We start from the raw sequence: 64509 nt of genomic DNA, 5'->3' as shown, positions 1-64509 counted from the left end.
TTTTTGTGTGAAAATTTTCGATTTTGTATTTTACATTTTTAACTTTATTATGCTATAACTTTTTGAAAAATGTATGGATCAGTACAATTTTTTTATGAGGAGTAGTATTTATATACATCTTTCATTTGACATTCTGTTTTTTTAAATCCGACCATTTCCCTATATACGAGGGGGGTTCAAAACTNTGACCATTTCCCTAAATACAGGGGGGATTCAAAACATAAAAATGCATATAGAAAGTAGAATTTTTTCAACTTAAATTTTGAAAGTGTTCCGGAAAGTCTGACACTTTTATATATATCTTAAATTAAAGCTAATGTAATAAACTTTATTATGCAAAAAAAATATTTCGGACTTTATTTTATCTTCATGGTGAAAACAGATATCAAAGTTTATAAAAAAATACGATTTTTGTAAAAAAATTCTTTTTTATATTTTTAACTTTATAATGCTATAACTTCTCGAAAGATGTATGGATCAATATAATTCTTTTTTTTGTAGATGCATGATGTCTTTACCTATCATTTGGTATATTTTTTTTATAAATCTGACTTTTGACCTGCCTACAGGGGGGGATTCAAAATGACAACTTTTTCACAAAAAATTAACTTTTTCAACTTAAATTTTGAAAGTGTTCCGGAAAGTCTGACACTTTTATATATATCTTAAATTAAAGCTAATGTAATTTACTTTATTATGCGAAAAAAAAATTTCGGACTTTATTTTATCTTCACGGTGAAAATGGCTACCGAATGCTATTATTGTGTGAAAATTCTCGATTTTATTTTTTACATTTTTAACTTTATAATGCTATGACATATTGAAAAGTGTATGGATCAACATTATTTTTTTATGAGAAATAATATTTTTTAATAATCACTTTTTCATTCTACATACTTTATCTTAATTAGGATATTAATAATGAACTAGCAGATCATGTAGCTTTTGGAATACTCCGCCAATTTTTTAAAATTAAACAGTATCTATAGATTTGCATCGAAGCGTTTTTTTTTTTATAGTGATTTTAATCACTATCAGATATCATTATACTTGATCCAACTATGCCACTGTGCCGCGACACCCCTGTGCTGGGTTTTTTTTTATTAATATCAGGACATTATAATAAAAAATGTTCGTTTACCAAATTTACACATTTAAATAATAATTTAACTTCTTATACTCTTTCATAGCTTTTATACTTGGACTGTAATCTACTTGATAGCGTTTATGTCTGAATTACACAACAAATCAGTAATAACATATTTTTCAATCACTTTTATAAAAGTAAATGAGACTCTCTAATACTCGGGCGCTTTTCTAAAAGAGAACCACTAAAAGATTTTAAGTATACATAATTAAGATTTTCTGAAAATATAGTTTTAATTTTTGAAACTCTCATATATGAATTCTAATAAATATAAAAAAATTATAGTATACACTCAAATTTTTTTTTAGATTTAAATNAAATATCTAAGGTTTTAGTTTAAAAAAAAATTATGTTCATTTGTTGATTTTTGAAAAAGTTATGGAAGTTTTAAGAAAAAAAAAAGAAAAAAATGACAAAATTAATCGTTTTATTATTACAATGGAATTATTAAGGGGTATAGTTTTTATATACAGCTAATTGAAAATCATGTGTACTGTAAATTAAATATAAATTTTATATAGATCCGGGATTTATGGCCGAGCTACCGACTAACATAAACAATCATAAAAAAAAATGTATTACAAATTATGTAAATGAATATAATTTCAAATTTAAAACTTATGTACAATTGTATTTCATGTACATTTACATTTTATATTGCAAGTGGAAAAATGCCCCCAACATATAAAACTATATTATCAATTCATACAACAAAGCAAATGAATTATTAACGGTCATATACAGAGTGTAAATACGTAAAGAAACGGATTTCTATTTTTCAAATAGTTTATAATAATTGACCGGTTTCCTTAGTTACTCAATACTCTTTATATTTATTTAGTTATAAAATGAAAACGTTTCAATCAATTACTCTTTTTTTCTAGTTATTATTAGTTTTTAATTCAAATGTTTGAATTGTAAGCTTTTATACTATTTTTATGATTAGTTTATTATTTTCCCAATCATAATTTGAAATAACCATTCATTACTTTGTATACATATTTTTTCACGGTAATTTATGCAATATAAATATTTACTTTGTATATGAAATAACTTTATGAAGTTTATTTCATTTAAAGGGGAAAAAATATTTTGATTTCAAAAGACGTCACTTATTTCTTAAAGAAAAACTCACAAGAAGATATAAAATAAATAATCATACATTTTATCTCCCTCGTATCATAAAAAATGGTAATTTATTATTTTTTAAATTAAATTATAGAATAGTTTATACTTAATAATCATTTGCTTGGAAGAATAATTAAAAATTTTATTAAGATAAATAAATGTTAAAAAAATGATCAAGTCGTCAAAACTAAATCACAAATCACTTAAATAAACAAAAAATAAAAGCTATATTAAGAATTTTTTTTTTGTTTTATGTTCAATTCTTCTAAATTTATTAATTATAATGTATTTTTTATATTCATCCTTTATACCTTATAAAAGTGTCAAATTTATTTTTTCAAAATTTGAATTTATATTAATTTCAATTGGCATAAATAAATTACTATGGATAATAGACAATCTATTTTAGTATTTTTCAGCTCGAGATATTGTTTCAAAAAATGATTTTTATGAAGACATAAGACCACTTCTTTTGCTTTGCAAGTTTTTTGGCAAGACAAGTCTTAAAAATATATTTTTCGGGAATATCACGTTTGAATGGGGAATTAACTGCCTTTGGCCAGTAGTATGTACTCTATTTAATTTTATTAAAATTAAATAAATGGATTGAAAATACCTAAATCATCGATAAGAGATTAAAAATTTATTATAATATTCAATCAATTTAATTTCTCATATTCAAAAGCTGTTCATTATCATCATCACCCTAGTAACATTTTTTAAAATTGTTACCTCGGCATATCTTTATCCCAACTATTTGTGGTCGGCTTAAACGATTTGACGGAATTTTACATCGGTTATCGATCTGATGCAACCTTATAGTGCCTGAGGGAACCAGTATAGGAGCAAGGTGTGTGTCACTGTTTTTCCATTTAAAGAATAATATTTTCTATTAAATGCCATTAATATTTTAAATGTTATTTTTCTCTCGTATCATCTTTTAGAAAATAACCACAGGTTTTTCTGTATTACTGATTTAGGTAATTTCTAATCAAAATCTTATAGTAAAACTTTAAGTTTGAATGAAATAAGTATTGTCAAGTATTATTGTTAGTTTGATGACTTAAAACCATTAATTTTTGGCTAAAAAAATGTATTGATAATTATATTTTTTTCACCGAAGTAAAAAAGCAGCAAAGAATTAAAAAGAAATTAAAACTAAAATTTGCCCCCATTATATTCGATGTACTAAAAATTCCAATCACTAATAATTAAATTATTAAATTAAATTATTAATTAAATTATGAGATATAACCCAACCACTACTCTATGAAATCATCACTGTCTCTAATAACACAATGAGATAAAACAAATTCAATNTTTTTTTTTTTTTTTTTTTTCAACCGTTAGGTTGGTTAATACCAATAGGATTGGTATATCCTGGGGAAATTTAAGTGCAGTGGTTTCCCGTTGCCTTCTGCACTGGGAACATGGTGCTTTTTCGCCACCGTAGAAGCGCACGTATGGTCATCCATCCGTTCACCTACGGCGGTAGGCGCGGCTTAACACTAGAGTTTTGTCAACAACTAGTGTGACCACCGCGCCACACCACGTTTTTACCTATAGTTCATTATTGTACTTGAAATAGAAAAAAAATTCCCTTTATTTTCTTTCTTACTAACTACTACAAAATATATAACTAAAAGTACTTGTTTTTTTTTCGATACTGTAGTTTTTACTAGCAATACAAATTTCTATTCTACTTTTGAATGCTCTAAATACTAATGTGCCTAACATATGGTTATGGGTTACTGACAATACACTGAGAGAATCTTGCCATTATTTAACGACATTATATTCAGACTTCAAATCTCCAACTATAATGGCTAACATTTACAAATTTGACTTAATGCATGGTCGTCCTCAGAACTGTCATAGAGGTCCAAGACATTTTGTTGTTGCTTACATAGTATTTTCATGCCTATTAATATCATTTGCCATATCAGACATATTAAAGAATAAATTAACTTTCAAATTTATCTGTGAAACTGTTAACAGGTTAGTCTACGATAGTATAAAACTATTTATATAAGTAATGTAACACTATAGTTGTGCAAAAATATAATTTGCCTGTTTTTTTCATAGATATTCTACATCAATATTTCCCTTAATGTATCTATATTTTTGTGATGAAATGCATAAACGGTTTCAATTGCTGAAGACTCGATGGCAAACTCACATAGTTAAAATGATAGAAATTGAACCGAAATCTATCACGTGTCATGCAATGGAATTTGAGCGATTAGCGCATGCTAAACTTTGTGACATTGTTAACGATATTTGTATAGCATTTGGACCTCGAATTATAATATATTTGCTATTTGTATTTTTTGATAATTTAGCTAGCTTTTACTTTTTATTTTATGTAAAACCTGCATTTCTTAATTCTCATCCAAATATTTCTTCTAGTTTTTCTAACGCTTTGGAGCCATTTGTATTTTTAGCACATACATTGACTGGAACTTACCTTATTGCAAATATGTCTGACTTATTAACAAAATCAGTTGAGTTTATATTTAAATATTGTAACTTGTGTATATTTATAAAATAAAAATATTAATTTAACATTTGTTAAAAACATTTTTAAGACATTTTAATTGACTATAATAAATAAACAATTAGCAAATAAAATAAATTAACACAATTATTTTAATTTATCTCAAAAATATTAAAATTTATTAAAATATAATTATGTAAAAATTTACATCTCGTTATAGAGTAAATGCATAATAAGGGACTTAAGAAATATTCAATTATGGAAATTACCGAAATCTTATTCTGAACAGGTAAATAATATATTTTTATGGTTTATTAACAATTAAAAAATTATGTATGACATTTAAAAATTTTCTAACTAATATTTACTGTCTTTAACAGATAAAATTTTTTATGTCTCAAGTACATAAATCTAAAACAAATATCACGGCTTCTGGATTATTTGTCGTCAATAAAACTCTTCTATCATCAGTGAGATTTTAAATAAATAACTTTTTAATCAATTTTACTTGATAAAAAAATTAAGACATAAGATTTCTTGCTTTTATATTTCATTTATTACATTGAATAGGATCACCTTAACAAAATTGAGATACTTTTACTATAAATCTATGTTTTATATTCAAAAACTGAAGTCATAAAAAATGTTTTTTGGAAATTTAATGGTTTGTAAAGAGAAAGAATACTTTTTGTGTGGCAAAAACTTACAAGTAATTTTATCTAGGTTTGTTTTTTTTTTTTTTTGAATTTTTAAAATAATTATATTTATAAGAAATATCATTGAAATTTTTAATCCTTTTACTCTCTTAAATAATTACTAAAATTGACCTATCAACTTTTGGAAAATAGCCACATGAAATGTTTGTTTCTTAAGAATGTCCTCAATCATATGTGATAAAATGTTTTATTTATTACATTTTTTTTTAAATTATTTTTGTTGCAGATAGTTATGTCATTAGCTACATACATAATAGTAGTGATACAAATTTCACCTGATTTAAACCATATTTTTATAGAACACTTTTAGTCTCATTGTTATATATTTGTATTGTAAACTTAAGAAAAAATTATTTAGCTAAAAATTAGTTTTTAATATTATTTGTAGAATGTGCGCCATATTTTTTATTTTTATGTTGTGTTACTTAAAATAAAATTTACTCACATCCTCCTTCAAAGTTAATGACTATAATATAACAAATATTAATGAACTTATGCAACAAATGTATTTTGTTCAATAATTGTTTTTAAGTAGATTTTTATAAAACTTCTGTCGATCTTGTATTTTAGCTGATAATAAAATATTTTTAAAGCAAGAATCTAGTTGGTATATAGAAATTACTGATTTAAATATTTAACGAATTTTACAAGTTATGCATTGATATGGTTTCAATAGAATTAAAAGCTTGGATCACGTCACTGATTACTCACTCTTTGACATTCGAAAAAAAGCCATTGATATTAATCATTTAAAAAAATAATACATTTTATGTTATTTATCATTTATGATTTAATTTATAAAATGATAGACATTATATTTCAATTCAACATAAATAAAATTATTAATATTAAATTATTTCAAAATATTTAAAAATATGACAAATAAACCTCTTTTTGCATGAAAAAAAAAATATTAACAAAAAAAATTTTTTTGTTTTGTTCATCATATTTGAATGATGTGAAAAATAGTAAAAAAAAATTAAAATTCCTATTTTGAGTGAAAATTCAACTTAAGTTATCTATCCTCATACGAGAAGTTGTGCAAATAATAGCAAAAAAAATTTTTAAATTAAATTATTTTTTACCATTTTAATAATTTTAAATAAAAAACTTTAAATTATTGTCTAAAATAAATCAAGTAATACTACTATTTGATTAAAGTAAATTTTAAATTGTATTTAATCACTTGTTTNAAAAAAAAAAAAAAAAAAAAAAAAAAAAAAACACATCATAGTAAAATTAATACCTTCTCAGCTTCGCATCGAAGCTAAAACATTAAACTAATGTTTAACATATCTAACATAAAATATACTCTTAGAAATATAAGTATTTTACATTATAATTTTCAACAAATAACTTTAACACATTTTTAAAAACAAATAAGATGATAACTTATAACTTATTTAGAATAGGAACTTAATTTCCAAATTTATCAAATCTAATATCACATGTTTTACATAACATAATAACATGAGATTATTAAAATTTATATTCTTTTGAGTAATTTTGTTGATGTAAGATCAAGTGTACTATTATTTTTATTATTATTTTTTTCTTTTCTCATTTTATTTAATTGTTAAGCTATAATAATACTTTGTATTGAAAGCTAATAAAAAAAAAAAAAAAAAATTCATAATTTTTTATTACAGAGATATAAATTAATAAATAACCAAGTATTTTCTTGTATTTTTTCAAATACAATTANTAAATAACCAAGTATTTTCTTGTATTTTTGAATTAGTAAAATTTTTTCAAATACAATTAACTGAATATGATTTATAATTACAAACTTGAAATGGTATTTCATCAAATTGAAAGTAAAACAATAGAATTATTCAATAAAATATTTTAATACATGTAATATGAAAAGTGGACAATTTAATTACTCATTCAACTTTTAACTTAATCGATAATACAAAACATAATATTAGAAAATTATTAAATAAAGACGACAATTATTAGTTTGTCATAAAATAAAACCAGTTCTGTTTTTAGAGAATTATCAAATTCCTTTAAATATTGATGATTCAGTTTTGTTGTATACATTTTTTTATTTCTTTAAATAACTCTATAGAAATAATGGATGTTAAACTCAATAACATCCATAATAAATGTGAAAAAAAATTCTATGATTTTAAATTGAATTGAAGTAAACTTCAGAATAGTAAATTCCAACTCCTAACATGTAAAATAAATTATTATTTATTTAAATAAAGTGATTGGAGGTTGAACATTTATAAATGTAAATCAAAACAAAAATTGAATTGTAGAATAATTATAATTAAAAAGATATGTTGAAAACTATTATGGAGTAATACTATATTTATATTGTATTATCAGTTAAAATTCAAAAATTAGTAATGAAAAATTTATTACAAGTGTTATAGAAGAAAAATTAATACATAAAAAAAAAAGTTGAACAGAATTTTTTTTATTACTAAAAAATTTAAAAAAATTAAGCTGATCCATTTACTTATCTTAACAATATTTAACATTCTAAATTAATATGGTAATCATTATATTTTTTATACCTTGCATATTTTAGGTATATTTGTACATTATTACCATTGATAAATAAAATATTTATTATTCAAAAAATATAATATATAAAATATGTTTAGTTCATTCTTCTTAATTCGTATTAATTTTGTTTCTAAACTACCATAATAATTTTCTATTTTAAAAGACATTTTTTCATATTATTGTGTTTTTTTATTAATGGTTCATATGTGAATATTTAGAATTAGTTCTTGGATTCTAAAGTTTTATTTTTATTTTGAATTCAATACTTCAAAAAACATGCTCAACTTGATATTTTCTTTACAATAAATAACAAATTATACTTAAATTAAGTTATATTTTAATGCTGATTTTTTCAAGAGTGCTTTCTTAATAATTGATATCAGTTTTAGAGAATGTATCAATTTTTTAAAATAACTATTGGTTTTTATTTTCATTTTTCATTTTAAATATAAGTGTAAAATGATGAGTAATTATTTAATCATAAAAATTGTTTTCTGTTATTAAAGTCAAAGTGATTTTGGCTTCATACAAAGCATTTAGTGTTGTTTAAAATTCAGTGAAACATCTAAAAAAACACATCTCGTTGGGGTTCCATTAAGTTCATAAATGCATTATAAACTGATTTATAAAAATATACCAGTTGAAAACTGGTAAAAATAAATTGATAAAAACTCAGAGACACTATCACAGTGTTGTTAACCTAATAAATTGACAGCTAAAAAATAATAATTCCTCAAGTTTATTGTAAGAAATGTCTATAACATGTTCATGAGTTACTAACCATTTTAAATTTGGTCAGTTCTTATAATTTTTAAGAAAGTATTGTTTATTGTATAAAATTATTTTAATATGTATCAATTTACTAGAAAATTATTACATATTGAAATCATAAAATATAAAACTACATGATAACAATATAAAATTATCATTTTATATGCGTTAAAATAGACAATATATATTTTATAACAAGATTCAATTGTCTTAAAGTTATTAAATCAAAAATTAAATCTCCAGAAAAATAAAATATAATTTTAAATTAATATTTTATCATTAATAGTATTTAACCATTAATAAAAACGAACATACAACTTTAGGCAAATTTGAGATCATAGTTTTTAAACAATTACAATTTTAAAAGAGAAAACACGAGCAAAATTGTTCATCTACCACCAACATAAATCAGGTGGGAAAGAAAGTATGCCCCCCCTGAACTATGTTAGTGGTAGCGTGGACACTATTTAGACATTGGGTGATGGAACGATATCTGGCCGCACCGACGTTACGTAACGCGCTTCCAAGAACAGCGCCCCATCTCGCCTATCCCGAAAAACGCGTTACGAACACCGCTGCGACGAGATTCGAACCACCTACCAGAAAACTTAGAAATCGGTATTTTACCCAATGCCGCTAGTGCCCACGGTGAACTCATGAAGCAAAAATGTACTTATTTAAAAGACACAGATTGAAGAGTTATATGACTTGTTATCAATAACATTATAATAGATGTCATACAAAAGCTCTTATCTTTTTTTTAAAAGAAAAATCAATGACATAACCTCATCTAATAATAAATGCTAGGTTTAACTTATTCTGTACAGGGCCGGATTTGACGGAGGGTTTTAAGGGCACTTGCCCCGGGCAACAGATGTTTGGGGGCATCCGGATGCCGAATACTATAAAAAAATTTTTTTTTAATTTTTCAACCCTCGGCTTATGAAAAAATCAACTTTAAAAAATAAATATTGTTTTGTATTTATATAATTTGGGGTGCAAAATTGATACCGACATACGTCACATGATAACAGAACGACATTGGGGCATACAGCAAACACAATATAATACTTTAGTACAGTGGTTCTCAATCTTTTTAGGACCACGACCCAAATTTTTTTCCGAAAATCGATCGCGACCCCCTTAGTTTTACATTAACAAAATCAAAAAAGTAATTTCAATAAACAAATTTTTTCTATTTTATTAACTATAAAATAACTACTTCTTTATAATAAAAAAAAATAATAATAATACTAATATATAATAAATTTATAATAATTATAATACTTAATTAATAATTAGGCGAATGTGATGGATGCGCTTGTTTCCTGCAATCTTTGATAACAGCACCAACATCGACGTCAATTGTAGTTATTTTTAAACGCAAGGAGTGCGATAGTTGGAGTTTATTTCTGAGTTTGTTTTTTATTCCCACCATTGCCGAAAATCCAACTTCGCACAAGTATGAAGATGAAAAAGGTAGTAATACCTTTAAAGCCTCAGTTGAAAGAGTTGGGTAAGTTTGTTGAGCTGACAGCCAAAACTCAATCAAATGATTGCGGCTATATTTAAGTTTTAATGATGCATCTTCAGACAAATCAATGAGTTCTTCTTCAGCTTTTGTTGAGATTCCTGTGAGTGTGGCGTCCTGAAACGGATTCACAACCCAGTTTTTTTTTTGGTATTTTTCTATTTCTTCAAAGAAGTATAATTTAAAGTTATCTTTCAATGAAATTAAATGCAAAGTGATTTGGTTAATTATGTCATCGGGAACTTTTATATTATTTTCGGTTATGAAAGTTTGAAATGTTTCAAAACAATCATAATTTTGCTTTTCAATGTTATTTTGCCATAATGTAAGTTTTTTTATGAAACCTCTAATTTTTTCATGGACCGCAAATATATCGGCTCTTTCTGTTCCTTGTAAATATAAATTTAGTTCGTTCAGTTTCGAAAATATGTCGGCTAAATACGTGAGCTTCAAAATGAAATCTTCATTGTGTAACGATTTTGCCAGATCAGTTTTTTCTTTAAGAAACAGTGCAACTTCTTCACGGAGTTCCACAAGTCTTGTTAGTACTTTTCCTCTTGAAAGCCAACGTACATCAGTGTGCAAAAGAAGAGATTTATGAGAACTTCCCATCTCTTCACACAACCTTTCAAATAATCGTGATTGCAATGGCCTTGTCTTAATGAAATTGACTATTTTCACAGAAGTGTTCAACACGATTTTCAAGTTATCCGGAAGATTTTTCGATACTAAAACTTCCCTGTGAATGTTGCAGTGAGTCCATGATGCATTCGGACTAACTTCAAGCATTCGAGTTACAACACTACTATTTTTACCACACATAGCTCTAGCACCGTCTGTACATAATCCGATACATTTTACCCAATCAAGACCTTTTTTATTGATATAAGTATTGAGGGTATTGAATATTTCCTCACTAGTACCACGTATAATTGGTTCACAAAATAACATATCTTCATGTGGTCCGTTGTTCCATATATAACGAATGAATACAAGCAGCTGACATAAACCTTGAACATCGGTAGATTCATCTAGTTGTAGTGAGAAAAATCTACTTTTACTGACTCTTTCAATCAGCCGATTTTCTGTCCATTGAGACATGTCATTAATTCTACGTGTAACTGTATCATTTGATAGTGGTATCATTTCGACGTCTTTTGAGAACTTGTCACCAAACATTACTCCAACTGTATCTTTTATTGCTGGCAATACTAAATTCTCTCCGATAGTATGTGGTTTGCCAGCTTTTGCGATTCGTAAACTTATCAGGTACGAAGCGTGCATAGCTTTTTCATTGAACTTGGTGAACTGTGTAATTTTTGTTTTGGATGTGTTCAGTTCTTTCAACTTTGTTTCGAAATAAGAGAGTGGTTTATCTATCAGATCAGGATGCTTAGTCTTAATATGCCGACGTAATTTATTCGGACGCATACTCTCGTTTGCAAGTACTTCAAAACAAATTACACACTGTGGTCGTTGTTCATCATTATCTTCTTTCCAAGAAAAACCAATTTTTAGGTACTCTGAATCATACTTTCTTGTCTTTTTTTTTCGTTTTAAAATCGAAGTTGAAGGTTCACTTTCATCAGTTTCAACTTCTCGCTTATTTACCAACCATTTATACATCATATAATTTTTGTAAATAATCTGTCTCAGAAATAGCGCGCACAATAACACCAAGCAATCGATCGCACCAAAACGAACGCACGCGGTACAACACACTCATACACGTTCACGACACATAAACTAAAATTACAAGCCGGCGATGATACAGCGTAACGACTAACGGCTAACTGAAATTTTATAGACAACAGTTGTCTATAAAATTTACCGAGTACTGTCTTTATCGTCATATTTTATCGAAATATTTCTGCGATAACGACGTACCAAAAATACCCGTCCTTATAGTTCTTATATTACTTTATACTTCTATTATAGTTCTATAGTAGTATAGTCTATACAATTAAAAAAAAATAAATTTCTTACAATCTGTATAGTTAAAAAAACTTCTCGCGACCCCCCAAAAATTGACTCACGACCCCCCAAGGGGTCGCGACCCACAGTTTGAGAAACGCTGCTTTAGTATATTGGTACAAACGTTCGAGTGATTATGTCATTTTTTATTAAACAGCGTGGTGGTAGTACCCGTGTTTGATAAGACGTGACTTTGACTTCTACGAATCTCGATACCATATTATAATAGCGATTAGTGCAGGCTAGAGATGGGAATTATGGTTCACCTAAGTGATCCGATTCATTCGAATCAGGTCAACTAGAAGATCCGGTTCAAAGACCCGTTCGCGATCTAAAAGATATTTTGAGTCAATGGAACATTCAGTATGGTTTTGATTCTTTTGCGGTTCTCGATTCGCGAATCGCATGTATGATTCGCGATTCGGATTAGGGATGTGTCGTATAAACAAATGACATATGAATATGTTATCATGTTATCATTGATATTTGGTAAGCGATCAAATCGGTACAGTGTGATTTATACGGGAAAAAATTAGTTTTTGGGGGATCCGGATCACTACGGTTCGGCGATCTGAATCATTTCGTTCACTATTTTGACCCGTTCAATTCGATCCGTTCGTTCGCGAACGACACATCTCTAGTGCAGGCCGTCCGTCGTTGTGTTATTTTGTTTTCACGTATCTTGGTTATCCTTTTTATTATAAACAAACTTGAAATAAACACGTTTTAGGTAGATAGTTATAAAGTGCAAGTTTGGAAATTTTAAAACTTTTTTCCTTAACTACTTCGATAATGAGTATTTTTTTATTTTACTGTTAAGGGCCTCAAAAAAAAAATTTGCCCCGGGCATCCAAAAGTCTAAATCCGGCCCTGATTCTGTACTAATATATTCTATTATTTTCATTCATTTCATTCGTTTTGATGTTTACTTAACTAACTAAGTTAAACAGAAACTATTTTATAATAAGTTTATTTCAACAACTTTTATATTTCTTGTATTATAAGTTTTAACCAAACTACAAAAATACAATTTCTACATAATGAAATGTTATGTTTTTGATAAAATACACTGAAATCCATTCTAATATTAATAAGCAAGTACTCTTAAAAATGTTAATTTATGTCAAAAAAATCCTTTTTATAAGAAAATGAAATATAATTGTTATAATGCAAAGAAGAAATAAAGATTTACAAGCAATTTTTTGATATATTCAATTTAAGTATTGGTTGGTGCATACTGAAGTTATACTAGAAATATTTTAACTTCAATTGCTTATGACATTGAAATTCAACAATGAAATACTGTGATAATAAACTAATAATGATTAGCTCAAAACATGTATCTAATCTACTTATTACTCAATTGATGTTTCCAAAACTAATTTATCAAAATAACCAAGCAAATAAGTTTGAATATTATAAAATATAGTAAAGATTATAAGTTAAATTCTGAATATTTCATTATACAAATTATTAAAAAAATTAGTCTGACTACATTTTTATTTATCATAATATTTTGTTGTTTTATTAAAACAATTTTATTCAGTTTAAAAAATTATTTAAAAAAAAATTACACGTATAGTAACCATAACAATTAATATAACATTCATTTTTTATTTTGATATACATTTAGAAATACTTAACCAAAAATAGTTATTAAATTTTCATATTATAAATTGGAGTTTACCCCATCACTTCAATTTAAAATATGTCAATTTACATTTAATTAATTTAGTTTGTTTTGTTGATATTATTATTGAAAAAAATGAATTTTTGACCGTAAATACATTTATTATAATATGTCTCTTTTAAAGAGAATTTGTTTTTTATTTTGAATGTAATTATGTAAAAACTAAATATTTAATTTAATTAATTTAACCATATTTTTATAATATATCTGTATTTAATTAATTCATTGAAACAATTTTTCTAATAAATTAATAATAGAATAATAAATTTTTATTCATTAGAAAATTAAAATTATATGTATTATTATTTTGAGTATGAAATATACAAATAAAATGTTTTCTATTTTGTATTATTATATATGTCAGTTATAAAATGTTTACAATTAATTATTAATAAATATATTTTATGTTTTATGTTTTATTAATTGACTTTTGATATGATTTATTTATTAATCTAACAAATGAATTATGTAATTTAAATAAATATTCTTTTTGAATTTTTTCTATTTTATCTTTCAATATTTGTTCATATGTATTTAAAAAATAATGTGTTATTTTGGGTTTTTTTGGGTTTTTTTAACTCCAATAAGCAACAGATTTTTTATAACATATATTTGAAAAACATTGGTAAATTTATGCTTGATATTTGTAATTATTATTATGAATAAAAATATCAATTAAAAAAAAATTTCTTTAAATCCTCTTCAACTAAGTTTTATTATATTAAAGGATGATAATCATTGTTCATTGTATAAGGTTAGTAACTTTTTAAATATATTTTAAAATATCATCAATATATTAACAGGCTATTTATTTCAATTGTATATTTTCTTAAATATCTTACTGACTAATTCTGTTTCCATAGAAATACTGTTTTCATATTATGCAATTAAAAATGGCGAGAAATTTGTTTATTTCTTAAATTGATGAATTGTGCATTCTACTTAAAATATAAGTGAGTAAACCCAATGTAATATAATAAGACATACAAGCAACTGGACGATGTTCTATCACAACAGAATAGTAGTTGAATTATTAAGTAGTGAATTATCCAATAGAGCTTATGGTACAGTGAAATTATCATAATATTTATCTGACTAGTTTCATATACATGCTGATTTTTTATGGATTTATCTTAGAAATACGTATTTAAAATTAATATATGCTATGCGCAACAGAAAAATTAAAGCGCACGTCCTATAATTAAAACTATTTTAGTGAATAATTAGAAACAATGTATACATTATTTAAAAATTAATCATCAAAACAAAAATCAATCTGTGAAAAATAAAAGAGTACAAAATGTTGCTTATAGAGCAATAAGATTCTATAGGTAAATCTATTTAGTTTTTAATAGATAGAACTTTAAAAAAAAATTAAATAAATATTGCAAGCTTAGTAACTTTAAAAGTAATAATATCAACATTCTAAGTCAAGTACTAAATTAATTACATAATGAATTATTACGTAGAAAAGTAGTGGTTAATCTAGTAACATATGTCCGGTGTAAGGAGGAGTATGTGATATTTTTCCTAACACGACAACCTCATAATATAATGTTTGTTAAAAAAAAAAATTAAACCACATGAATTAAAAACTTCACATAAAAAAAGTAGTACAACATGACAATAGTACAATAGTTATTATAAATAATAATTTCTCAAATTGATTAATTTTTACAAAAAATTATAAAGAATTAAAAAATTAAAAAGTCAATTTGAAAATAGAACCTTTACATTTTCATGCCGCAAAATGATAAAGACGCGTTAAAATCATTTTGACGAATAACGACGAACAATGGTTATGATTGACTAAAATATTTAATTTGATAACACACATGTTTTTCAACAACTATCTACTTTTACTTGTAAACGTGAAAAAAATGCAATCTTAGATCATATTTTTATTGATATTTAATAATTCCATTGATAAGGTACAATATCAATTTAACAATATTTATTGATCGTTTCATGCTCAAATACGATCATTAAGATAAACCAAGCAACAATAATCAGGCAATTTATGATTATTGCGTCTACGGAATTACACATTGATTAGTTTTTACTGTGGCAAAATGAGCTACCAAACTCAAAATTGATGCTTTTAAACAACAAAATCTCAAAAATGACTTGTCCAATTTTAAAATTTTAAAAGTATTTTTGTTATAAATAAAATTTCCTAACTGAAAATTTAAAAAAAAGTAATGGTTTCCATTTAAATTTCTTAAGTTAGGGTAGATTTCTACCCTTTTTCATTAGGGTTGAACTTTAATTTTAACCGTAAAAGATGCATTTAATTATTCAAATAGCCTCTAAAAAAAAAATTGTAAAAAAATCAATAGCGGCTCTAAAAAATCGGTATTTCCGAACTTATTAAACACCTGTATAATATCCACGAGTTCGTTATACTCATATTTAAAAAATGAAAAAATATGCGCAAGTACCACCGTTTATTTTTGAAACCATGAGGGTAATGTGCCACCATACTGTCCATCATATCTACCCCACCCATGGAACTTATTATATTCTTCAATGGCAAGGGGTCGCGGTAATATAATTCTAGATTTTGATGATCTATCATACCTTGATAACTTCACCTTCAGGAGTTGATCCATTTTAAGTACATAATATAAGTACATACATAATAAAAATTAGCAAAGTAGAAATTATAAAATGAATAAATTTGTATTTTAGTATACACTTTATAGTTTTCAGTTTGCATCATGTCTCATACGGGGACATAGGAATTATCAAAGTATGCACACAGCCTCGTATGAGGACATCACATAAATTCCGTTTTTTACCTCAGAAAAATTAAATTTAGATTCTTCGTTGGAATTATCTTTTTATAATTTTTTTATATTATTTTTAAGTATATTGCAAATAATCATTAAGTTTACTTACGATTTGGTGGATTTACAGCAAAAACCAAATGACCAAATGCTATAATAATCGCACTCGCTGACCGTTTATTATTTTTCGGTTGTTATAGTAATAAATAATTCTAATAACAACTAAAACTATGTTAGAAACGATTTTATAGGAGTTTGTAAATAATAATAACACTTTACTGAAAATATAATGATACTCCCTAATAATATAAAATTGGTATTAAACATGTGTCCTCATATGGGACTGTATGCAAGAAGAGGTTAATATAAGTGAGTCAAAATTGTCATTTAATACACCTCATGTGAGTTGTATATTACATGTAATAGTATTTTTAATATTATTAATATTTAATTTAATTTTAATATTAATTGATAATAATAATTCTAGAAGAATAAAGTTTTTCTAAAATTTTATTATTTAAATCACTAATTTATTGAAGGGTGCAATGGAATAACGGCAATAGTCCATTTTTGAACATTTTTATACATTTCTATCCTTTTATTAATAAAAAAAAAAAATAGACTTTAAAATAGTGCTTTATTGTTAGCAAAATGAAACCTTTTTTACTAAATGGATTTCACTAACATTTTACTTCATACTGCTAATAATATATCATTTGAAAAAATCGAAAAATTAAATAAGGTCATTCTTCCCCTTCAATTGGTTTAAAATTTTTTCGAATCAGATATTAAGGGTATTTTATTTTTATTTTTCTACTAAATATATATAAGAAATTGTGTATTTATTATATATAAAATATTTAAGTCAAAAAATTAATCGATAAAAACTCGAATTATAAAAACAAAATCATTATCACAGTAATAATACAATTTCATTGCCATATTAATCTGCTATTTTTAAATTTATCATCTTTTTTTATCGACCAACTGAACTTCATAGCTGTAGGTCCTTAAACCCATATTTAACTAAACTTATTTTTAATAAGTTATTTTTATATTTAATTTTCCTTTTCTGATAAATGTTTTTATTTAAAAACAGATATAATTTTAGTTAAAACTTTTCTTAATATTATACAAATTTTTTTGTGAATTTATTTAATATTAATGAGTTTTAAACCGCTGTATAAGCATAACGTTTATTTAGTAGATGAATTGGGTAAACAAATTACTAAATGTTCAAATATTTAATTAGAATTTCAAACTCTATAAACGAAACAATAAAAGCCGTTTTCTTTGAAAATATAAATTTATTATTTGATTTAGATAAATATTAACTTAATTTTCATGTAACTATAATGAAAAATTTAACAGCTACATTTGAACACTAGAATTTAAAAACCGCTGTAATCACATTGTATGAATATTCCGTAGAATTATCTTAAATTTATTTCAAATCAAGTTGTTTTAAATTCTTAAAAGGGTTTTTTCTGGAAGCATAGTACTATACTACGTGAAAAAGGATGACTAGAAACATCTACGACAATGCCAGAGCTGTGACAATCTTATGTACAATTGTTGGAATATCTAGTCTAAAAAACGTTTTTTCGGGTAGAATTATGTTCAAATGGGACAAACAGTGCTTATGGCCAATAGTAAAACATTTATACATTTTTATTCGTAACTATAATAATTTATATTTTTATTTATTTCTATCAGTTTTTGTTTGGAATTCAGTTTTATAGTATGCTATTGATATCACTGACCAATAGAACACCAATGGCTTGGTTTTGGTTTTGGTTTTATATGTTTAAAGAAGTATGTCGCATAATTACCACTATTTATTCTGATCAGCAATTACCTGCTATAATTGAAAGTATTTATAAATTTGATTTAGAACATAATAATTCACCATTAAAATACAAAAAACCAAAATACTTGATACTATATATAATCATGTCTATAATTATACTTTTATGTTCAATTATTAAGTTAAAATACGCAGGGTTAAACATTAGAAACATAGGAATAGTACTAGTAAAGTGAGTACATTTTTTTATTTCATATTGTTTTTATCTAAAAAAAATTTGTTGTAGTTATATTACATTCAAAATCCCCTTGATGTATCTATTTTGTTGTGACGAAGTGTATTCGCGATTCAAATCATTAGAGAGACAATGGCGAATTGAGGTATCTCAAATTATTAAATCTGATTCAAGGGAAGTCACTTTTCAAAAGTTGGAATCAGAAAGATTAGCTCATGCAATGCTTTGTGATATTATTGATAACATACGCATGACATTTGGGTATCAAATTGCTTCACACATGTTGTTTATTTTTCTCGAACATCTGTTACGATTTTACTTTCACGCTTACGTATTACCTGTATTCTTTGCAAATCATCCTCAAATTTCAACTACTATTATGGATGGATTGGAGCCATATTTATTTTTAGTAAATACGTGGACTGGAATTTACTTGATAGCATACATGACTGACATACTAACTGAATCAGTAATTTTTAATTATATAGTTTTTATTATTAAATTTAATTAAACACTTTATTTTAAATTATCTTCAATGTAATTTTATATTAAAATTATAATATTAAATATAAATTATATTTAGTTTAATAATTTTTTCTATCATACTAGACATTGATAGTCATAAATATCAATATCATTATAGCCAGGAGTCATGAATTCAAATACTAACAAAATGTCTATTATTTCCCGTAAATGAGGAAAATACCCAAAAATAAAATATTACGAATTTTGAAATCAGTAAATTTTGAATATTATTTTAAATTTTAAAATAATATTATTTAAATTTAATGTTATGAATTTTTAATATAACTTAATTAGTTTATAAGACATAAATTTTTATATTTTCAAATTTTTTAGTTTATATACATGTATAATACACAAGGGATTACAAATTAAGGTAGCTAATTGGTTTTTTATGACATTGATATTCACAGGTACACAGCAATTCTTATCAATGATAATAAGACACGTTGTAGTGAGTTTATAAATACACTGTCTGACAATACAGAAGATATCTATTGATAGTCGTAATTAACAATAAACACTCCGTGTCTTTGACAGCGATGTCATAAAAAACCAATTAGCTACCTGTATTTGTAATCCCTTGTGTATTATACATGTATATTAACTAAAAAATTTGAAACTTTGAATGTTTGAATCTAATAAACGAATAAAGTTATATTAAAAATTTAAATGTATTTTACTATTAAATCAAAAACTTAAACATTTTATTTAATTTAAAATATGTGTTCCCATTTAAAAAAACAAAGTTGACACCTTAACAAGGCATAAGGGATGAAAGTAAAAAGTATTACATAGTTAATAATCCATAGTTAATATATACATAGTTAATAATGTGTAACTAAAGATAACCAAAAAAAAAAAATGTTTTAATTATACTTATTTTGTAAGTAATTGAGTTGGTTATGATAAAAAAGTCACTCTGTATATTTTTAATTATTCCCAAGAAAAAATAGATATTCAATATTGAATTATTAATTCATTAATCTCTCCTTGATATAGCATTATTTAGCTTGCAAAATGTTGTATTTATCTTGTAAGGAAAAAAAAAATTACAAAGCTTATTATAAATTAAATTCAATCTAATCTAAATTTAATTATTTGTTGTATAATTAACATTTCTTATGCAAAATTATTACATATGTGCATCAAAACTATACCCAAAATCTCTAAATTTTATGTTAGTTCAATCTCAAATATTGTATAATTATTTTATTTTTATAACAGAGCAGATCTATAGTGACTGATCTACGAAGTATACCATTATGGAAATTACCAAATAATTGTTCCAAACAGGTATTTAAATTTCATTTATCATTAAAAAATAAAATATAAGAATTAAATAATTTAAATATTACATGTAATAAATACAACTTGAACTTACATATAATACAGGTAGATATGTTTTTGACACAAGTGCAAAACTCAAATACAGAGATTATGGCATCTGGACTTTTCGTTGTAAATAGAAGTCTTTTATCCTCTGTAAGTTAAAAATATAATACTATTTAACATGGCACAATATATTATATTAGATAGTTATACATTGTTCGCGTATCATGCTTGAAATTAAAGAAGTTTTAAATAATAAAATTCACAATTATGATTTTTTATATAACCAACACACAATTACTCTTTGCACAGGTTATCCGTCCACCAGGTATCAAACACTATTCTTTAGGCCTTCTTTTCTCTAACTACTTTATTTCCTCTCACCTGTTATTCTTGCGTACATCCAAGATGGGACTACCTAAGTTTTGTTCAGGTTTCTTATACTTTTTGACAAAATTTTACATCGACTGTTGACCTGACCAACCTTATTAATCGCAGAGGGACCATGGAAGTATTCTTCTACTTTATTCACAGGAATTAACTAACATATAATTAGTAAAAACAATAAACAATTTTTTTTTTATTTTTAAAAAATATGTTACTATAGTAATTGAAATGATAAATGCAGAATTTTTTTAATCTTTAATATCTTGCTGTGAATAAAAAAAATATTTAATATCTTATTTATAATAGATGGATAAATATATTAGCTTATATATATATAAAATATTAACCAGAAAAATCCAATGTCATTCCCCAGAGTAGTACAGAGTACAGAATAACGGCGTGTACATTGTAAAAAATATTACTTTAAAAATATTTCTTTAAGTACAAATCTTAGGAAGTTGATTAATAGCTGAATATAAATATTGTTTTGCTAGATACTTAAAATTATTTTAAATTTTAAATATGTTGTAATTTTTAACAATTATAAAAATAATAAATTTTTATCATAATTTTTTCTTTTTTATCACGTTCTCCTAAAACTGGAAAACAGATTTTAATGTTTAAGGCCTTGTTAGAATCACATTGGCTAATAAAATTTCATAGCACATCCATGATAATAATAAATTAATGATAAATAACATTCAATCAAAATATTCAATGAATATCGAAGATCCTATCATTTTAGCCTCTCCTTGTGAGAAGGACTTTCTTATTCATATTAAAATATATTACTATATGGTTTATTATTGTGTCTGTCGTTAATTTTTCTCAGCTCTCTCTTGACCAATTTTAATGACCAATACGTTAAAAGAACATGATTTTAATCTTGTGAACTTACGATAATATAATCCCAAAATATTAGAAAAAATCCTTTAATTTTTTAGATTAATATGTGATCAGAAACTATTAAAATTAAACATTATCTACAGATTTGCATCGAAGCGTTCTTATGATAGTGATTTTAATCACTGTCAGATATCATCTATAATTGTACCAACTATGCCACATTCACATCATGCCGCGACCTGACTATTCTACCGTTTTTATAATATAGTTATTTTTATGTATTTAATTGGGTATTAGTTTGGTTTTTTATTAAATTCAAAATTAAGGTTTCAATCAAAATTCAGTCCACAAATATGCAAAAGTCTCTAACAGTCCTTTTCAATCAGATGTCAAATCTCTTATACACTATTTTAAAGATTTTATGTGTTATAGTTATGATAAAAATATATTATTTTTGTCTTACAATTGTTGGTAATATTGTACTTGTCATTTTAATAATTTCAGGTAATTATGTCATTGGCAACATACATCATAGTAATAGTACAATTGTCACCTGATCTAAATCGCGTTTTTATTGACTCTAGTATGTAGCTTCTTTAAGTTAATTACTGAGTAATAGTGAATAATTATGTAATTTATTAGTAATTATATACTCGAATTTTGATTTGAATTAAACCAAGAGTGTTTTGTTATAATATCGTTAGTAAAATATTTAGTTAACTTAGTTAAAAAAGCCAACTCGATATGTGTAATGTATCCCTCTTTTCTAAAGTGTACTATTAATAACTAAAAAATGTTGATTTCATGTAAGAAAATAATCATCTATGATTTAAAATTTTGTTTTAGTTTTAGTTTTGATGTGTATCTAAGAAATTATTGGTTTTATAACGGCATGTGTTTTTTTTTACGTTTTTCCATGAAAATTTTCAGCTCTTATTGGACCGACTTTAACTATAAATATTTCAAATGAACACGTAATTTAAATTAACTTATCAACTACAAAAATTTGAAAATCCCTCTCATTTTTAGAAGTATAAAAAAATATCTCAATATTACGCTAACCTAAAAAATGGCATTTTCAAAATAACTATATGCGTTCAAAAATTTATTTAACTGATTTTTAAAACACTGATCCGAATAGGATTTTATTATAGTATACAAAAAACAATAAGCTTACTCTTTGTATGCTACTTCAAAAAATCCGATGATAAACCTAAATACAGGACATATTTGAAGAGAACCCGCCCACGCATGTATGAAAAATGTTTTTCGTCAATGATTTTTTAAAACGTTTCGAAAGTTCTGATAACTTCTAACATGTATCAAAATAAATCTTTTGAAGTGCACTACATTATTGAAAAAAATTGTTGTCCCGACGATTGTTCTACTATTAGTATGTAAAATCGACCAACAAACCAAAAAAGAATAACGTTATATAGTTACTCAAAAAAAGATTGTATATATAAATGGTAGTTTTCTATGATTAAAAGGATGTATACAATTAATTATTTGTTAGTCTTGTATGAGCATGAGAATAATTGAGTTGCTATATATTTATTGAATAAAATGATATAATATAATTTTCTCTCGGTATATGAGTACGAGGGTTTTATGAGAAAATATAAAATATAAAAAAACAAAATGATGTTTAAAAATTTATTAATATAATAATGATTTATTTGAAATAGAAATTATTGTGATTAATTATCACACATAAATTATCAACAACGCCACTCGTACTAGTAGTTATCTAAGCTTGTGCTAACTGTGAGTCCTGTAAAAAATACCTCGAGTAGTATAAGAACCACAAGTGGGTTCTCTTTGCAGAGAGTCTTTATTAGTATTGACTACACAGGTAACCCACTCAAAGATTTGACTAGGCTGTCTAACTTCGTACAAACGTTTGTGATTTTCTTTATTTATTTAAACAATATTTTATTCTAGAGATCACTTAATTTTTCTGGTTCCCTACTTAATTTATGTACTCATTATACTTAACTATAACCTTATGAATCTTCTGTGAAATATGAATTTACCTTAATGATGTCAGAAGTAAGATTGAAAAATAAATATACTTCAATTTTCTATGTGACATCCTAAGTTTGTCGGGCCTTTTCTTGCACTTATTGATAGTTTATAAAGTGAAGGAGTAGTGAATCGAATTGACAGTTTTTATGCCCTTTTATATTAAACTTAATTCATTTATATGTCCAAGAAGTATCACGACCTTTTACTATTCTCTGTTTATAACTCAATTGTGTTAGTTATTATATATTATTTTACTTAAAAAAGATAATTTGTCACAACTAAAGAATTTATAGTTATTACATTAGCTTTGTATGAATGCATTTTTTTACATATTTCTCGGGATAGTTTAAAATATTGACATGTATAATATATATTTGATTTGGTGACAAACGGACAATAATTAATAGACTATTGAATAATGAGTGGTGTATGTATTATAACAGCTATTTTTAAATAAGCAAGTAGTTTAATAAACATTTAATATTAGAGTAAAATCTTAGATCATAGAAATTGTAAAATTATAAATATACAAGTTTGAGTAATAAACATAAGATAAGTTTACACCTTACTTTATTACTATGAACACTTAGGAAAACTCTATAAAAAATTTAATTAAATTAATTTTTCGATTTTAATTATTTAATGCTTAAATTAAAAAAAAAATACACTCCAGGAATTTTAATACTATTATATTTAAATAATGACAATTATGGTAAATTTTTCATGTTATAGACTATTTTTAGAATTGTAGATGAGAAGTAAATTGGAATTTTTGTATTTAATGTAGTTTTTAACTAACACACTATTTTTACCAAATTGCTAGTGATAAAATTAGTTATTTACTCTAGAATGAAATTCTATGGAATGTCAACAATATTAACAATGTTCAAAAGAAATGTATTATTTTATATAAAAAAATATTAGCGATGAAATTTGGATATTAATGAAATTACATTGAAAGAATAAGGGTTTTCTAATTTGTTTGCTTTTAATCATGTAACATTATTAATGATATTTACTATTGTTTCTATTTGGCTATGTTCAATATTTATTTCTTGTCATATCATTTATGTATAAATTTGTACTATGTTCAAACTTGGTTAAATAATTTCTTTTGAAAGTTTACCATTTAACACAGAAAATTAAATTAAATTTACCTCTAAAATTAACAATACTCTAAAAATATATTATTTTTTTATTTTAAACAAGAAATAAGTTGTATGCTGCATGATAAAATGTCAAACAAAATCTATGACAATGTTAAAAGTTTATTGATTTTGAGTAAAATTTTTGGAATGACGAGTCTTACAATAGTTGAAAACAAAATAAAGTTTAATTGGGATATCAGTTGCTTATGGCCAATAGTATGTTAAATTTTTTTATTCAAATTATCTTTATTTTTTTTTTTATTGCTTTAAAATAAACTGATCTCTCGTTCGGCAAATGAAGCTGCCCGTGACCGAGTTTCAAACCCGAGGCAATGTGCGTCAAAAACTGCCGCATTACAGACTCGGCAACATCGTCCCTTAAATTTTTCTTTAAAAATGACCAACACATTTTTTTTATTGATTCCAGTTATTATTTTTAATTCTAAGCTATGGTTCATTATCAATTGCATTGCAATTTCGGACAACGATTTCATGGTGCTGGGCACTTTTTGGTATACTCAGAGAATTTTTTCGTTTAATTACCGTATTTTACTCTGATTATCAAATACCATCATTACTTGAAAATATTTATAAATTTGACTTGACCCATAATTCATCAAAAATAAAACGAAAAATACCAATATACTCGATTACATATGTTGTATTGACATTCATTTTAAACTTATGCGCAATTATTGAATTCAAAAACAATGGATTTACTAAAAGATACATATGTAAAATATTAATGAAGTGAGTAAACTCATGAATTAAAATTGCTTTATTTTAACTTTTTTTTTTATTGTAGTTATGTGACTCCAAAAATTCCTTTGATGTATTTTTTCTTTTGTGATGAATTGTGTTTACGATTTAAATCACTGAAAATACAATGGCAACTCAAAGTATCTCATTTGACAAGGTCAAGTTCTAGTAAAGTTGCTTGCCAAATAATGGAATATGAACGATTAGCTCACGCCAAGCTTTGTGACGTTGTGGACGATACACAAAAAGCTTTTGGATACTTAATTACTACATTTTTATTATTTATTATAATTGAACATTTGACTCGTTTTTACCTTTATATCTATGTGATGCCTGCATTTTTAGCTGCTCATCCTGAAGAAACACATAGTTTTGTTGATATGCTTGAACCATACTTATTTTTGATAAATGCTTGGACCGGTATTTACTTGACTGCTTATATGTCAGATGTTTTGACTGAATCGGTAATTCAACATTTTTACAATAGGTTTAAATTTATAAAGTTTTATTATTATATTATTATTATTATCAATTTAAATTTATTTATAGGCTTCAAATAATAGTTCTTTAGCCTACTAAAATTTACATTATGTTAGATCAATAGATACAAATAATAACGAATACAAAAAAAAATAGAAAAAAAAGGTTACGAATATTGAGTGAACACATAATTGATTTCAAAGTATTTATATTACATGGATTTAATTGTATCGTGTGTTTGGAATAGTTAGTTTGATTTAAATTAATGACTAAATTTAAAGTACAATGGTCTTCAGGAAATTAATAATTTGTATTTCTTGTTGGGGTGCTATGGCATTTTTGAGTGAACTTGTCCTGATGTTTGAAGTTTATCTGGCTTGTTGGTATTCGAGGTTGTTCGAGAAAGATATGGATTATTGAGAGTTTGCATTGACATGTATCACAAATAGTTTTGGGTTCATCAGACATAAGATAATAGTCTAGTATAGCTGATACATAATCTGGTTATTATATTATTATTAGTTAATTATGTGATTTTGATTGAAGACCTATTTATATTCATATATTTGACAACCAAATTCCTTTTTGTACAATAAAATTAAATTGAGGCATCTAAAAAGTCATAATGGTTAAATGACTTTTATTGTAAATTTGTTATTTGCAGAACAATGAAATATATCATTTTTAAGACCTTTAATTTTAAAAGAATATTACAAAGAAAACATGAGTATCTAGATTTATATTTTATGCTGTAACTACTTAAACGCATTAAACGTTAAGTATATTTATTATACAAATATGTTTTTATTTCAGAGTAAATCTATAATTAGTGATTTAAGGAATATACAATTGTGGAAATCACCTAAGGGTTGTTTCGAACAGGTAATTAAATATATGAAACAAAAATATATGTTTCTATAAGCTAAATAACAAATTTTAAATGTTCACCAAAAATATATGTAATATAGAAGTTTTACAAACTAAAAATTTAAGCAAAACCAAAGTACAAATCCCAATTCAAAAAATTGTAAGTCTTCTTCTTTTTCCTCGCCTTAATCTCAACTACTTGGAGTCGGCCAAAAAAATTAAAAAATTTTAAGTAAACAATCAAAATAGAAAATCATGAATAGAGTTTTATCAAAGAATTTTACAGTTTTAATTAATTTAAGTAATTACTACAGCATATCATACAATTATTTTTTTTTCTGATTTTGTTGTGTCTGAAATAGATTGATTTATTTATGACTCAAGTACAAAACTCAAGTACAGATATTACGCCTTTAGGACTTTTTGTTGTAAACAAAACACTTATATCATCAGTAAGTAAAAAATAAAATTATAGACTATGTGTATTCATGATTGACAAGAGGGAAGTAGAAACTTGATTATATAGCACTGATTTGTCAACTTTTTTTATACGCCACAAAAAAAAAACGTTGTTATATATAGAACGATATAAAGGATATTAGCGCTATAGGCTTCTAAATTTTATGTTATACTATTAAGTAAAATTTTTATAAAAGTTGAGGTTTTTTTTTTGCCAAAGCCATATAAATTATAGATAACTATTATCATTTCTTTAGGAAACAAATAATCAAGGTTCTATTAAACTAAAACTTGTCAGTAGTTGATGTAAATCTTACAACATTTTCAGATGTTTATGTCATTGGCAACATATATTATAGTACTAATTCAGTTATCGCCTGAACTGGAACTTTATCAATTAAAACCTAAAATTTGAGAGTATAATAATTAAAATTATGTCACTTAAAATCAGCATTCATGGAAAATATATTTTACAAAAAATAATGAACGTTTTATGTAAAAATAATAAAATAATAAACGGTGATTTTTTACACTAGAAAAAAGTTTTTTTGTTTAGCTTCAGGAATTGTTTTCATAAACACGTTGTTTCGCTTATCATAAACCACTTAATTAATCAAAAAAATAATATTAATAACTTTTTTATTGATTTCTTTTATTTCAATGTGTCTCTCAATTTATCTATCATGTATGATTGATAAATAATATTAAAATATAAAATACACATGAAGTATTTTTTATGTCCATTTCTTATACCTAATAGATATTTAAAATTAAATTTTAAAATAGCAATTCTCATAATTATCTATCTTGTTTATTAGATAATGATATAATTAAGAAAATAACTGGTCGTTAACATCATTTAAACTAATATTTCGGAAGTTATTGACATGTTTATACTTAAGCAGAAGAAAGAGTAAGGCCGGAAAATGTCTAGTTATAAAAATGGTAGCAAAGAGGTCGTACTAAGTTAACAAAAGTACAGATGATATCTGACAGTGATTACAATCGCCATCATAAGAAACACTTCGATGTAATTCTGTAGATAATGTTTAATTTTAAGAATTTGGTGCATTATTCCAAATGCAGAATGAACCTTATTTCCTTACTTATATCCAGGGTAGAAATGTATCATGATACTTAGTATCATGATTTATAAGTGTTATATATGAATAAATATTTATTATAGCAATAAAATATAATATGAAGTTGATATTTAATAATTTAGTTTTGTAAATTTTACGGAGAAATTATAAAAAATTATAAAGTAGTTATTACTTTTATGGCAAACGTGTATAAAAATTGAAGGCCTTGATGCAATACATACAAAAAAAAATAGTTTGTTACTTATGAATATATTTACTTTTAGTGTAATATAGTTTTCTTAACCTATTTTTGAGCCGATTTCAAATCTTCAAAATTAAATTTTTTCTGTCATCTAATTTTTGAGATTATTACTAATTTGTAAGAAACAAGTAAATACTTATAATAAATTTGTCCAGTAAGAGCGGAGAATTTTTATGCACAGATTTAAAAAAAACGTACAGTATCACAAAACCAATACCTTTTTAATTACGCATAGAAACTAATAAAAACAATCAAAAAGTTAAAAAATATATTCAATTAAGAGCATTATAAAAAAAAACCCAGCACAGTGGGGTCGCGGCATAGTGGGGATGTTGCATAGTTGGGTCCAGTATAGATTTAATCTGACAGTGATTAAAATCACTATCATAAGAAACGCTTCGATGCAAATCAGTAGATAGTGTTTAATTCTAAGAAATTGGTGGATAATTACAAAAGCTACATTATCTGCTAGTTTCTTATTAATACCCTGATTAAGATAAAGTATGTCGAATGAAAAAGGGATTATTAAAAAATATTATTTCTCATAAAAAAATTGTGTTGATTCGTACACTTTTCAATGAGTTATAGCATTATAAAGTTAAAAATGTAACCAACCCAACCCAACATCAACTCCTATTTCCTTAATTATATCCAGATTAGTAATTATTTTAATTATATATTATATAATTTTTATAATTAATTATTTTCAAATTATTATTGATTTTTAATATGTTAAAAGTAATCATTTTGAACCTACTTCTTTTTGTTCTTTAAAGTGAAAGTTTTAATAAAAAAAAAATGAATTTATTACCATAACTTTTAACTCAACTTGCAAGTTTGAAATAAATATTATTAAATAGAAAAAAATGAAATTGGTAGATTATTTCAAAAACAACAATAACACTTATTCCCTTAATTTTACCCCGATTTATAACTATAATATATGAATACATAATAATTACAGTAATTAAATTGAGTATGAAAGTGGTATTCAATAATATAATATTGTAATTTTTACGGAGATATTATAAAAATAAAAAGGAGTTGTATATTCATATACTTTTAATGCGTATACAAATTTAAAGGAATTTATGCAATACTTTTTAATAAAAAAATTTTGTTACTTATGAATAAATACACTAAACAAAAGGAACTTTCATCAGAAAAAAAATATACTTTTCTAAATAAACTTTTCGTGATGTTTTCAAATGTGCAATTAAACTTTTTCTATTACTTCTAAGTTTTAATATTATTACTTATTATTAAAAAATAAGTATTTACATATAAAAAAAAATAATTAAGAACAAAAAAAATTGTATTAAATTAATACTGATTTTGATTTTTAATATGTTAAAGGTAATCATTTTGAACCTATTTTTTATTGTCTTTTAAAGTGAAAGTTTTAATGAAAAATACCTTCTCAGCTTCGCATCGAAGCTAAAAAATGAATTTGTTACCATAACTTATAGTTCAACTTGCAAGTTTGAAATTGACATTATTAAATTGAAAAAAATGAAATTTTTAAGATTAATATGCAATCTGGAAATTTTATAATTACTAATTACAGTACATTTGTCAGAAAAATTCGATTTTTTTACATTTTTATCGTAATAGATAACTGAAATAGAAAGAATAGTAATCATATCCTAATAACTTTTGGTGTTTAAAAAAATTCTGCAATTGAAATATTCAGAACTTAATTAATTTTAATAATTTACTTTAATTAAATGAACCAATCAAACCAAAGTAGTTAAAAAGATTTACTCAATTGAGCATATTATCAAAAATATAATTATAATTGTAAAACTCCATCGTTAACTTCAGGTGAAACTAAAAATCATTTTTTTTTTAAATTTATGATTTATATAGCAAAATATTACTAAAAAATTTGGCATATTATAGACTGGTAGTAGCACACAGAAATAGAGTTAAAAAATTAATAAATTATAAAGTAAAATTATTTACTTTTGTAGTTGAATACTTTTATCATATCAAATTTAATTCGACAATAAATAATTTAAGAATATTAAAAATTAATGATTTTAATTGTTTGTATGGACAAATCTAGTTAAGCTACTTTTTATTTGAATAAGGAATATTTTTTTGATTTTTAAGAGTAATAACTTAAACTAATCATTAACTTAAATATCATAAACTTAAATGAATCATTTGACGTATCGTTGAAAAAAGTAGGTCTAGTGAGGGTTGGCAAAATAAATCGTAGCCAGAAAAAGAACCACATAGTAAAATAATATTAACATGAATATCAATTTCTTCTCACGAGGGGAGACTATAGTGATAAGATCCTTTATATTTATTGAAATTATTGAATCTAAATGAGATAAATATCAAATGATTTGAAAATTCTATTCTAACTCAAAAAAAAAATGCAAAATTTTAGAAGCCACAAACGGATTTGAACCTCGTACCCTAGGCGTTAAAGATCAAGGTGTTACCCATTCGGCAACTATTCGTTGATTTTTGTTGCATGATAAAATTGGCTATTTAAGCTAACTCAAATTTAAAAATTACTTTTTCGACTTTAAAAAAGTAAAAAATGTTAATAAGTATAATATCATATGTCTTATGAACTTTATTCTATGTCAATGAAATTATATAATATTCATGAAAGTCAGTTTATTCCCCTAATAAAATATTTTAAAATAAAATAAAATACAAAACCTAGAATTTTAATAAAAAATAGCATATTTTTAAATACGGTAGCCTTTTGCGCATAGAAGATAGGTCGTCGGGACAAATTTTTTTTTTTCATTTAGTAGTACATAAAATAAGCTTTAATTTGATATATGTTTAAAGGACGCAGTATTTCCGGAACATTTTCAAAAATTAAGTTGAAAAAGTTAGTTTTTGTAAAAAAGTTGCTATTTTAAATCCCCCCTGTGAGCAGAATAAGTGTTAGATTTTCAAAAAAAAATGATATCAAATGAAAGAAAATTACCTAAGGTTTCAATATAAAGAAATATTATTTTGATTAGTTAATATTTGAAAAAGTTATGGCAGTTTTAAGTACAAAAAACATCGTTATAAAAGGTGATTTTTATCGCAAATATTACATTTTTTTTATAATTTCGACAGCCATTTGCACATAGAAGATAAGGTGTCGGGACAAATTTTTTTTTTTCATTTTATAGTACATAAAAAAAGCTTTAATTTGATATATGTTTAAAGGACGCAGTATTTCCGGAACATTTTCAAAAGTTCAGTTGAAAAAGTTCTATTTTTTATACAATGTTTCAAAGTTTGAACCCCCCCTATATAAGGGGAAATTGTCTAATTTTAATAAAAAGTATGTCAAATGGAAGATGTACTTATAATGTATTTAGAAAAAAAAAAATTGTGCTGATACATGCATTTTTCGAAAAGTTATAGCATTTTTAAGTTGAAAATTAAAAATTGAAAATCGAAAATTTTAACACAAAAATAGTGTTTTTTTAACTACGGCAACCGTTTACATGCAGAAGATAAAGTGTCGGGACAAATTTTTTTTTTTCATTTTATAGTACATAAAATAAGCTTTAATTTGATATATGTTTAAAGGACGCAGTATTTCCGGAACATTTTCAAAAATTAAGTTGAAAAAGTTAGTTTTTGTAAAAAAGTTGCAATTTTAAATCCCCCCCCATGAGCAGGTTAAGTGTTAAATTTTCAAAAAAATTATATCAAATGAAAGGAAAATATCTAAGGTTTTAGTTTAAAAAAAAATTATGTTGATTTGTTGATTTTTGAAAAAGTTATGGAAGTTTTAAGAAAAAAAAGTGAAAAAAATGACAAAATTTGTCGATTTTTAAATTTGTAATTTTTTTGGATATTTCCCCCATTTGCGGGGAACGAGGGAAAATTTTTAAATTTTTAAGGGTAATGTCTTCAACTAGATACAATTTGTGATCTTTTGACGTATTGTTAAAAGAAATCGGTCCAGTGAGAGCTGAGAAAAAGTAGTGACAGACACAAAAAAAAAAATAAATAAATAAAAAAAAAAATAAACACATCATGGTAAAATTAATACCTTCTCAGCTTCGCATCGAAGCTAATATTATAATTGTAAAATCAATTGTTAAAATCAGGTGAAACCCAAAATAATTTTGTTTAATGACTTATACAGTAACAGTTTACCAAAAAATTGGCATTATTATAGAATGGTAGTAGAACCCACAATAAAGTTAAAAAATGAATAAATAACAAAGTAAAATTATTTTACTTTGCAGTTGAATAATGTAAATAACATATTATATGGATAATATGTTATTTACATATTTTGATATGTAAATGATTTCCATTTTGTTTTGTGTGTATTATCTTTAACTAAACAATGGTTGTGATCATTTGACACATTGTTAAAAAAAATTGGTCAATGAGAACTGAGAAAAATTAATCACAGACACAAAAAAAAACATGTAGTAAAATATTTTAATATGAATAAGAAATTCCTTTCCACAAAGAGAGACTTTAGTGGTGGGATCTTTGATATTCATTGAAGTTATACAATCTAAATGAGATTAAAGTCAAATGAACTTTGAATTTTATTTCCACCTTGAAAAGAATTGAGAAAAAAATGCAAAAAAGTTGTTTTGATTAGTGGGGTTCGTACTTCGTACCTCGAGCGTAGAAGATTATAATATATTTAACGCAATCACCATAATTATATTATCGGCTTGGTTTATTTACAGTTTCTATATCGGCTTATAGCTGATAACATCGATGTCAATTATCTATTGTTATATTTGTCGTGTTGTTGTTGATAACAACTGTCAGTTGTTTTCTTCTAATTTTTGTTTTGTTATTGTTTACGGCATTCTTGGCATTTCTATACAGGTAATTTTGTAATAAGTAAAATCAAGTTTTTTTACTCATTAAATTATTTTCTTTATTACTTAATAACCTATTAAAATTTATTAAACTAGTTAAATTAAAAAATTATCTAGAAAAATAATTAACCAGTTAAGTTAAAAAGTTTAAAAAAATTCATTTTTAATTTAACTTAAACTTCTTAGCTAGTTAATGCCCACCTTAAATGAACACTTTCTTTAAGAAATTCAATGAAAACATAAGGGTATCAACTATCCCTCCTTTCTATGTATGTGTTTATTTGAAAAAATAAAATTAACACTCTTTATAAGATATGAGGAATGAACATAAATTTTTTTTATGATTGATAAATGAGATATATATATATAAAACTAATAAAAACCAAAAAAAAAATTATACATCTTAAGAGAAATTTGTTTTAACTATTTTAATAACTGTACATTTCTCGACATTACTATTCCTTCTGCTAAAATATCAACATATCAAAATATCAATAACTTCCATAATACTGGTTCAAATGTTGTTCATAACTAGTTATTTTCGTCATTAGATCATTATCAATTAAATAAGCTAGTTAATTATGTATATTGCAATTTGAAAAATAAAAGTTGAGATCTCTATAACGTATTCTGAGTCAGTATTTACCGATAAATATAATGTTCTCTACTAATAGAGAACATAAATATTCTTCTAAGCTATTAAAAGCTCTTACACGTTTTTATTATATCACTTCTATATTTTGTATTGTTTATATTTCAATCCATAAGTGATTAAAGGTGGTGATCGATTTTTTAGTAACTTAGTGGAAGTCTAATTCCTCCAAGTTATAGTGTATTGTAGAGTATCTCTAGATCGTTATATTACTTCATATAAGTTATTTCATATATTGAATATCAAAAAAGTTCCGTAGCTTTTAATATTTAGTTGAAAAGTAGAATTTCTAAATGTACAATTTCAAAAATGTGACTTAACATCATTATACACTGCTCTCTTCAATTAAAAACTAATTCATTTTACTTTTACAATACTTATCTGACAGTTTTAGTTTTCAATCCATTAATTAAAAAAATATATTTTTATAAAATAAAAATTAACTATTTGGTTTATGTAATACAAATATAACATTTCACATCAGCCTCGAAATTCATTATTACTTTATAAATATTTAAAAACACTTCTATGAAGATCTATTCAAGTAAAATAAACTCTTATAAGTAAATTTACATGACAAATAAATATTTTTGATGATATTATAATAAAATATTATAAATTATAACTTAACACGAAAAGAATTCCTTCTAATTGTCCTTCAAATACAATGTAGTTCGAAGTCTCAACGTATTGTGTTACATATAATCTATGTACTTTCGATTTGAAATAATTTAATCTAAATATTTAATTCACCCAGGAAATTAAACTTACGAATTGAACTGCTGCCTGAAAGATTGAATTATCTCGATCAATCAATAATTTTGCATAAATTCTTTCCCTTATGCGGTAATACATTTCAATGAATTTTAGGGCGTATCCACTAACCTTGTGCACATTGCAAGGTAACCAGGACATTGGTCATGGTGGTTTATTTTATAAATAAGACAACCACTGTTAAAATCCACGCAGTTCAATTTCAATAGTTATTTTAACAATACAAGACAAGTATATTGAAGAAAACATGAAACAATTTGTCGTAAGAACTCTTATTGATTTTTAATGGTAGCTTAATAGTATTAATGTGATTTAGATTCTGTTAATTTTACATTTAATATAAAACTTAAAAATATTTTCATTTGGAGTGTCATTAATTTTTTTTAACTTTATATTAATAAAAGTTATCTAAAAATTTAGTTATAATTTAATTAAAACTAATCATTTTGCATTTTAAATTACCATAAATATTACTTATGGTAATTTTATGTCATGTTTAATTTGTTTTCACTCAAATAATTATATAGGTATTGGAAGAATATAAATGAATAAAATAGAAATTTTTGTTTGTAAAAAATTAATATTCAAAAAATAATGTGACAAACTACTTTTTTTTAAAGTTATGATTTAATTATATGCGAATATTAACCATAGAGAAGTAAATAATGTTCTAGTAGAAGCAAAATAATCTAAATATTGGCTTAAAAAATGTGTAAGCAATTATATTTAATATCTTCTTGATACAAGTGTTTCGAAAAGTGTCAACTACTAATTCTTTTGTGTCTGGTAAGTCAGTAATAATTAGCGTATGGGATTGTCCTTGGATATTTAGTGCTAATGTAAAAAGAGTATATATGTTTGCCTTCTTTTTAATTTTAATTTCTTGATCTATTAAAACTCAATTATATCATTACCAAATTATGACGGTTTTATTGCCCTAAGAATCAGATATTTCAATTTCAAGTAAATTAAGACCACTAATATGTTTATATGAAATATTTTATTAAAAAATTAATTTGATAGCTCTATTGCTGCACTGAATATTAATATGTTTTTGTTACTTACATGTTTTACACAAAAATATTTAGTAATGTTCATGTTTACCAATGTCATTTTGTTTAAAATTTAAATCTATTTTGTTTTTTTAATGACAAAATGGATTTGGAATTTCATTCAGATTTTATGACATCAACCAAATACATTAAAAAATTAATATGCATTTAAAGATTACGAAAAAAAAACACCTAGCAATATATCTAATATTTTATAAATACTTATTGTAAATATTAACATACTAATTATAACGTAATCAATTAGCTACTTTTATTATTCATTAAAATCCAATTTAAAGAACGAAAATCGTGTTTTCATCAAACAATAATAAATTACTTAATTAAATTTGAATCGTTTTTTTTTTATGTACAATTTTAAAGTAAAAAATTCATACTATCATTTAATTTAATACAATTTTTAATTTTTAAATGTAATAATATTTAAAAGTCTGAATGTATACTCCAAGCACATTTAAGAAGTTCAATCAATTTAAATTTTAAAATGACGATTATTTTTAATTAAGTGAACATTGTAAGTACATTTATAACACTTTTTTAACGAATAAAACATGAATTTCAATTACATTTCGTAAAGTAATATTTGTATCTTATGATTTTTCATTTATTTCAATTTATACATAAGTAGGCAAACAAAGATTTTGCTTGTATACTTTAAATAATCACACAAAGAATAATTTCATGATTTTAATATACTCATTATGTTAAAAGGTATTAAGTGTCTTGCTGTCGTTAAGTTCCTTAGTGTTGGTCACCAGTCATCCAGATGCCGCAATTCTAACCGATTCTAGATACCAATCTAATGACGGAGCATTTGGTGCAGCTTATTCACAAGCCGATGGCAGTGAATTTAAGGAAGAATCAGATGCCGAAGGCAACAGACGTGGATCTTACAGCTATATAGACCCTAGCGGACAGAGGCGAACTGTCACCTACACAGCCGGAAAAGACGGGTTCAAGGCTACAGGCGATCATTTGCCTGTTGCTCCAACCACCGTTCCTACCGCTCCCACAACTCCAACGCCAAAAGCACAATGGGAAGACGAATGGTAAAAATAATTCTTAATTTAAAAATAAATATTAAAATTTAATTTTTATATTAAAAATAAAACTATAATTATTATAAAGGCAACTGATTAGATGATGTCTTACCTAATAAACTATTTTTTTTTAGACAATTAACTAAACTATTCAAATACTTATTTATGTTAGGCGATATTAATGCGAAAATGAATAGAATAATTTTCAGTTATAATAGTGTTGTGGCTAATTATTTTTTAGATTTTTTCGCTTGAATAAAATTCTAACGCTCTTATATAGAAATAAAGACTTTTTACTCGAAATAATTTTGTATCTTTTGTGTATTTGTAATTTAAAGGAGTCAACCTATTGCTTCACTACAATGGAATACAATTCCTAAGTATAATGGTAACCAATTCCGTAGCTTGTGGAATGGAGCATTGGCTTCTGGACTTTACGAAGGTCAATGGAATCAATGGGAATCGATTTCGACTACGCCTAAAAATGACCAATGGAATCAGTGGAACCATTGGAATTCAGTTCCTACAGCTAAACAGATTCAGTGGAACTCTGTCCCTACACCAAAACAGATCCAATGGAATTCAGCCTCTGTTTCAACAGTACAACCAACATCATATACTGTGAGTGATGCATCCGCACAATTTAAACTTAACAGATCTCCTGATGGCTACAGCTTCTCACTTGTCCAGAGCTGATCAACTCAGAGTTAGAAAATAAAAAAAAATGTTTTTAAAAAAACGAAAGTGCCACATTGTTTTTCAGTCGATTTGTTTTAATGTTTTATTAAAAGCTAGTCCATATAAAAAAAAACATGATTTATTATTACTACAATGGTTATTTGCTACTTTAATATTTGAACTTTAATTAATAATTGGCCATCAATAAAGTGGGTCCAGCGATATATTTGACGGTGAAAGATCTACCTTCAGGGTCTGAGTACAAGTATTGTCCTTGAACTACACTATCGGGTTTCACTGATTGATGTACATTTTGGTGAGATACAACTGGAATATGAGGTACTCCAGATTCACTACGGAACAATGGCGAGAGTACTTGTTGTACTTGTGGAACGACAGGTACAGATTCACTGTTATCATCTCCGTTGCCTTCTTTTTCCCAAAGTTCTGGGTGATATTGTCCATCATTTTCGAGAATTTCGTTGGGTGCGCAACTTGATAAAGCTACAGCGCTCAATAAGAACATAGCTACTACAACCTGTAAAAATTAAAATTTAGTTAAAAATTATAAGACAAATTGTATTATTCTAAGGTTCAAAAATCAATCAACCTGAACAATTTATTAGATATATATATACACTTACGTTAGAGTATTTCATTTTGTCGATTGTGTTTGGTTTGTTAGAATAAGCCGTTTTGACGAATGGACAGTGAGTTGTACTTCTTGTATTTTTGTCGACTCTTTTATATTAAAACGGACGCGAAAGAGCTAAGCGATGAGGTCTTTCAATGTCAACCAGTCTACATTCGAGCGGGGGTTCGTGTGTACCTACGCCTACGCTGGGCGTAACCTCAGTTAAACCTAATAATAACATAAACACTAGTTATACTTTAGACAATATAAAAATATCAATGACCTGCTCAATATACGTAATAATACGAATAAAATACTGCAAACTATATATCTTCTTAATTACGAAAGAGCTACCTGTTAAATACATAAAAGAATTAATGATCATAATTTATCTCTTAAAATAATAAATTCATACTATTGTTAATTCTCATATTTGAAAAATAATTTTTTTTTTTTATTCACCGCGTTATACGATTTTAAAAGTTAAGTTCTGATAACGAACGAAAATGTTTATTTTATTTTAAGCGTGGACACAAATCTTGTAGAAAAACAAGAAATCGTTTAATCACTTTAATTAGTAGGATAGATATGCAGAAATAATTTAAAATTTAATTTTATAACTCATGAAATATTATCAATTAAATCATATAATTCTAGTTATATACAGAGTGATTTTTTTAACACTAGTCACTCATTTTTCTATAATAATAATTTTTTTACGATTTTTTTTTTTTTGGCTTTTGGTAAGTATAAGGAAACAAGTATCAGGTTGTCAACTATATATTTTTAAAAGTTAACGTACACTTTTAACAAAGTCATAAAATATAATATTATATAATTAAGATAATGACTGGTTAACAACAAATTTTGGATTAGTATTTCAGTAGTTATTAAAAATTTAAACATTTTTCGGTCTCAGTCTTTCTCTCGCCTGGATATAAAAATGTTGACACTTTTGTAATACTGGTCCAAAAGTCGTTACCGATGATTTATTTTATTAATTACATCATTGTCTATTTTATAAACTAGTTAAATATGTATGCCAACATTAAAAAAAATAAAGCTGACACTCTTATAAGACATAAGGATGAACATAAAAAATATTTTATAATAGATAAATATATATATATAACTACCAAATACCAAAAAAAAATTGTTATTTTAAGAGAAATTGAGTAGCTAGTATTTAAAAAGTCACCCTTAATATTGTAGTTAAAAAAAACAATAAAATGTTACATTAAATAAACATTTTAGTAACAATTATGCTCATTTTTAGATGATTTTAAATAGCTTTATAAAGTACTTTATCATTTAAAATACTAATTTTTAAAATAATTAAAAATGTTTATTTGCATTATTAACTCCCAAAATAAATCAATAACATATTGTCGATATATAAGTATGTATACATTTCTATTGGATAATAGAATTATGAATCAAAATTTTGATTTAATCAGAAAAAAAATAGAAATATAACTAAATTTTATTTCTTGCATATTCTCTATATGATATATATAATATGAGATATTCAATATAGTTCTAAAAGTTGTAAATGGTCTATCACTTTCTTTTTTAAAAGGTAATTGACCGACTGAAGTAACTTTTGAGATACAAACTATCCACTTCGTTCATCTTTATTATTTCTCTAAATCAAACCAAAATCGGAATAAAAGCTAACACTGTCTAATTGATATATTTTATATATTTAGTTAAGAATTAGGATATAATTCCCCAATCATTTTTTCGGAATAATTCATGATTTCAAAATACAACGAAAATGTTATAAATTAATTCTACTTATTTTAAAAACTAAATATATGCTAGGTAAAATGGCTTTTAATTATTTTAGCCTTAATACAGTTAATAACATAATAGACTATGATAAATAATAATATTCATTAATAATTTACATATTCCAAACATTTTTCCTTTTTAACATGAGTGCGAAGATACATAATAGATTGTATTTTTAAGAGATATGAGGAAACAAAAAATATAACAACAACAATTTTTTTTATGATATTAAAGAAATATCTATTTTAGGATAGTAGCCAAATCATTGTTTGAATAATTTCATTTACAACATTAACCTGTTTTAACATAATGAGATTTAGCTTTCCATTTCCAACTATTGACCACTAAATTACATAACACGCAGGGTATTTAGGTACATCTATAATTATTCTGTTTCGCCAAAGAAATGTGTATACCTGTTAAGTACACTCAGTGTATGCGCACAACTTTGAAACATGGTAGGTACACAAAAAAAGTAATAAACACACATTAATAGCAGGATTACTAAGGCGCCTGGAAGGCGCCATTGAGCAATCACTATGGTATGTCTATTATATTTACATGTTTGCATTTATTTATTATATTTTTTTAAAGAGTTTGCGTTTTTAGCAAATATGTTCATCTCAGGAAGTTATAAATAAATATAGTTAAAATAAAGAGTAGGTAATAACGAATTTCGATAGTAGTATTCCTTTTCTAAACTAAAGTTAGTAAACATTTTAGGTCAACTGATATACTAATTTTTTGCCAATAATTGCTATAAAATCTCAGGATATTATTATTTTAAAATTCATTAAGTAATTTTGTTACACATGACAAATATTTAATATTTGTCTCTAAAAATCTGAAAATTCTCCGTGATCTTTATTATTGCACACGGTTCCAAAAATTTTTTCCTCCGAAAATTTCTCAAAATTACTTGTATCTGAAGGTCCACTGTAATTTGGCACACATGGTGCTCTAATTGAACGGTTTAACAGCATGAGCCAATCAATTGTTCTAAACCAACTAAAAATAAAATTATATTATATTATATTAATACACATATTGGAAAAATGTACATAAAGTGTAATAAAGCAATCAAGTAATGGTAATTTTCCAGGACACTGATATTTTAAAACACATTTATTGCATTATTTATCTATACAGTGCTTATGAGTTAAGTACTTTTATCTCATGATACACGAATGAATAAATCTTTTTTGTTCAGTAGTTTCTTTCAAATGTACAAAATAATCAAATCATAACACTAGGAACATTCCTAACATTCCTAATGTTCGTTATAGTTAATTTATTGATGAATTATCAAGATCTTATTTGAATACCCAAAATATTATAGACCATATTAATGTGAAATAGTTCTTATTACGAAAAGGTATTCAAAGTAAATAAAAAGATAATTAGGGGGCCTAATCCTCCGTTAAAAAATACCTATATGTGCCAGTTTTTCTCTCAAATTTCTTATTTTAACTTTTCCAAGTGATAAATTTCATTTATGAAATAACAATGTACCGGTGTTGCTTTATGTCGTCAGTCCCGTTTTTTAAACTGCCGTATCTCTTAGTCAAATCCGTTTGTAACAAGTTTTGTATCAAATCTGTGAGATCAGGCGATATGTTATTAGGTATTTTGTAAAAACCAGCAATGATTTTTTTATACATCCTTCGATCGCTATCCGCGTCAAACGGTAGACTTCCTGTAACCATTTCATAAGTGATAACTCCAAACGACCACCAATCCACCGCTTTGCCATAGCCTTTCAATAAGATAACCTCTGGTGCCAAATACTGTGGTGTTCCGCACATCGTATAAGTCCGTTTAACAACTCGCTTACAAAATCCAAGATCTGTCAGTTTTATATAACCGTTACCATCAATCAATATGTTTTCTGGTTTCAGATCTCTGTACGTTGCCAATTGAGTTAAAGAAAATATAGTAAACATCAATTTCTAACATTTATATTGCATAATAGTGTCATTGAAATAATTGCCAAGCACTTCATGGTACCTGTAAATTATGTCTAACGTGTGTAAATATTCCAAAGCCAACACCATCTGCCCTGAATAAAACTTAGCATTAAATTCGCCCAATGAGCCTTTCTCTCGTAATAAGCTGAACAAATCTCCACCGATCGCGAATGGCATAATAAAATATAAGTTGCAATGGTCTTTGGCAAAATAAAGCATATGCATAATAAACGGATGTCGTATAGCAGCTAAAAACCGTTTTTCATTTAGTACATGCTGTACGTTATTTTTACGTAAAACCTGTTCCTTTTTCATAACCTATACACGAGTAATAAAAATTTATATTTCAGCAATAAGTGTAGAATTACATTTAAATAATATTATTACCAGAGACACCCGCAGAAAAATAACCCAAGGGTTGCATAAATAACTGACAACAGTATAAATCATTGGAACCATTCCCAACATCCTAGGGACGTATTTAAAAGGAGCTAAAGAGGCGTGAGACCTCTCCCAAAATTTATAGGCAACTCAGATTTTGTGCTAAAAATACTTTTAAAAGGATTATAAGTAAAAAAATGTATTGTGAATTTTTTTTATAGCTTTTATTAAAATATAAATAGTATTTTAAAATTCTATTTGTATTATATAAAATAATGGTTCATCCATCTCCCCGAAAAAATGACTAAATATGAGCCTGCTAATTATGTCCTATATTAATCTATATCTCTATACAATAACGACTTCCATACTAGAAAATTGGCAAATTTATTACTAATATTATTTAATTCTTTTGGAATAAATTTAAACATAAATAGACAATCAATTTTACATCCCCTGTCGACAAAACATACAAATCCATCTATCTCCCCAAAAAAAAACTCTGATTTTTTAAATTCTGTAATTAATTTTAGCCACAGAAATTAATTTACATTGAAAAATACTTAACTGCATATTAATAGATTTGGTTGTTATTATTCTATATTTTTCATTAATATTGACATAAAAAATCCCAGGGATGCAATGGCACCTCTTGCCACCCCTCCGAGTGTCCCTGACTATTAAGAACGATATTATTTCATTATAATGTTAAACATAATCAAATTTTCAAATATCGACGAGTCACAAACGATATATTTTTAATTTTTACAATTATTTACATTACTATTTACTCTGAAAAATACAAAACAACATATTTAGTATCTAATTCTTTCTAAATATAAAAAATATACCAATGAACTATTTCCCCGACTTACTTTCATTGCTAAAAAAGTATTTGGATCAGAATTGTGATTGACTAATAACACTCGACCAAACGCACCTAAACCAATAGTTTTATGTAAAATAAACTCGTCCGCCTTAGTTCTAATCATTTTTTCGTTTTCTAAACGTCTTTCAAAAACTTTTTTGGCACAATTTAAATATTCTTCAATACTTTTTATAGAATTTGGTTTATTTAAACATGTGTCATCTTGGTCCATAATACAAACTAGGTATTTACTAAATATGTTTATAAAAAATGTATAAGTTGCTACAAATGTACAGTTGTACAATATTCAAAATAATAAAATCTATGTACAACTGTATTTATGCCAATATTAAAAATTATACAGTTCAAAAAAAATTGTTTAATTACTATAGAACATGATGTGTATTATTTCAACCAGAAAGAGTGTTTATATTTTTCAAATATTTAAAAATGTGAAACATTGAAAAATTATTGTTTTAGTCAACACTATTATTAAACAGCTTCGCATCGAAGCTAAAAAATATGCAGCATCTACTTATACAAATATGATTTAACTAGTAAATATTGTTATCATTTTTGTGTAATGCAGTAGCAGTAGACAAATTGAAAAGTACAAAATGAAATCCTTGAACTTCGTACAGGGAAATCAGTTATTTCTAAAACGCATTGAATATTTTAATCAGGTGTTATTACAGTAGTATTTTAAAGTTTGTTTTATTGATTAATTCGTTTCATCTGCGTTTCATGACCCACGGGTTAATGATTCAATAGCATAGTTATCAATAATTAACATATGTGTGTTTGAAATCAATTGTCATAAAGCATTTAGTAAATTAAAGATAAATAGATATTAACTTAGTTTATTGGAATAATAAATGACTAGAACAGTAGTAGGGTACGTAATAAACCGAACTTATAATCTTATAGTAATAAAAAAATGTGTTATTTTATTGAATATTAATAAAATATCTTATACTACAACACTAAAAAAATAATGTAAAAATAAATATATCAAATTTATAAATATGTAATTTTTTAATTATATTTACAAATAATTTGCAACTATTAAAAATAATTTAATAAATTAAAAAAACACTTTATATATCTAGTTAATAAAATCAATGCAGTTACTTAAAATGAATGTAAATGAAAAACACACATTTGTAAGAAATTAAAAACAAAACTATTCTCTAATACTCCTTGAATTTAGAATAATTTAAATAAATTATACAACTACATTTCTTCTGAAAATGCTTCTTTCTAAAGCCCACAAAATTAGATTTGCTTTAAATAAAAATATTTTTTGTTAAATTGAAACAAATATTCATATAATATTTGTATTTTTAATGATATTAACTAATTTTTTGAAAATATAATTATTTTTATTTGTAGCACTTCATTATCTTTAAACAATTTCAGTAATTATTATTTAGTATTTAATTGAAAAATAATTTAATCTTTTTTTGGATTCATTGACATTGTATACTTCTACACAGATAGTCTTTCGATTTATCAATGTTTCCGTTTTAATTTATATGAACGGAACGTGGGCATTATCAGTGGTAGTATAACATTGATTCGAGTAAAGCTGTGAATATTGCATTACTTTTTGATTGATAGAATATATCACGTTAGTCGTTCGCTATACGTTCCAAGCGACCCATAAAAAAGTGGACAATTTTTACATACCGGTCAAAAAATGCGGCCAAAATTAATTATATTGTCCTACTTGCTTTTTTGGACCGTCGAAGTTCAACCGGCAACGGCACCCATTTCTCGAGAAGTGACGTGAGTAGATCTTTAGTTAATTATTTGCAATAATACGCAGTAACGAGTTATTAAAAACAAAGGTTAATAGTAATTATAAAAATTTCTCGTTTACTTGAACATACATTTTTTTAAATACTTAACACATTTTTAAAGTTTATTAAATAAATTATTTTATTTTTACATAATTTATAAAAAAATATATGACTTTCGATATAAATAAAGTAATACATTTTATTTACTGCCAAATATTTTTTGATTATAACCCTTTGTATAATTTATACCCACAAGACATGTTAAACAATTCATATAAATAGGTTTAATTGAAATGTATCGTATATTATCAAAGGAGTACCAGTAGCCTGTGTGTTTCTTCTGTTCTTAATGTTATTAATAAGAAAAGAAACAAATATAACTTACAATGTATGATTATTATTGTGTATACCTTAAATTTATTTATAAAATTCTATGTTATCAATAGATACTAGAATCCTTTTTAATTTGAAGTTTAAACGTTAAATAATAATTTAACTTTAGGTATAAACAATAAAATTCTGTAATTATTACAGTACAGTGTTATATTAGATGTATTTTTCTTAAATTTTGTTCAGCCATGAAGACATTCGAAATGCAATTTTTACTCTGGTGCATATGTTCCGTGACAACGTCGCTAAATTAGAGAGACACGAGTATCGTGAACGAGAACTAGGAGAACAGCTAAAAAATGTATTGGCTTCTATAGAAACCCGCCAAAAACAACAAGATTCAAGTGATAATACATTGGAAGCTATAGTTAATGGATTAGTGCCTAGCATCGAGTTACTAAAAAAAGCCTCAGTCGATGATGTAAATAAGTAGTACACTTAAACAGTTTATTTTATTACTGAAGGATTAGATTAAAAAAAGATTACTTTCTTTGCTTTACATTAAAAAAATGTTATGTTCTAAATGATTTATTTTGAACAATATGGCGTGTGGGTATTTTTTTTTAACATTTATATTTAATTCCAATATAGTTCTTCGAACTCTAAAAAACCCACATGTATTCCGCCCAATATTTTTATGCAACTCATGAAATATTAATTGTTATTCTTTTCTTAAAAAACATTTTAACGTAACGACATGGTAATATTGATACTGGACAATAAATATATTACATAAAATTACTCTTTGAGATAAAAATAATATAATAAGATGGTATTAGGAAGAATTGAAACTAATGCAAACACATTTTCAATTTATTACAGTGACCAGATAGTGATTTTTTTTTACTATAAATTGAATAACTATTTTTTTTTATACAGTATTTACTCGTTAGAAATCAGTTATAAGGTTATAATATTATAAAATGAAATATTAACCATCCGAAAAGTCCTTTGTAAACCGGAAATTATCTAATATTTAGGTCGGCGATAAGCTATTAAATGATATAAATTTTTATTTTTAATACCATTGATAAATGTATTTTGGATTTTTTTAATAAAAATAACTTCAGAACGTATTTATGAACTAATAAACAAAATATTTTTTTTCTAATCGGTTTTTAATACATAATAATAATTATACCCAATTAAATCGTCATAAGCACTTAAACCGTGATTGTGTACATATTTTTTATTCTGAATTATTTAAAGAATTTCATAATAATAACTTATAAATTATGTTGAATATTGCCGTGTATTAGTTAATTAGTTCCATCAATAATATTTGAATCAATAGTTTTTAGAGCAAGACAATTTTTTGAAACTCTTGTATTATAAAGCAATTTATAACATTCGATCAATCTAAAATATTATTAAAAACACCTTGAAACTTAAATAAACTTCGTATAAACTGTATTATCAAGTAATAAATGATGTTTAAAATATGTTTTGTCTTCTACAGGCTATCAATAAAGCAAATACACAAGTATTGTTTAATAGCATAGATGAACACGTTATTTCAGGCGCATCTGAGTTAAAAACACTTTTAGAAGCCGAACAAAAATATGCTGGGGAAATACAAAAGTCCTTAGACAATAAATTGATATTATTATCGTCTCAAATCAGTTCACTAGAAGCTCGTCTTAATTCAATTGATCAATCTCCAAAATCTGAAATTACCAACGAAGTTCTCTATGAACTTTTGCAAAAGATGGCCGAAGATTCTTCTTCTAGAAAATTTGAATCATCAAATGCTACGTCATTGTTGGTACAACAAACTAAACACGAACTAATGGAATCCGTCAAATTGATAGCAGATAAGTTAGAAGAAAATGAACGCAAAAGAGAAGCTGCCTCAATTTTATTAAATGGTTCATCAGATTATTCCAAAGCTTTCCAAGATGATGTCCAAAACAGCTTCCGATTAATGTCGAATGAGGTAAAGGTTCTATCTGACGTTGAACGTGTGATGGTACAGACGGCTGACAATGTACAAGACACCAAACGGAGAATCGAGTATAGCACTCATCAGATTTTACTGGAGGTGACTGATGCAATTAATACAAAAACGAAAGAAATTAATGAAACGATCAACTACAGCGTAGAAAGCGCTGTGAAAACCATATTAGAAGCACAATCATTAGGTATGGCCAACTTAAGTTTGAAAATCGAGACGGAAATTAGTCAAGTGTGGAGACAAATCGGTATTATGTATCAAACGCTCACCTCTTCGGCAGATACACTTGCCACGCTTCAGCAACAAACAGATGTATTTGTTAATACTACCATGGAGTCGGTGGGTGGAGTTAATAACAAGGTATCGGCTATAGCAGGTCGCATGTCTGAGGTAGACGACAACCTTAACTATCTACTGGGAAGACTGTCTTTGGTTACTCAAGAATTCAAAGAAATTAAAATTGGATTAGGCGAAGCACTTGAAAATATCAGAATTGGATTACAAACAGTACAAGGCAACAAGACAGTTGACCAAGGACCCGGTCCTAATCCCATCGACGAAGAACCTCTTACCGACAATTTAAATATACTCTCCAATTCAAAATATACCTTAAACTAAATTGTAAATATAGTTCTAATAAGCAAATATATATTTTTAAATAATATAATTTTTTTTAATTTTGTTACGTAATACAAGAAAGTCATCAAATTTTCGCCTTTATTCGAAGAAAATTTTTAATATTAATATAAATTACAACATACCATGGGATATTTTATTTTAAAGTATTTTTGTTTCTTTTTAATTTTAATTTGTAATACTATATGATTATTTATTTATTATTGAAAAAACCACCAATTTTTAATTTAAGTTAAAACTATTAGATCGGAAAAACTTTCTGTACATATAATTTATGGAATAATATTTTAATTTAATTTTAATAATAATTTAACTTAATAATTTGAATGTTAACAATAATAATTAATCGATTTTTCTTGTTAAAACATTTTCTAAATAATTTTCACTCGTTGAATAGTTTCACTTATTGTAATAATTTACAATACAATTTTATGTAACTAAATATATAAAATTGATATTGATTTATAAATAATTAAAATATCATCTATTTTAGTTATTTAATTATCAACGTAATGATGGGCAAGTATCAAAAACAAAATTTTTCACCGAATTATTAAAAAATATAATACATTTTTCAAGAAACCATATTACTGTGAACTATAATATTTTTTTTGCTTGTTTAAATTCTTTAAAAAATGTTCACTGTAATAATTGATTTTTATACTATTATCTTTTAAATAAAATAAATCCCTAAATTAAGAAACATGTAATGACATTTTTAAGGAATATTATTTTAATAATATTTTTAAAAACTTAAGGTAAGGTAGAACCGACCCCAACTAGTTAGGATAATGGCTAAAGTGATGATATTATTATAGTTATAAATTTTTTTACTTAAATTTTAAAATGTATGAAAATTTGTAAAATGTATTAACCAAAACAAAAGCAAGTTGTTTGAAATTAGTCCCACCACAATATCCTCGAGGAAGTAACACATTATAATCACCCGCTAGTCATACACTGTCATTAAATTGGCTCACATTGATATGTGTACTAAAATTTGGAAACCTATATCAATGGTATTCCCAATGTTGCATAATGAACATTAAAAAATAATAATTAAGAATGAGTTATAAAATCAATAGTGATGAAATTGACATATAGAAGTTTGAACATTTTTATATAAATGTTGTAAATGTAATACAAGACCTTCAATGCTTAAAAGTAAAATTAAGTGAAAACTAAGTGACGATCAATTATAAAATAGTAAAATAAAATTTAATTAGAATATATATTCTTAAACGAAAAACGAAAAAATAATAGAACACTACTTATAAATAAATTTTACAAATATAAATACATATTAACAATAAATTAAATTTAAAAACTAATAACACCAATAATTATAAGATATTTAAGTGTATACATTGTAGGAAGAAACGGTGTTGTTATATTAAAAACAATCCCTCGTGATAACGATGCAATTTACCTAGTTTAGTGCATATATATATATTGTAATGCCTTAGTCAGGGGTGGACTGAGGAACCTTGAAAATCATGTGATGACCTAATTTTTTGCTGTATATGTTTGTAGCAGATATACAATATGCTGTATATGTATTATTTAAGGCAGTTACAAAAATATATATAAATAAAANTTGTTTGTAACAATGAGAACAATAGAAACCCGTTTCCTGACTTACTGAACACCCTGTATATAAAATAATTGAAAATATATCTTCAATACTATGAAAAAAATTCTGACTACACCACTTTTTTTAAAAATTATTAAACAAATACTAAAAACATAAGTGATTTAATATACTAAATTGTTCAAACCTTTTCTAATGGTTTTAAGCAATATTTACACCTGGTGTAAAAACAAGAGTGTGCTTTTGATTCTAAAAATTTTGATATACACATAATATATAGAATATTTAATCACATAAAATTTTACGTTTCTGTCTACATACCTTTGGTGACTTTCTTTATCGGAGTTAGTCAGGAGTTCAATGGAACATAGTCACATAAAATATCAGAAAATTATATGTATAGCTTTTAAAAATTATTTTTATTATAATTAGGAATTAAATTTAACTCTAAAAGAAGATTACATTTATAAATACGTCTATGATGAGTTTACAATTTGGAGAAATATATATGAAAAAAAAAATCAGCGAAACATAAATGTCATATGTGTTTATATAATGTTTGTAGTCTCCAATGTCGTATTGAACTTTTTCACGCTCACAGACAATATAATTTTTGCCCTTTAATTCTATTATTTTTGGTATTTATCATAAAATGTCAGTCTATAAAAAAACGCTCTAAAATCTACTAAGCCTATACTTGAACTACATCACCAAACCACTCTAAACTCCAATACTTTTATGAAACACTTGTAATTAATAATTTAAAATAAAATTAATATCATTAAAATTATCACAATTTGTTCTAATACGATAAAAATTGTTTGATTCAAAAAACTTTACAATAATATGTATTTAAATATATATATTTTTATTCATTCAAGCACAAAAAACCTACACTTAAATTTTCTTAAATGGGAACCATTATTTTTAGTTTGATTGCATATTCAAAAAAAATCTTGTTCTTATATTTTATATTTTATCCTATATTTTTATCTATCAACCATTTGAATTTTAAAATTGTTTAACGATTCGGATTTAAAATAGAAATTCATCATTAATTTGGTTTTCATCATATCAAAAGCAACAATAATCTGTTTCAACGGGCCATAAATTATTATTGGTATTAATTCTCATTATTGTAAATAACAAAAACCAGCACAGGGGGGTCGTGGCACAGTGGTGAAGTGGCATAGTTGGATCAAGTATAATGATATCTGAGAGTGATTAAAATCACTAACAAAAAAAAAAACGCTTCGATGCAAATCTTTAGTGTTTAATTTTAAAAAATTGGTGGATTATTCCAAAAGCTACATGATCTGCTATTTTCTTATTAATATCTTGAATGAAAAAGGGATAATTAAAAAATATTATTTCTCATAAAAAAATTGTGTTGATTCATACACTTTTCAATAAGTTATAGCATTATAAAGTTAAAAATGAAAAAAATAAAATCAATAATTTTCTCACGAAAATAGCATTCGGTAGCCGTTTTCACCATGAAAACAAAATAAAGTCCGAAATTTTTTTTTTTTAATATTAAAGTATATTACATAAGCTTTAATTTAAGATATATATAAGTGTCAGTATTTCCGGAACACTTTCAAAAATTAAGTTGAAAAAGTTCTATTTTCTATTTGCATTTTTATGTTTTGAACCCCCTCTGTATTAAGGTAAATGGTCCGATTTAAAAAAAAAAGTATATTGAATGAAAGAAGTATATAAATATTATTTCTTATAAAAAAATTGTATTGATCCATTACATTTTTCAAAAGTTATAACATTTTAAAGTTAAAAATGTAAAATATAAAATCGAGAATTTTAACACAAAAATAGCATACAGTAATCATTTTCACCATGAAGACAAAATAAAGTCCAAAATTTTTTTTTTCCATAATAAATTATATTACATTAGCTTTAATTTAAGATATATATAAAAGTGTCAGTATTTCCGGAACATTTTCTAAAGTTAAGTTGAAAAAGTTAATTTTCTGTGAAAAAGTTGTCATTTTGAATTCTCCCCTGTGGGATGTTAAAGGGTTAAATTTACAAAAAAAACTTACGAAATGATAGGTAATGACATCAAGCATATATAAAAAAAAAAATTATATTGATTTGTTCATTTTTGAAAAAGTTATGTCAGTTTTAAGTAAAAAAAATTTCGAAAATTAGCGATTTTTAAATTTGTAATTTTTTTGGAGGTTTCCCGCATTTACGGTGAACGAGGGAAATTTTTTCAATTTTTGAGGCTAATGTCTTCGACTAGATACGATTTGTGATCTTTAGACGTATCATTGAAAGAAATCTGTTCGGTGAGAGCTGAGAAAAAGTGGTAACAGACACAAAAAAAAAAACACATAGTAAAATTAATACCTTCTCAGCTTCGATGCGAAGCTAATATGACATGAATTGTCAATAAATATTTGTTTATAGGAGATCATGAATAAATAATAAATACTGCATGATCATATGCCAATTATCAATAGAATATTCTTTAAACATCTCTAAACTTTAAGAAGCAATAACAGCAAAAATATTCATTAAATATTATAAAAACAAAATATTTTTATCATATTATTAAACTAATAATAGGGGATTTTTAAAAAAAAATAAAGAGTAGACTTTTAATCCCAAAGGAATGAAAAAAAAAATGTTTAACTAGATATTATTTTAGACTTATTTGAATCAAACGATTTTTAATTTTAAATAGCTTTCAAGAAAATTAGTGTCTTATTTTTAATTGACTACCCTATATAGTAAGTATTTTAAATTTATTTCTATTAAATTATATACTAAGTCGAATAATAATCAATAATATATATAATCAAAAATAAAAAAACATATGGTTTAAAGAAAATTTGTATTTATTTTTTAGTAATTCTATTATTTTAAAGGTAAATAATAGAATGAAAAAATTGCACGACATAATTAATAACAAAAGTTATAATAATAATTTTATAGACATTATTAAGAGAATATAAAAAAAAGGCAATATTTATCAGCCCATCATTGTAGTTTATACTGTTAAAAATTCGTAAATTAATGCATCTTCTTTAATTATACATTATTTTGAAAATTCTGTATAAATAATCAACATATTTTATATTAATAAACAATTAATTTCAATATTACGATAAATTTTTGGAATAATTGAAAAAATATTGTTAAAGATGCTAAATAAAGATTAATAATTGATGTAACTATTAATAACTTAAATATTTTAAATTTCTTTATATTTAACTGTGTGTAACTATTAATTTAACCCAATTCTAATTAGAACATGAAATTTTTTACATCTTGTTCTTGCCTTAATCAAAAAAAAATTATAAATTAAGGTATTACGCTGAAAAGCAGGTACAAAATACAAACATGTCTAAGTGTTAAATTCAGATAATTAAATTAGGTAACTACTAAAAATAAATTACATTAAATATGATAATTTATACATATGACTAAGAATAACTTACATTATTTAAGCATTATTCAACCTTTAGTTCAAGTAATAATAGAAAAATCTGTTATGATTTTCATTGTACTAAGTGTAAAATATTCTTACATAATTTTTATTTCAAATCAATGTCTACATTTGAAATAATATAATTTTTCATTTAATATAAAAATATCGTTCTTATCAAATGTTTAAGAATTATATAAATTTATTTTGTATTTGTTTATTTATTTTTAAAAAGGTTATCATAAACATATTACTTATTTTTTATTAACTTATAACAATTTTTAAACATTTAATGCATTACACTAATGATGTAATTTCATAACAAAATACTATTTGTAAAATTTAATTTTAGGAAATTTGTTTTTTTAATTTTCTAAGAAAAATTTTAAAATTAAGATTAAGATAATAATAAGTAATAGTTAGAATAATAATTTTTAATTGTCAATGTCTGCAATGGATTAAATAAATGATATTAAATAGATTAGTATTATAAAAATAGATTGTAATAAAATTTTAACAATGTCTGTTTCTGAGAAAGTCAATTATAATTATTTTTACAAAATATACGTTAAATGAAAATATCAAACAAAATAATAGATTTATCACAATAAATTTTTTAATAATAAAATAAAACTCTCACATAATTAATATTAGTTTTACCAAGCAAACTTGGTAAAATAATATTAAATCACAAATAAAAATAATATCAAAACTTCTTTATATACATGATATAATTTAGATATCGAAGAAATGTACAAAATTCACATAAAATGTGTCTTTGTCACAAAGACACATTGTCAAAAACATGATCATGATGAACTGTTAAGTGGTTTTGATGCTTCTATATCCTGTTGATTAGTTCCATTCATTTCATTTTCAGGTTTTTCTGTCGAGTTCCATGGTAGTGTTTTAGCAGTACCAAAAATTAAAAATATAGATGCTCCTAGAGTATAAGTTCCAGTCATTATCCAAAAAACAATACGCCATTGAGCGAATGTATTCTAAATAAAATTAATTAAAATACATTTAGTATACAATTTGTAATAAATTTTTTGTATATTAATATTGTTATAATTTTTGACTAACATTATTATTAGTTAGTTTTCCAACTATAAAAGATGACAATGATCCACCAGCAGATGACATAGTATTAGCAATTCCAAATATAGTTCCTAAAATAAAATTTTATACTTTTAAATTACTTCTTCTATTTATAGAAAGTAATTAACTACTAATACATTACCTGAAAAATTTGGTGCAATATCCAAACCATTTCCTAAGTATCCACCTGTAACAGCTCCATTAACTGTCAATGCTAATGTAAATATTATAACAGACCATACTTGACTTTCGCCAAAATTTGATTGTAAAATCATCAATAAACCAGGTGTAAACACACCTAATTATTAAAAAATACATATAATATATCTAATTAAGATATATACAAATAATATATAAACATTAAGAGTATATTACCTATTGTTGTAAATAGTTTCCGAACTGCAGTTTTAGATATTTTCTCAGACTTTAATAGACGGTCAGCCAAATTTCCAGCTACTGCTGCCATTAAATACTTACCCAAATATGGGAAACTCGAAAGCACACCATTCTAAAAAGCAAGACTAGTTATTGATGATAATAATTCAAATTATTTAATACATTAAATAAACTAACTTACATGTTTGATGTCAAGATTAAACATTACTTTCATAAAAGTTGGCAATTGATTAACTATGGTGAAATAACCAAAAACACTACAGCCATGAGTTATTGCAATAGCCCATACTGGTAATGATGTTAATATTTCCACCCAAGGTAGCTTCTTTGGCTAAAATGATAATGATTTATTACTTCATTTAATATTAAAAGTTTATAATCCTGTACATTTTTTATTTTATATGCATAACATTACTCAGGGATATAGGTTATATAAATTCATCTTAAGTAAATTTTAATTAAAAATATACAATTCTTTACAATATACAATTAAGGTTTGCACAAAACATCTCACCATTATAATTATTAAAACTCAAAATAAATGTTAAAAAAAAATTATATATACAAAAATGATTTTGTCACACAGCAAATATCATAATTACACATTTAAAGTACATGAATAGATATTTAGTTGCCAAAAAACATCTAAAGATAATTTTGTTCTTTGCTAGATTATCTATAAAAGTTTATCTAGTGAAGGACAGATAACATTAACTAAAAAAAAATAGTGATTGAATTCATGAAAAAACTGAACTAAGAAACATTTTTTTTTTTTAAATATACCTACACAGAAGGTTATATACTATCAAAATAACTTATTGTTACAATAAAATAAAAATTGTATTTCGCCTATGAGTAATTTATTATTTAATATTAATACATTTACAATTTATTACCTTAGAACCACTACTTTGGGTGGCTATTTGGGTTTCAATATAATGTTTTTCATATTCACTGATTCTTGGGTGTTCACTCGGTTTTTCAAATACTAAAGTGAACCACAATATTGACCATATGATTCCAACAAGACCTGTGATGTAAAACACGGATTCCCAACCTAATGTGGATATCAAAAAACCACAAACAGGTAGAGTAATTGCAGCACCCAATGAAGAAGCTGAAACCCAAGATAATAAATGTATTAAATACAAATTTTTAATTGCGAGGCCAGATTTTAGGAATGGTTTATTTCCAAAATGTTAACTGTTTTAATTAATATAGTTGAAAATATTTTTTCAGCCCAGTTACTAATTTTGTAAACAAATCAATGACTTTTTTTTAAAAAATCGTTACATTTTCTGGTAAGTATCAAACTCGAAAATTTGTGTGTAGTATTCCTTTAAAAAAATTTAAAGTTCAAGACCTAATTAACTGTAGTCATGAATTGTAAAATGATAAGAAATAATTTAACATGTTATCTTGTAAAGCAATATATAAAAAGTGAGTTAAGAGAAATTAGATTTATTTTAATTTTGACGTGTTTGAAATTCTAGATTTTTATGTTAATTTTCTTAAAGGTAGTTATCCATATACCCCATGAAAATGCATATGCTAATCTATAATAATTAAACTAATATAACGACGGACTCGAAGGAGAGACTACTTAAATAATACTTAGCGATAGTAAAAATATATTTAACAGATCATATTTTATGCCTATTGTTAAATCCTAACATCCCATTATAATAAGTTCGTAGAGGTTTTCTTTATAAAAACGATTAATTTTGTTTTTCATACAATGAATTTAATCATTGGATGTTTTTAATACAAGCACAAAACACAAAGTTTTTATACTTATTTAATATTTAATTTTAGATAAACATACAATTTAGATCAAGGCTACAAAGAAAGTTATCAAATTATCTATTATGACCATACCTAAAAGCATATTTTACACAAATCGTACAATTAATTGCATGCGTGCTAAAAATATTAACAATAATTCATTTATGAATATACACTAAGATAATTAAATGAACAAACGAATAGAAAATTAAACTGTAAAGATTAATGGTGTGAAATATCGAATAGTAATTATTTAACTAATTAACAATAAATATTTGAATATATTGATTTTTTAATTATTGTCGTATAGCTTTAATTATAGACGCATCTAGGATTTTTTTTTGTCATGCTGTGTGGGAGTAAATCCCCATTTCTTATACCACTACTTAAAACATATTATATTGTGATTAAAACAAATTAGAAAGTGTGCATATTATAAGTTGTCATCAGGATGATTAAATCAAGTTATAACAGGATATAAATCCGAATTATACTTGTAAGTTATAGATTTAAAATAACAGTATAAACAAAAATATGTTATACAAAACTGCAATTAGTACATCAGAAGTAGTAATCTCATTCGTGTTGAACTAAGTCAAATAATTATGTTTTATATTATAATCAACAATTCTTATATAAAATAATTAAACAGCAAAAAATTTGTATGAATGCCAAAACTACAAATTATTATAATTTTTTAAGATAAATTTATAAAATAAATTTCAATAAAAAATTTTCTTAACAAAATACAAAAACTTTAACTTTAATCCATTAGTTATTAACAAACAAATCCATAGACAACAAAGAGTAGAAAAGTTAACCATATTAATAAAAACAGTTTGGTAGTCTAAACTGTGTTAAATAAGAGGAAACACTGCTAAAAACCCATTGTTAAATCATTAATGACAATTTAAGTGTTATGAATCGTATTTACCCATCATATTGGCCATGAACTTGCTACGCTCCTTTGGAGGTATCCAATTAGCAGCCAATGGCAATATCGCTGGCCAAGTTACTCCCTATAAATCATAAGAACTAAATAAATTATAGAAACAGTTAATATGACGTCATTAATTATTTCAATAAAATCAATACAAAAATATATATTAGTATTAAGCAAACATGAATTTTTAAAAAGTATTTCTGATTATCTGATTTTAATTTCAAAAAAAAAAAATGAGAATAAGTATAATATTTATTAATTTACCATTTTTATTTAATTTTTTAAAAAATTAATCTAAGAACATAGATGCAATTTCAAAAAACATCTTTATATCTAACTTTCTTTTATTTTAAATTTATCTTTATAATATTATAAAAGTAGTTTTTCTAAAAATTTTGGAAGCTAAGCCTTTTTGAGTCCCCCCAATTTATGTCCATGTCTAAGAACTTTATTTTTACTCACCAAAGTAAAACCTAAAAATATTCTACAAAATATCACTAAATATAAGCCTAATTTTGCTGCCATAGGTGTTAACATGGTGACCATAGACGCCAACAACATAGAATAACCGAACACCGTCCTAGCACCAATCATTTCGGCCACTCGACCTCCAGGCAACTCTGTTAGAACGTACCCCCAGAAGAAACTTCCAAGTATCAAATTTTGTTCATTTGCAGACCAATTGAACTTCTTACCATAAGAAGATTCAGAAGGAATAAAATTGTTTGTGATCTAAAAATACAAATAACGCTTACATTATATTGGAATAATATCTAAATAAATAATTTTACAAAACAATGTCTTAAGTAGATACATTATTTATACAATATCGAAATAAAATAAAGTATAGTCTTAATTAATCAATACTTGCAAAGTAATTTAAAAAAAAAGTGTTACTCTTAATAATAATTATATTCAAAACTTAAATTATTTGCTATTTAAATTTAAAAAAAAAATAATTTTAAATAGTACACATTAAAGAGGATGTTTATATTTTAATTAACTCAACTATTAATTTTAATGTTTAATATTTTTCTCGTTGTTGAAAAAAATATTCTCTATATTTCATGGATTTACTTCAATGTCAAACACATGTTTATGCGTGTATGACATATCCATTTAAATAACAAGGGATTTATAATATTTAATAAAAATATATAAGAATAGTAAATTATTAAGAGGTTTTATAAACTTTTAGTTATGTCCTTGAAAATACTTAAACGTAAAACATAACAATTTTAATGTAACATTCAAAACAACCTAAATCATAACTTAGTACAATTTACATTATCGTGTAACTTCATGCACTAAAATGATTATATACTAATACTTAATCAATTTTTATTAGGTCAACATTCTAATTTTAAGTATCAATTACCTTAAATATACTTATATCAACACTCTATCACGTAGTCAAATGATTCATAGTGATTACTATTTTTTACTACAATTATCTTAATAATAAACGAGACATCAGAAATGTAAATAGAATTCTTGAAATGCGTTGAAAATATTCTATAATAAACTTAACAAGGTAAAATTTACATAATACCTTTTTCATCCATATTTCTTAGTTATAGAATACAATGATACATCATTGTCTGAATGAATAACAATAATTAATTGAACGGTTATACCTTAAATTTTATCAAAAAATATTTAGCCAAAAAATTAAAAACGCCTTTTTTCGGTTAAGATGAAAACAAAATGTTTACTTTTATCATATGTTAAAATTGTTTTACTTGATTAAAAAACAAAGAATAAAAAAATTAAAGCAATTAACTCATAACTCTTTCAATGGATACTAATAAATTTGATTTTTTTTTATTCAATAGAGATTTTTTTAAGGCTGACTATAAAACTTTATACATGTTCTGTTTTAAGCGCGGGATGACGATAACTTACGCAAATTCTGTGAGTTTAAGTCCATTACTATCAATAGATATATTATGAAAAAAAATTATACATTAATTCAGATTAAAAATAAATCTAAATGTTATTAAGTTGAAAAGTAGGCTTTGATTACAAAAAAATTTGTATTTTTTATTTAAAAAAAAATTGATAAAGATTTATCATTAAAATATTAGTTACATAATTTCTACTTTTTTCTAGGTAATTAGTTAGGTAATAGGACCTTTAAACAAAAGTTCCTGTTATAAAATACTATTATTTTTAACGACACTTTAAATCAATTTAGCTTGACTAGATGAAAACTAAAATCATTTTCAAAATCTAAATAATTTTAGAGAGATTTCAAATAATAAGATAATATGTTAATTGTACGTGAATATTATTGATATATTTTCTTGCTAAAATAGTATACAAATCCACTAATATTAATTATAATTAAAGTTTTTTATTTGATAATTATCAAATAAAAAACTCATCTTAATATTAATCAACCAAATTTTAATTTTTACTCAATGGCATACCATTTCAAATACTTCAACTTCAAACAAAATTACAAATAAAAGATATTTTTCCTTTCGGAAATTATTTAATTATGAAAGTAACAATTTTCTTTGTAAAATAAAATGTTACGTCAACTTATTGAAACAATAAGTAAGAAATATTTATTGAAGATCAATTGTTATCATTGTAATCAATAAAGATTTAATCATTTTTCAAAAATAAGCAAGTAGTAAAAATTTTAATTCATAAGTTATTACACAAAGTTTTGAATAAATGAGACACAATTGTGTCACACTTAAGAGTGCATACTTATAAATAAAATATATGGTATAAGTAAATGAAACTTGACATAGATGGAAGTTATGTAATAATCTTGTAGTTAACTTAAAAGTGATACTTTCACAATGTCAAAATAGGTTTTTTATTCTATATTAATCATTACAAACATACAATTTTTATCTCAAAACTATTTTTTAAAATATCAGAAATTTGGAATAATAAAAAATTTTCGTATAATAAAAAAATATTTATTTAAAAAATCATTTTTTTCATATACTACTAGACCAAAAACTTAAAAAGAGTTATAGTTCTTTGTTAATTACTTCTTATCGCATTTATTTGTTATTGAATACTTCATTAAGTAAATAAAAATCACCTTGTTCATCGAAAATTCTGTTTTTTATCCAAATAACTAAATGAACCACCCAGTTATTTTAACCACCCAGTAATTTATTATTCGCTGATTACTCAAGAAGAAACAAAATATTTTATTTATACCTATTTTTTTCAATTAAAATTATACATATATATATATATCTTTAAGCTACACAATTTTTTCTTGAAATACTCGTTTAAAGCGAAAACTAATTTGTAACATTATTTAAATATTATTTTACATTAAATTAGAAAATTTAATTATCTCTTGTAGTATAATACTAAACATAAGTACAAAGATAAAAAAAGTTGTTCCTTATGTTTCAAGTGTTAAAAGTACACAGTATACTATAATATTGAGAATATAATAATAGTGTGAATCACTTATCATAAACCACTTAATTATTGGAAAAATATAAACAATTTTTTATTGGTTCAATACTTTTTTCAATTTATTGATCATAAAGTATTTTTTATGTTCATCTCTTGTACTTTATAAATGTATTACCTTATTTTCTTTAAATGGCAACATACATGATTAACTAGCTTATTTAATAGATAATGATCTAATTAAGAAAATTACTGGTCAATAACAACTTTTGGACCAGTATTTCGGAAGATATAACATTTTATAGTGATGGCTAGAGATAAGTTGCGGTTGCTGTTATTTTTATTACTAGTCATTTCCCGATCGTTTTCATCTTCCCGCATAGGTATTAAAAATGTCAATAACATCCAAAATACTGGTTCAAAAGTTGTTATCGACCAATCATTTTTTTAATTACATTATTATCTAAAAATATTTAATTAATCATGTATGTTTCTACTTAAAAAGATAAAGTTGTCACTTTTATAAGGCGTAAGAGCTGAACATAAAAAATACTTTGATAAAACATGTATCTAGAAATAAACTAAATAAAAAGTGTTCATTATTATTTTTAGATTAATTAAGTGGTTCGTGATAAATACATCACTCTATATTTAAAAATATGTTATTTTTGATTATTTCAATATCTCTTTAAAATTATATTTACTTGAGCAAACATCACACCTATAATAATAATTACTAACTGATGAGGTTTCACTTAATTTAACTTTAAACTTCGATGCGAAGCTGAAAATGTATTAATTTTACTAAGATGTGTTTTTTTTTTTTTTTTGTTTGTGTCTATTACCACTTTTTCTCAGCTCTCGTCGAACCGATTTCTTTCAACGATACGTCAAAATATAAAAAATTGTACCTAGTCGAAGACATTACCCTCAATAATTGAAAAATTTTCTCTCGTTCACCGCTAATTTTCGACATTTTTTCAATTTTTTTATTTAAAACTGTCATAACTTTTATAAAAATTACCAAATCATTGTCAGATATCATTATACTTGACCAAACTATGCCACGTCCCCACTGTGCTGGGTTTTTTGATTTCATGTAACATGAATACATATAGTATACTCATATCTGCAGCTACCTTTAAAATGATTAAACTTAACATTTAATAAAGTGGCATTTAAAATAATAAACATTGTTCCTGTTCAGTGTACTTTCAAGTTTTGTAACTATTTAGATGAAATCATATCAAAATAGATAAGGTTAGATGAATCTGTTCGAGTTATTTATCCCAAGATGTATCATTATCGTGATAGTGTTTCAATGAAACAAAATAAAGCAACTTGTTATTTTTACTGTGAAGGTCACTTGTTGCAATTATCACGATTCTTATATTTGTACGTTTTCTTTTTTGTTTATTCATCCATAATATGATGTATACATTCTTGCCCTAACATAGTTCGTATGCACAAATTTTCTGCTTAAAATTGTTTATGATTCTAATAAGTTCGACAACACACGTTTAATCAATATATACTAAAATTAAATTAAATTTGAATAGCTGTTGTATCAAAAAACATTTATTTAATTTTTCTACAGATTCATGGTTTAAACTACTGTTAACGTTTCTCTTTTATTTGTTAATTTATATTGCTCCATAATGACTTTAGTTCAAAGTATGAATACGATATTACAGTCAATATTCTATTTAATTGAAAATTTTATAATGACCTTGTTATTATTTGAACAAAAATAGTTAAAAGTGCTTCTGTTTATTATAGTTTATTATTATTTCAACGAAAACAATTCAAAGTTCAATGTATTACCAAATTTTACAACTAACAAAAATACTGTTAGCTGTAAAATAACTAACAGAAATAGGCCAACGTGATCAGAAAAACACATTAATAACTTAATAATATATTTACATACACGAAGGATCAACACAACTTTTACAGTGTAGAAAATTAATTTACCGTTCTCAATCATTCAAAGATTACAACAGAACCACAAACCTTATTTTAAAATAATATGTTTATTTTAGTAACTATTATCTTAAGCGAGAAAACATTTGAAATCAACCATATTATTTATTGTGATAAATTATTTTAGACGTTTTACTGATATTTCTAAGCATTTTCAAAATTAAATCGAACAATTACCGATTAAGTATATAATTCTAAACAATCAACGGTTACACAAATAGATTCAATAGAGATCTACATCATAAGTTAATAAAAAAAAAGATGTTTTCGTGCTCTTGGTAAAAGTCCAAAGCAATATTGGTGCCAAAGGAAAAAATAATAACGAAATAATTGACCCAATCGACAATTGACTAAATTCATAATTTGACAGAAAATTCCACAAAAATGTTAAAAAATTGAGCAATCACGGATTCCTGTAAATCTATTTTTTTGAATAGTGAAATAAAAAAATTATGATACTTAAAACTATGCATAGAAGAGTGTCTATTAATCAAAGAGACAATTGACAAAGATTAACGTTAGTTCATAAACTTACGGGGGTGGCATACAAGAGTACATTAATGTTGAGGTCAAAATTAGTGAGAAATTTTAAAATATAAATCATTAATTTTTAATGGACTTACATTTGTTTCGTTGTGCATAACAGGGTATGTCAAATTGGCAGCCGTTTCGTTGGCTGTGGTGGTCTTGTTAGGAATCACCATATCCACAATGGTAATAGTAAAATTAACCCGGAGCATGTAGTTCACCATAAACCCGACCAGAACCATCAAGTTTAGTATTCTGGTGCACGACATTGAACCTAAACGGAACAAATATTACTTAAATTAGTTGATTAGACATTTCTACTTCCGGTTTCATTACATTACTGAGTACTCTTGTATTACGGCTAATATTAACCGAATTTGACATAACAGAGAGTGATCTCATAAAATTTGTTAAATTAAATAATTTAGTAAGTCTTATGCATAACACTTACGGTTCTCTTTTATGACAGGATCCGTCTCAACAGCATCTTGTTTTTTTTCTGACATTTTTATAGTTCAAAGACCTGTAAAAATAATTTAATGTATCCGATCAACAAAAAGTAATTATAATTAATTCGTTAAACTTTAGTCATCTAACGTCGTTATTTAAACAAAAACAGTCATAATTATTGATTAAAATGTACCGTAAACAAAATGGTTCAACTTGATAACCTTAAAAATAACATATGATCTTTACAATATACATACTTAAACGTAACACAATTATAGTAAGTTATAACTAGTAATGATGTAACAAAGTACGTTTTAATGAATGTAGGTAAAACCGGTAAAATTTCCATACGCTTCAAAACTAATAAATATTGGGTTTTTTTTTGAATAATTTATAAACAAATTTTGTATCGATTTACTAATACATGAAAATAGCTTTA

General features: G+C 24.8%; 6 protein-coding genes across 7 annotated transcripts in view; 3 read left to right on the top strand and 3 right to left on the bottom strand.

The window, feature by feature from the left end:
* Positions 1-5222: 5222 nt before the first annotated feature.
* LOC126902507 (uncharacterized) lies at positions 5223-28083 on the top strand. The gene is made up of 13 exons (XM_050679869.1): positions 5223-5242; positions 18246-18418; positions 18483-18805; positions 18860-19277; positions 20558-20626; positions 20726-20815; positions 22400-22478; positions 25133-25287; positions 25499-25821; positions 25877-26294; positions 27124-27192; positions 27540-27629; positions 27965-28083. The coding sequence occupies exons 2-13, from the start codon at positions 18287-18289 to the stop codon at positions 28049-28051; spliced, it is 2253 nt and encodes a 750-aa protein (XP_050535826.1). The 5' UTR covers positions 5223-5242; positions 18246-18286; the 3' UTR covers positions 28052-28083.
* Positions 9291-13214, bottom strand: LOC126902511 (zinc finger BED domain-containing protein 5-like). The gene has a single exon (XM_050679873.1). The coding sequence runs from the start codon at positions 11940-11942 to the stop codon at positions 10074-10076; it is 1869 nt and encodes a 622-aa protein (XP_050535830.1). The 5' UTR covers positions 11943-13214; the 3' UTR covers positions 9291-10073.
* Positions 28084-35329: 7246 nt separating the features above from the next.
* On the top strand, positions 35330-38557 carry LOC126902535 (uncharacterized). 2 transcript variants are annotated; one of them, XM_050679915.1, is made up of 3 exons: positions 35330-35494; positions 37014-37351; positions 37681-38557. In XM_050679915.1, the coding sequence occupies exons 1-3, from the start codon at positions 35480-35482 to the stop codon at positions 38036-38038; spliced, it is 711 nt and encodes a 236-aa protein (XP_050535872.1). In that variant the 5' UTR covers positions 35330-35479; the 3' UTR covers positions 38039-38557. The 2 variants fall into 2 exon arrangements, with proteins under 2 accessions (XP_050535872.1, XP_050535873.1); XM_050679916.1 differs by lacking the exon at positions 35330-35494 and adding an exon at positions 35502-35520.
* A 2602-nt stretch (positions 38558-41159) lies between these two features.
* Positions 41160-43896, bottom strand: LOC126902019 (cAMP-dependent protein kinase catalytic subunit alpha-like). Its single transcript, XM_050679042.1, has 4 exons — positions 43672-43896; positions 42456-42733; positions 41961-42350; positions 41160-41456 (listed from the first exon to the last, which is right to left on the bottom strand). Exons 1-4 carry the CDS (start codon positions 43894-43896, stop codon positions 41285-41287), a joined length of 1065 nt encoding a protein of 354 aa, XP_050534999.1. The 3' UTR covers positions 41160-41284.
* Positions 43897-45214: 1318 nt separating this feature from the next.
* On the top strand, positions 45215-48477 carry LOC126902520 (uncharacterized). The gene is made up of 3 exons (XM_050679890.1): positions 45215-45452; positions 46043-46277; positions 47316-48477. Exons 1-3 carry the CDS (start codon positions 45364-45366, stop codon positions 48426-48428), a joined length of 1437 nt encoding a protein of 478 aa, XP_050535847.1. The 5' UTR covers positions 45215-45363; the 3' UTR covers positions 48429-48477.
* A 5605-nt stretch (positions 48478-54082) lies between these two features.
* Positions 54083-64509, bottom strand: part of LOC126902519 (sialin) — a 15918-nt gene continuing 5491 nt past the window's right edge. Inside the window, exons 2-11 of the mRNA XM_050679889.1 lie at positions 64072-64143; positions 63716-63894; positions 58176-58445; positions 57705-57789; positions 55882-56102; positions 55167-55316; positions 54965-55097; positions 54732-54887; positions 54575-54660; positions 54083-54489 (exon numbers count right to left, since the gene is read on the bottom strand). Coding sequence (XP_050535846.1) covers positions 54298-54489; positions 54575-54660; positions 54732-54887; positions 54965-55097; positions 55167-55316; positions 55882-56102; positions 57705-57789; positions 58176-58445; positions 63716-63894; positions 64072-64126 — 1527 coding nt within the window. The 5' untranslated portion in view covers positions 64127-64143 and the 3' untranslated portion in view covers positions 54083-54297. The remainder of the gene's footprint in view (positions 54490-54574; positions 54661-54731; positions 54888-54964; positions 55098-55166; positions 55317-55881; positions 56103-57704; positions 57790-58175; positions 58446-63715; positions 63895-64071; positions 64144-64509) is intronic.

The sequence above is a fragment of the Daktulosphaira vitifoliae genome, unplaced genomic scaffold (genome assembly GCF_025091365.1).
Source record: "Daktulosphaira vitifoliae isolate Bord-2020 unplaced genomic scaffold, ASM2509136v1 Scaffold_3, whole genome shotgun sequence".
NCBI lineage: Eukaryota > Metazoa > Arthropoda > Insecta > Hemiptera > Phylloxeridae > Daktulosphaira > Daktulosphaira vitifoliae.
This window is presented reverse-complemented; position numbering and strand designations above follow the sequence as displayed.

Bases quoted from the DNA above. Each gene is read 5' to 3' on its own strand.
- LOC126902511 (XM_050679873.1), bottom strand. From the start codon at position 11,942: ATGATGTATAAATGGTTGGTAAATAAGCGAGAAGTTGAAACTGATGAA.
- LOC126902507 (XM_050679869.1), top strand. From the start codon at position 18,287: ATGACTAGAAACATCTACGACAATGCCAGAGCTGTGACAATCTTATGT. The intron at 18,806-18,859 runs GTGAGTACATTT...AATTTGTTGTAG, and splicing joins ATAGGAATAGTACTAGTAAA to TTATATTACATTCAAAATCC. The intron at 27,193-27,539 runs GTAATTAAATAT...TGTCTGAAATAG, and splicing joins CTAAGGGTTGTTTCGAACAG to ATTGATTTATTTATGACTCA.
- LOC126902535 (XM_050679915.1), top strand. The intron at 37,352-37,680 runs GTAAAAATAATT...TGTAATTTAAAG, and splicing joins GCACAATGGGAAGACGAATG to GAGTCAACCTATTGCTTCAC.
- LOC126902019 (XM_050679042.1), bottom strand. From the start codon at position 43,896: ATGGACCAAGATGACACATGTTTAAATAAACCAAATTCTATAAAAAGT. The intron at 42,351-42,455 runs GTACCATGAAGT...GGCAACGTACAG, and splicing joins ACGTTAGACATAATTTACAG to AGATCTGAAACCAGAAAACA. The intron at 41,457-41,960 runs GTACATTGTTAT...TTTTATTTTTAG, and splicing joins GACGACATAAAGCAACACCG to TTGGTTTAGAACAATTGATT.
- LOC126902520 (XM_050679890.1), top strand. From the start codon at position 45,364: ATGCGGCCAAAATTAATTATATTGTCCTACTTGCTTTTTTGGACCGTC. The intron at 45,453-46,042 runs GTGAGTAGATCT...AATTTTGTTCAG, and splicing joins CCCATTTCTCGAGAAGTGAC to CCATGAAGACATTCGAAATG. The intron at 46,278-47,315 runs GTAAATAAGTAG...TGTCTTCTACAG, and splicing joins AAAAAGCCTCAGTCGATGAT to GCTATCAATAAAGCAAATAC.